Source organism: Bos mutus, chromosome 10, assembly GCF_027580195.1.
Source record: "Bos mutus isolate GX-2022 chromosome 10, NWIPB_WYAK_1.1, whole genome shotgun sequence".
In the NCBI taxonomy this organism is placed as follows: domain Eukaryota; kingdom Metazoa; phylum Chordata; class Mammalia; order Artiodactyla; family Bovidae; genus Bos; species Bos mutus.
The window spans coordinates 21,542,761-21,614,229 of record NC_091626.1 but is presented as its reverse complement, the minus strand read 5'-3'; the positions used below and the strand labels follow the sequence as shown (position 1 = coordinate 21,614,229).

Genomic DNA, 71,469 nt, shown 5'->3' with positions numbered 1-71,469 from the left:
TCCAGCCTAACCCTGAGATATCTCAGCTCTGGGGATGAAACCAAGCAGAGCCCTATAGGACCCTCCCTGGTACAAAAGCTCCTCTGTGTCCCCGTTTCTTGTTTGAAGAAAAAGGCTTTGTGGCTTCCCTGGTGGCTCAGTGGTAAAGAATCCGCCTGCCAAGCCAGGAGACATGGGTTTGATCCCTGATCTGGGAAAAGCCCACATGCCCTTGTACCACAGCTCTTGAGCCTGTGCTCTAGGGCCCTGGAACTGCAACTACTGAGCCCATGAGCCACAGCTACTGGAGCCCACAAGCCCAGAGCTTATGCTGCACAAGAGAAGCCATGGCAATGAGAAGTCTGTTTACTGCAACGAAGAGTAGCCCCAACTAGAGAAAAGTCCGAGCAGCAAGGAAGACCCAACACAGCCAAAAATAAATAAATAAATAAAATGATTTTTTAGAAAAAGTCTTTGGTCTCCTAGGCCTTCCCTGAGTGCCAAAGAGCAGACCCAAGCGGTTACTCATTAGGGAGATGAGGGAATACAGAAACAAAAGACCGGCAGTTAAGAAACAATTTAAAGCAGCCCTGGTTCCTCCCCAAAGGACACACATAATGATCTGAAATTTATGTTTGAGGTGTTCTCCAGGAACTAATGCCCCCAATCCAGGTGGAGGATTGTGACTACATGCTGAACACAAGCTCACAGACCTCAGACTGCTTGGAACCAGAAGGCTGATGATTAAAATTCCTGAAACCTCACCCTGTTAGCTCACCACCAACCAATCAGAAGAAAGTCATGCACCTTGTAACCCTCACCTCAAATGTTGCCTTTAAGAATGTATGTATGTGTATAACTGAATCACTCTGCTGTACAGAAGAAACCAATGCAACATTGTAAATCAATTATACTTCTATTAAAAAAAAAAAAGTGCTCAGTCGTGTCTGACTCTTTGCGACCCCATGAACTATAGCCCACCACACTCCTCCATCCATGGGATTTTCCAGGCAAGAGTATTGGAGTGCGTTGCCATTTCCTTCTCCAGAGGATCTTCCCAACCTAGGGATCGAACGTGGGTCTCCCGCATGGTAGGCAGACGCTTTACTGTCTGAGCCACCAGGGAAGTCACAATATCTATTAAAATACATTGATTTTTAAAAATTTTAATAAGTTTTTTTTAAGAAGAAAAAATAACAACCCTTTCCTGAAAGCCTTCAGGGAGTTCAGGTCTTCTGAGCAGAAGCCACTTGTACTTCTGGCTAGGAGCCTACAATAACCACTATACTTTCCTTCACCACAACCCAGTGTCAACAAATTAGCTTTGCTGCTCAGCGAGTGGACACGAGTTCAGTTCAGTAACAGGGACATCTTAAGAGATCTCTTAACTTTAGTTATAAAAGGCATTTTCCATATGTTCAAGTTTCCTACTCATGACCAACCTCTACAGTAGAGCTGATTTGGCACACAAAGACAAAATACAAACACCTCTGTACTGCCTCAAAAGATGAGGTCTCGAGAGATCTAATATCAGTTCCAGCCAGGTCATCAGTTGAATTCAGTTCAGTCGCTCAGTTGTGTCTGACTCTTTGCGACCCCATGAACTGCAGCACGCCAGGCCTCCCTGTCCATCACCAACTCCCAGAGCTTACTCAAACTCATGTCTATTGAGTCAGTGATGCGATCCAACCATCTCATCCTCTGTCATCTCCTTCTCCTCCCACCTTCAATCTTTCCTAGCATCAGGGTCTTTTCAAATGAATCAGTTCTTCACATCAGGTGGCATTTCAGCTTCAGCATCAGTCTGTCCAATGAACACCCAGGACTGATCTCCTTTAGGATGGACTGGTTGGATCTCCTTGCAGTCCAAGGGACTCTCAAGAGTCTTCTCCAACATGACAGTTCAAAAGCATCAATTCTTCAGTGCTCAGCCAGGTCTGCTGCTGCTGCTGCTAAGTCGCTTCAGTTGTGTCTGACTCTGTGCGACCCCATAGACGGCAGCCCACCAGTCTCCCCCGTCCCTGGGATTCTCCAGGGAAGAACACTGGAGTGGGTTGCCATTTCCTTCTCCAATGCATGAAAGTGAAAAGTTCTACATCTTACAGGTTTTCTGAAAAGTGGGAGATTCTGTTAACCTGTCTAACAGTGATGTAACCTGGAATATCCTGTATGGTACAGCTTCCAAAAGCCCTTGACACTGTCAATCAGAGAAAAATTGCACAAACTGAAAGTTGAGAGTTAAGTTTTATTTGGGGACCTTACTGAGGACTATAACCCAGAAGACAGCCTCTCAGACTGCTTTGAGGAACTGCTCCCAAAAGGGAGGAGCCAGGATATATTGCCGTTTCTGCTGGGGGTGGGGGTGGGGGTGTCAGGGGGTGGAGACATGTAGTAGAACATGGAAATCACAAAAAACCAGACATCTCAAGTTAGTGATTTTAGTCCTTGACTACCTATAAGAATTATTCCTTAGATATGCACCTTAACTATCTAAGACAGACAGTTTCCTGTTTATCTCCATCCTGAATTCCCTTCAGGGCACACCATGGAGGGGTGGGCTGAGTGGGCAGCCAGCAGTTGCTCTGGCTGATGGCCTGATGGCAGGCAACATTCATTGTTTACTGGAACGGCAGGTAACATTCTTTGTTTATTGGAATTATACGCAACATTCCCTTTTCATAACACTTAGCACCTTGGTTTTTTTGGTGTGTGTTTTTTATAATTAATTAATTTGGCTGAATCAGGTTCCAGTTGCATCATGCAGGATATGTTGTTGCAACGAAATGAGTCTTAGCCACTGGACTACCAGGAAAGTCCCTGTTTCTTTACTTTTGATAATGGTGTTCTTAGTGCTTAACATTGGAGAAGGCAATGGCACCCCACTCCAGTACTCCTGCCTGGAAAATCCCATGGACGTAGGAGCCTGGTAGGCTACAGACCATGGGGTCGAGAAGAGTCGGACATGACTGGGCGACTTCACTTTCACTTTTCCCTTTCATGCATTGGAGAAGGAAATGGCAACCCACTCCAGTGTTCTTGCCTGGAGAATCCCAGGGACCGGGGAGCCTGGTGGGCCGCCGTCTATGGGTTCGCACAGAGTCAGACACAACTGAAGCGACTTAGCAGTAGCAGTAGCAGTGCTTAACATAATGCTGGGCTTTGAATAGGTATGTTAATAATAATAGTAACTTTTTAGCATAAACAAATGTACTACATGTTTGAATTATCTTGGTTAATTCTTACAACAAGATAGGAGACAGAGGAAGAAAATTTAGAGATGCTATATAATTTACTCACAAACATGTAGCAGATAAGCCGCAAAGCCAAAATTGCACCCAGAATTCTGACCCTAGAAACTATCTTCTAATTTCCAATGAGTCCTACTGAACTTTAGCATCTGAAGTGCTTCCTAAAAATGCAGCTATTAGCATCAAACCAAACTTAATGAATTAGAATCTCAGAGGGTAGGGTTTTAGAAACTTTTTTTTTTTCCCTTGGCTGCACCTCACAGGCATGTGGGATCTTAGTTTCCCAACCAGGGTTCAAAGCCTGCATTGGAAGCATGGACTTAACCACTGGACTGCCAGGGAAGTCCTGGAAACCTGAATTTTTAAACAAGCCCTCCAGATGATGGTCATGCACCCTGAGGTTTAGGACCACTCTGTGGTAAGAACAAGTGACAAGATGGGTCCTCTTTTGTTAGTACTACTTTGCCCCATACCTTGCAAATTCCCAGACCCCTAAGCTCTAAAAATGCCCATTCTTTTTTTTTTTTCCATTCTCTCTTTTTAATTAATTTTTATTGGAGTGTGAAAGTGAAAGTCACTCAGTCCTGTTCTACTCTTTGCTTGATCCCGTGGACTATACAATCCATGGAATTCTCCAGGCCAGAACACTGGAGTGGGGACCCTTTCCCTCCTGCTTTACAATGTTGTGTTAGTTTCTATTGGACAGCAAAGAGAATCAGCTATACGTATACATATATACCCTCTTTTTGGATTTCCTTCTCACTTAGGTCACCACAGAGCACTGAGTTCCTTGAGCTATACAGTAGGTTCTCATTCAGATCAGATCAGATCAGTCGCTCAGTCGTGTCCGACTCTTTGCGACCCCATGAATCGCAACACACCAGGCCTCCCTGTCCATTACCAACTCCTGGAGTTCACTGAGACTCACGTCCATCAAGTCAGTGATGCCATCCAGCCATCTCATCCTCTGTCGTCCCCTTCTCCTCCTGCCCCCAATCCGTCCCAGCATCGGAGTCTTTTCCAGTGAGTCAACTCTTTGCATGAGGTGGCCAAAGTACTGGAGTTTCAGCTTTAGCATCATTCCTTCCAAAGAAATCCCAGGGCTGATCTCCTTCAGAATGGACTGGTTGGATCTCCTTGCAGTCCGAGGGACCCTCAAGAGTCTTCTCCAACACCACAGTTCAAAAGCAGCAATTCTTCGGCGCTCAGCCTTCTTCACAGTCCAACTCTCACATCCATACATGACCACAGGAAAAACCATAGCCTTGACTAGACGGACCTTTGTTAACCTATTTCATACATAGTATCAGTAGTGTATTAAATACCCATTCTCTTGAACTTCCTGCCCTTATAATGATAATAAGGTCAATTTAACACTGTGTTACATGAAAGAAGAAATCTCAGACTCTTCTGAGTCCAGCAGAAAGCCTAAAAAAAAAAACAAACCAAAAAAACCCACCTTGACAAACCCTACCATCAGTATTCTCCCACCCTCCACTACTTCTAGTCTGGTTTTAACCTTATTAAGAGGATGCCCGCTTCAGGGACATCAGGCCTTGTTATCCAGTTCAAGCAAGTTCTGGAGCCAGCCAGCCTTAAGATTTGGCTCCTCTGCTGAGCAAACCAATCAGGACCTCTCTCCCCCTCACCACCTCCCCCAACCCCCATTCCAGCTACTTAAAACCGACCCAGGTTTACAGGTTAGTTCTTCAGCTTCCTTCCTGGGGGGAGGGGAGGCAGGGATCGTCCAAACTGATGGAGACCTGGGGTTGAGCCACCTTGTTCCTGAGAACCAGGCTGGGGCCAAAGACATCCCCGGGGCTGAGGAATGTTCATCTTGGCAGGCGTGGCTTAAGTTTGGGGTGGCCAGATAAAATACAGGATGCTCAGTTATGTCCCAAATATTGCACAGGACAGACTTACTCTAAAAAAGTAGTTGGTGTTTATCTGAAATTCAACCTTAACTAGGCGTCCTGGTTTTATTTACAAAATCTAGCAGTCTATTTGGGCCACAAGCCCCCAGGCCCTTCGTAGGAGCGTTCCACCGTTGGTACTGTGTACACAAACATCTTAAGCATCTGGTTAGAAGGAACGCTAAGGAGAGGACCTGGGAGGACTGGGGTCTGTAATAGGGAAGATTGTGGGAGCGTGCAGGGGTAATTCTGTTACCTTTTAATTATCAGAGAATGGAGGTTTGACGGAGGAACTCGTAGTTTCAGTACTCCTTACCTCCCTCACTGTCCCCAAATGTGTGGCCGGACTGCGGTCCTAGCTTAGGAGGGGTTCAGAGACAGCTCACGTGTCCCAGCCGGCCCAGCCTGAGTCCTGCGACCCCGCCTCCCAGGCCGCGGCGCTGGCCACGCCCCACTTTGTTATCCGACGCTTTTCTCGGTCAGCTGGTGCTGGCGTCAGGTGGAGGGATGGGCTGGCTCAGCTCGACCCGGCAGGGCTTGTTTACTATGGCCGATGATCTGGAGCAGCAGTGAGTTAACCTTGTCTCTTTTCTCTCTCTCCTTCTCTCTCTCGGGGCCGTGAACCTGGGACTGTCTGTGGCTGAGGAACAGTTTTAGACATCTTCCCGCCTTTCCTTTTCAGGTCGGCTTCCGGGGAGGGCTGGGGGCTGCGTTTGCTTGCTTGCTTTTGCCCAGGAGTTGCGGCCGCGGAGCCTAGGGAGTGATGGAAGATAACGCTTGCCTGCAGCCCAGCGATTCTTACTTTCCACTTTAGTCTCGGCGATTATTCCTCGCTCCCCTCTAAAGCCTGCGCCCTGGGATTAGATTTAGTGATGATGTCTCAGATCCCTCAAAGCAAGCGTGTGTGGACGCGGGTGCGGGGGTAGCAGCCAGGTCTGCGGCTAGTCTGCGTTTGCTCCCCGACGCGAGTCGGAGGTGTGGGAAGAGCATCGCTTAGCCCCGCAACGCGAAGGCTTGGAAAGCGGAGAGAGGGCTCCCCTGGGCTGGGATTGGTCTGGGTTAATAGGCTTGCAAGTTCCTTTAGCTTTCGCCCGGCGAGACGCTTAGTCTTCAGCAATCCTAGTTGATAGTTTTTAATCATCATTAACAATCTCCTTAATGCTATGGTTTCAGAATTAGAGCTTTTGGATTTTGTTACCGCGATCTCAATGACATCAAGTTTGGGATGCCACCTGTAGGTGGTGTGGCAAGCAGTTCACCGTCTGATAGGAACAAGGAAAAGTTGCTAGGAGAATGACTCAGCTTCCACCCAAGCCCGGGTTATACCAGAACTGGGCCTTTCCTGAATCCCGTGTTCCCCCCATTTTGGAGCTGCTTGCAAAGCTAATAACGTTATGACAGTAATAGCTTCCCAGGCTTGAAGGAATTGCCAAGGAGAGTGGTACTTTCCAAAATGATGCTTTCAAGAGGAAATTTACAATACCTACAATGACTTAGGGAAACACAGAATATTAGAGTTGATATTCAGTCAGTGCAGTTTCTTTCTACAAATGAAGAATCCAGTGTCCAAAGAAGTTAGATCCCAATATCACAGAGGTCTAGAACAGGGTTCTTACAGCACAGAAGCTCTTCCGGCTCACCCACCATCAGGGTAAAGATCCTAGAGGGATGAGACCACCCTAGTCAGGCTAAGCTTGTGGCTAAGGGACCACTTTGCTTCTTGCCTCAGTTTCCCACCCCAGGCCTCCGCATCTCCCCAGGGGTACTGAGCAATAGTGTGCCAGGTGCTACTTCCAGCACTTTACTGGTAACATTTTCAGTGAAGAAGAGAGGCGGGGTATCTGAAGATCTCTGCAGAGCAGCCCATGATGCTGTTGTTCCTTGGGACAGCATCTCTCCTGAGTGCTGCTTTGGGCAGATACGAGGCCATGTGGGGTCCAGATGACATGTTCTGACTTGTCACAGTCTCTGTAGGATGGAGAGAAAGTTTGTCTCCTAAGACCAGCAACATTCTATGGTCTTGGTGCCCGCACTTCAAGCCTGTAAGGAATTCCAGTGGATCATTTGAAGGGTTCTGAGTCTTCATAGGATTGAGACCAACAGTTCTCATCTGGCTAAAGCCATTGATGGACCAGTTTCAGCTGTAGCTCCAGTAATTCAAACCTCTTAAGATTTGAGTAACTGAGATTTGCTACTTGAAAAGCACAGAATATGGATAGTTTATGATTTGGCCAGGGGAAAGAACATTTACTGAGAGTGTGTATTATGCTAGGCATTATTCTGTTCTTTAATTTATTTGATCTTTATGACAACTCTATGAAGTAGATACTATTATTACCTCCCTTTTAAAGATGAGGAAACTCTGACAGAGAAAGGCTAAATAATGTGCTAAGGGCACATTGCTGGTGAGTAGTGATGCCAGGATTAGAACTCTGACCTTTGGCTTTAGGTCACATGTTCTTTCAGAAAGCAGGCAAGTGTAAAACTAGTTGTATATTGAGTATCCATGTGTAGCCTTAAAAAGCTGAGGCTGGAATGTCCAGAGGAAACACAAGGAGAAACCTGGATTTGACTTTATTTTTTTTGGCCTTGTTTCTCAGCAGTGAAAGCACAGAGTCCTAACCACTGGACCACCAGGGAATACCTGAAACCTGGATTTGAGATCCAGGTCCTGGTTCTGCTTCTTTTTCTTTAACTAGATGTATGGCCTCTTGGGGCATCACTTTGCTCATCTGTTAAATTAAGAGGCTGGACTAGATTTCTACGGAAGTAGCCTAATCTAAAATTCTGCAGTTCAAATGATGCAGCCCAGTGTGTAGCGAGAGGGGATTAGTAGTAGTTGCCCTCACTCCTTCACAGAATGCCCCTGCTTGACTATTCTGATGTATACAGGCCCTTCCTATAGCTGGTAATGTCCATCCTGAAATCCACTTCAGCCAGGCAGAGTTCAAGAAAAGAAAAATATGGGATGGAAGAGGAATAACAAAAGCGATTCATTGAGCATCTGTTTTATCCCGGGCACCTTATGAGATTCCTTTCATATCTGGATGCTCAAAGACAGATTATTTATCAGGCCAACACCACTCTGCTCATAAATGACATTACTATGACGTAACTCTAGGGTTTTTAAAACATTACTGTAATACTGGTACGTTCAACCTGTACCCTGCAATGACTTAAAGTCCCCTGGCTGTAAAGTAGAAAACAAGATAGGTTATCTTACCTGTTTTACTGCAAGCCATTGGTGGCGAAATTTCTACTCATTTTATAATCTGGAAACAAGGCCAGAGGCAACATGTGTCCTATCAGGGAATCAAAACTGAGCTTGAACCCAGGTCTCCCTCCTCTTACTCCCTGCCTATCCCAACACATCATTCAAGGCTGGACTGATTGCCTGAGAGCCCCACTGGCCACTGACACAGTGCTCTGGACTCCCAGGGGCTGGGAAGCAGGCATACACCAACCCTGGTACTCTGCCAGGAGGGCAAGTGGCATGGGAATTTGTCCTACTCTAAAGGAACATACAGTCCTAGGGATGGCAAAGGAAAACTGAAACATTAGTTAAAAGTTGGGTTTTTTTCCCCTCCTTGTAACCTCCTTGAACATTATAATAACCAATAACAAAGGGGAGTTGTAAAGCTCAAATGAGATAAAAAATGTGAAAGATCTTTATAAACTGTAAAGTGCTGTACACATAGTATTCTGAGTATCTGTTGCAACAAAGGGTATGTTGTTGCTAATAACCATTTACCAGAGAAGAGTAACAGTGTATCAGGCAGCCATGGAATTGCTGACTGCCACAGGGGCAGGTTTCCTGAGCCTGGGAAACACCCTGCACCCTGACAACTCTTTTGTAACTGCCAGCAAGACTGGGGGTATCAATGTTTGCAATATTGCTAGTGAATGTTTCTGTGTGTTCCTGTCCCAGGCCTCAAGGCTGGCTGAGCAGCTGGCTGCCCACTTGGCGCCCCACTTCCATGTCTCAACTGAAGAATGTAGAAGCCAGGATCCTCCAGTGTAAGTAGAAGGTGGCTTGTGCCACCTCCTTCAGGAGCCCCAGGATACAGGGTCTTCCCAGAGCCTGGCCCACTGAGCCCACTGATTCCTGGTCGACAATGCTCAATGTGGAAGGAAGGGATGTCCGTGATTGGAGGGAGGCAATTTGGGCAGAGGATGCACATTCTATGATAGCAGTTCCTTAACATCTCCTGCCCTGTCCATCAGAATAGAAACTCTCCAGCAGAAACCATTCTGCCACATCCCACAACTTCACCTCAAACCCTGTACCAGCTATTAACACACAATGTGTGCAAATACACATTCACTTCTTCCTTCTCTTATTCTTTTTCCATTTCTCCCTTTCTCATCAGACAAACACTTAGATTTACCACCTTCCTAGCCAAGGACCAGCAATCCTATATTCTCTAATAATACTGTTCCTTGTATTCTACCCAATAAGCCACCCTTCCCCTTCATCCAGTTACCAGAGTAGTTGGGGATTCCCACTGGCCAGCTCTCCTAGGCAATGTTCTGTGGGGTCAGGACATCCCCCTAGGAGCACCAGCAGCCACCAGCTCAAACAAGACCCTTGGGCCCCATCTTCCCATATTTCTCATATGATCTTTCTTGCCCTGCACCTATTGCCCTAGCCGTGGCTACTCTCTCTCTTATGGGCCTGAGTAAGTACAGCCACAGAACAGTCAGTTTTCAAGCCTTTGTCTGAAATCCATGTGACTTACCTCAGGTAGCTCTGTTGTGTGACTGTCTTCACGCCAGCAGAGCAAACACTGCCCACCTTCATCTTTCCCTAAGAAGGACCTGGCTTGACCCTCCCAGATACCCTCAGTGAGGACACACTCTCCCTCCGTCAAGCCCCAGGCATATACAGGTACAAGAGTGATGAATGCCAGAGCTCTGTGGGGTCACTTCTACCCTGGACCCAAAGGGAGCCCAAGGAATACAATGGCCCCTCTTAACGCCTACGGATATCTACAAGGATCTTCCCTTCAAATGGTAGAGAATCTGCTTGCAACGCAGGAGACCTGGGTTCGATCCCTGCATCAGGAGGATCCTCTGGAGAAGGGTATGGCAATCCACTCCAGTATTTTTGCCTGGAGAATCCAATGACAGAGGAGCCTGGCAGGCTACAGTTCGTGAGGTGGCAAAGAGTCAGACACAACTGAGCAATTAAGACTACTAACACTAGACATCTACAAATTGTACTTGGAGTTGAACTCTTAGGCTGTATGATCAGAGAGTTGTAAAAGGAAAGGTGAGAGAGGCCAGGAAGGGTTTGGGGATGAGAGAGGGCTGAAAAGTGAGGGTCCAAGCAAAAAGATCATGCGGTCAGCACACAGTCTTATCCTCTGCCCTGGACCCCCTCTCCCCAGGCCTCCAGAACAAGTTCCTGGCTCGATATGTGTCCCTCCCAAACCAGAACAAGATCTGGACAGTGACAGTGAGCCCTGAGCTCAGGGACCGCACCCCACTGGTGATGGTGCACGGCTTCGGGGGCGGCGTGGGCCTCTGGATCCTCAACATGGATTCACTGAGCACCCGCCGCACATTGCACACCTTCGATCTGCTAGGCTTCGGGCGAAGCTCGAGGCCAACGTTCCCCAGGGATCCAGAGGGGGCCGAGGACGAGTTTGTGACCTCAATAGAGACGTGGCGGGAGAGCATGGGAATCCCCAGTATGATCCTCCTGGGGCACAGTCTGGGAGGATTCCTGGCCACTTCCTACTCGATCAAGTACCCTGACAGGTAAGGAGGAGCCACCTGTCTGCATCACAATAGTGCCTTGCTGGGAATTTTCCATTACTCATTTCCAGTTGTTCTCTTCCTGAACTTAGGGCTATGGTACCTTCAAGCAAAGAAAACTTGTCTTCTCCCTTTCCCTCCTTTAGAGTTAAACACCTCATCCTGGTGGACCCGTGGGGCTTTCCCCTCCGACCAGCTGACCCCAGTCAGGTCCGTGCACCCCCGACCTGGGTCAAGGCTGTGGCCTCTGTCCTAGGGCGTTCCAATCCACTGGCTGTTCTTCGAGTCGCTGGGCCCTGGGGTGAGTAGCCTGCAGATAGAGAAACTGTCTCCTCCAACCACAGCTGTCCCATTCTAGAAGCCCCCCTGCGTCTGGACGCTCACCATCCCCTTTTGTTCATAAAAAGTGGGAATAAGCCTAGCGTTATTATTTAAAGCTGTTAATCTGGACTAAATGTCTTGGTCGGCAGTTTCAGAAGGTTTTTTTTCCCCCCTTAATCTGCACGGAAAAAGTTTTTCTATTCAAGAGACAGATGGAGCAGAACTTCTACTCTGTGTCCCCAGAGAGAGAGAAAGGGGTTTCGAGATGACTCTTCCTCTACTGAGTTTTTATGCTACATGTGTGGGTTTGTGGCAGCTGTTGGTGTTTCAACATGGTCACTATGGATCCCATCTCTGCAACTCACCCAGCATCTGTTGCCAGGAGAGGTCAGAACCAGAGCCTCCAGCATCACCTACAGAGGCAGGCAAGCCCCTCTACACCATGCCCTGCCCTAGTCAGACACCACATCACCACTTAGTAGCTGTTAGCAAATCCTGTGAGTGAAGGGAGGAAGGAGGCAGGGCAGCTAGAGTGCATAAATTTAGTAGGCCCCAGCCTTCTGACCTCACACTACTGGCACCTTCCTGTCTGGAGAGGAGCCTTTTAAGGAAGTAAAAGCAGCTTCCCTTTATGGTAAAGGTGGGCGACGCTCTATCTTGCACTGATGGCTTATATATACACGGTAATGTTCAGCAGCCAATTATTAGGGGTTAACTGCTAGTGGCTGAATAAGAGTTGTCTCTCTAGGCCCTTCAAGAGACACAGAATGGCTCTGGGTAGAAGAGAAAAGCGAGCATATGAGCAAAAGGTAGGAGTCTGGGGAGAAAGGAAGGAAAACAAGAGACACAGGTGCCAAAGGGTACTAAACGGGCAGAGGACTGGTCTGCTTAGGGTGCCCAGCACTGTGCACTCCAGCAGACCTTCCCTAATCCTCCAGGCAGGAGCCCTGTTCTAATCACTGTCCCCATTTCTGGACTTGCCTCTGGCCAGGGCCACGCATAGACATCAGAGCTAGTATGGTAGGGGCAGGTGGCTGGCAGCCATGGAGGAGGGCGAGTGCCCAGGGGATCCTGCCACACCTCCCTCTCACCCCTCCGCACACAGAGAGAGCAGACCGGAAGAGAGAGAGAGGCCAGGAGACTAGGCCCAATTTTTACAGTGTGTTTCAAGTGCCCTGCTGCTTGTGTATGGACTATTTAAAGAAAGGTGAAAGGAACAGATTTCTCTAAAACTGCCCCGAGTCTGAGATGCCAGTGTTAGGTTTGCCTCATCACTTGTATTCTGTTACAGGCCTGAACCTGAGAGGGCTCTTGGTTCCATCCACTACCCTCAGAAGATTAAAAGGCCACAGGTGGTCTCAGGGAGAAAGAACATAGCTCAGACCATAAAAGCAAAGCGTCTCAACCATGGACTCTCGTGGGGTTTGTGATCCTTGGAGGAAAGGATCTTGGGATTTCATTGAGCTGCAAGTAATCCAGTTCCTCAGTGACCTTAGACTGTCCAAATTCTTTGGCAACTAACTGACTCTCGTTTGAGGTTACCTGGAGCTTCCCAAAAGACTTAACATGCTCTGTGACTATAACCTTAAGTGTACAAAGCAAACAAACCCTTAAGAGAAATAACGTTTGGTTAAAGTTGTTAAAACAATGACAGGGGTCTTTCCTCCCCACTCAAACTGGCTCCCCCACGTTCTGTTCTCTCCCAGGGCCCGGCCTGGTACAGCGATTCCGACCGGACTTCAAGCGCAAGTTTGCAGACTTCTTTGATGATGATACTATATCAGAGTATATCTACCACTGCAATGCACAGAATCCCAGGTGAGGGCAGCTCTGGGAGTCAGCTCAGCGTCGATGGATTTGGAGCGAAAACTCCAGAACTATCCCAGGATCAGTCTGTGCTGTATTTTTTTTCTTCCACAGAGCTCTCATCCAGTTAGGGAAACATAGGCGTTAGCAGGCTTGCTTATTTCCAGAGACTTCCCCAGGGATAGGCAAAAAGGGATGGAGAAGATAATAGATTAATTAAACATACCACCTGTCTCTATAGAGGAAGACCCTTACTCTTTCCTGGAGGTAAGCAGTTAGGCTGACAGGCAAAGAGTCTGGAAAACACCTGCAAAGATCTTTTTTTTTTTTTTTAACTGAAGAAGTATTATGAACATGGTATTGTTGTAAAGGAAAAGAAAGAAAAGAAAGGAAGCAAGTCCTCTCCTGTCCTAGACCTGTAATTCCCTCATTTTCTTGTTATTTTCTGTCTGAGATATCATGTGATATTGCTTCAGAGAACCTCCTTGTATATCTTCCTTGGCACATGTGTGACTGTACCTCTAGGCTATAGTCCTACAAATAGAATTGCTGATGGAAAGATTATACATTTTAAAACATAATGTTTGTGCACCTTGAAATATTTACTGTTGGGATAGGAATGCCTTTTCTGTCTTTTGGAGAACTGAGGATGTCCCCAGAATCTGAACAAGTTTATGTTTGTGACAACTCAGACAGTGGGCCCCTGGCCCGTACCCTGTGATCTGCAGTCTTGGCAGCCACCAGCCAGGGTGGAGTCAGGGAGGTAATCTTCCCTTGGGCAGTGCCATGTGAGCTGCTGATACCATGAGGCACCACCTCTGTGGGGAGTTCACCCCAAGCTGCTAGGAGGCATCGCAGGCGAGCCAAGATCACTGGGAGCAGCAGCACTGCCCTGCCTCATTTCAGGCCTGTTCAGCCTGAAGCTGTGAAGCAACTGGGACTTTGCATTCCAGTAGCACTGTCTGAGCATTAACCTCAAATTCAGACTGCTTTCAGGCAGCGTGGGAACTGTCCATCTAGCGTTCCTCAGAAGCTCAACTGATGGAAAGGCCCTGCTTAAACAGCAGTCTAGAAACTCAGTTCAACAGTCAAATCAGCTTTCTGCTCGTGATCCCTCTCAACTGGGCTCAGTGCCAGTCTCATACCCACTGAGGCCTTGCAGGCCCACCCCTAGTCCTTCCCCAGAGTGTTCCCCAGTCTCAGTCCTACTTCAGTATAATGAATGGCCTCCCATCTAAACCACAGAGTATGTAGTCACACAACTCACTTAGGTCCTGGAAGAAGCAGAGATGATATTGGTGATAACCCGCCGCTTCCCCCAAACACTGTCACTCAATTTTATAAGCGCCTGAGTCTTTTTGAGTTGTAATCTTGAGTTCATGGTAACTGTTACCATTCCCTTGGAAAACATAATTTAGCAAAAGAATAATTATTTTGGGGGTGGGATACTTATTTCGCTTCACTAAACTTAGGGGCTTTGTACATATTTTCATTTTCCCCATAATGACCTCAAAAAGTGGGTATAATTTCTCTCCAGTTTGTAGATGAGAGAACTAAGGTGTGTTCTAGTTCCACAACTTGCTAAGAAAGTAGAACCAGGATTTGAAGGTATGTCTCTCTGACTCCAGAGTCCATGACTGTCCCACTGTGCTGCAGTGTCTTAGAAAAGGACTCTGTTCCTGGTGACCTGTGCAGAACTCAGGCTCCCCTTCATCTCAGGGATGCTAAGGAGACTGGGAACATAACCCCTGAACAGACCAAGCCTGCTGGGTACCAGTCTCCCCAACCTTCCCTGCTTCCCACAGCAGTGACAGAGCCGTCCGGACAGCTGGCTTCCCCTCCAGCCTTGCAGACCCCTCCCGATACGGCCTCTGAAAGCTCTCCCTCAGGAAATGACCAGGGAGCAAAGTAGATTAGATTGGCCGTCCTTGCTTCTCAGGTAGCACAAACTCCCCCTGGGTCCTCGCAAGCCTGACGTCTCATTCCCCAGGCTCCTCAGTTAACCCTCTGTGCCTCTGTAGGCCTTACCCGTCAGAGCCCACTTCAAGGAGCCCTTCGACCCTCTCCTCCAGCCCCAGCCAGCCAACTCCCTAATCTGTGTTCTCCTAGAACTCCCTACCCTTTCATAATTCTTGGGAAATCTGAAGTTAAGTTAATCCTGTAATTCATTATGTAATGCCTGAAGGATGAGGAAAATGGGAACTCCGGGAGGGCAGGCACTGCGTGTGTCTTGTTCGTATGTGCCCACCCTCCGCCCAGGCTGCCACATCAATAGCTGTTAAATACATATTATCCTGTATGTAATACAGGTTAATATGGCACTCCTCAGTGCCAAGGGGTTTTCACAAGTGTGTCCCTCCTACCTCATCTCTGTGCGGACCCTCTGGAGATTCAGTCCTGTCTTGTAATCTTCCTAATATTTACTGAGCCTAGTGCTGGGCTTGGAGGTAAACAAAAAGAGGCCAAAGATGCTGCCCCAGCCTCCGAGGACCCACAGATTGACATTTTATGCTGTGGCATTTACTCATCGCCTCACCCTGTTTCGCTTTTCCAGTGGGGAGACGGCATTCAAAGCCATGATGGAGTCCTTTGGCTGGGCCCGGCGCCCCATGTTAGAGCGAATTCACTTGATTCGAAAAGATGTGCCCATCACCATGATCTATGGGGCCAACACCTGGATAGACACCAGCACGGGAAAAAAGGTGAAGCTGCAGCGGCCGGATTCCTACGTCCGAGATTTGGTATGTTGCCACCAGGGGAGACAGACTGAGGTGGAAATCTTGCAACATGCAGCACGTGTTGATTTGACTCAGTGTAGCTAAGAGACCAGGTAGCGAAGGGTGATGGGAGAGTCAGGGAGAAAGAGTGGAAAGGTTGAGATAGGGTCATGAATTTGAAAGGGTTGGCTCTCTGTAATATCATAATTCAGGGTTCCTTGCCTCTGTGTAGCCAGTCAAGCTAAAAGGCAGGTTCTTGTCCAGTTGTCAGGCATAGGGAGCATGCTGCCCTCTTCCCCTGTAATTCTCACTCCAAATCAGAGCTGGGTACAATAGAGGCTGCCAAGAAGCCTTCCCACCATTCTCCTGCCTCCACCTTCATTTGCTAAGGAGTGTGCTTACTTATGGCTACCCACTCCAGTATTCTTGCCTGGAGAAGTCCATGGACAGAGGGGCCTGGTGGGCTATAGTCCATGGGATCACAAAGAGACATGACTGAAGAATTTTCACTTCGTGCTTACTTAGACTGGTGCCTCACGGGTCCTGGGTATCGAACCTGTGGATGACATGAGCATGGTGGGACTAGTGTGGAAGGAAAGATACAATCAGGGACCATAGGAGAAGTAAGGATGAGACATTGGGATTCACTGGTTGCCACTGGGAAGTGCAAGATACGGGGAGAAAGGTGGACAGTTGTCTTAGAGAAAATAAGTGCTTATGGGCAGCAGGCGAGCAGGTTTACAAGAAAAAGAAATGGTGTGGCTGCTTTCCAGTGCCTAGAATAAAGGGCCATCCTGCCCCTGGCGGGGTCCTCCCTCCATAGGAGATCGAGGGTGCCTCGCACCACGTGTATGCAGACCAGCCGCACATCTTCAACGCGGTGGTGGAGGAGATCTGCGACTCAGTCGATTGAGCTGCTCTTCCTGGAGGACGAGGAGAAAGCCAGAGAGTTGCTCTCACCTTCCTGTCTCCTTACTTACCCCTCTGTCCTTTCCTCACCGACTAACATGTGCCAGCCAGGTGGAGTCTTGGGCTGTCCCCAGGGCAGGACCACAGAAGAACAAAGAGCACTATGACCCCACACTGAAGGCTGGAGGCAAAAGCTGCTAGAGGCCTTGCGCTCCCCACCCCGGGAGAGCGTAAAGGGTTGTAGAGTGCCACCCCATTCTCTCCATGCCGGCGTCACCAGGCGGTGGTTGTGAGGGGACTGCACCAAGCCACGCCCCCCTGTGCCAAGGGAGGGCAGCTGCTCCTCCTGGACAAAGGAGAGGCTCTTAACAGCCTGCCCAGGTCTGGAGTGTGTCTGCAGGGGGAGGGGGAGGTTCCATGCAGGACATCTTCCCCCTCCATCACCCCTGACCCCCCAGCCCATGCCAGTTCTGTTCAGGGGCTGGTTGGGGAGCTACCAAGAGCAGGTCCTGGAGCTCTCGTGACCTAAGAGGTCATATCAAAAGCTCTCATTAGCAGAGGAGGCAAAGGGCAGGGCATGGCTGGTCCATGGAGAAACAGCTCAGGGCTCCTGGCGGACTCTGTTTGCTAAGGTTTGAGGCAGACATGGAGGTCACGGGGCTGGTCCTGGCCAAGGATAAGCCCACCTGGCCGCACATTCCAGCCTCTTTGTACGAGGATTCTGTTTTCCTGCTGTGTCTCAGCCCTGGCTGCCTAAGCCCGGAACACTCAAGTGCTTCCTTCCCTGCCCCTTCTTTCTCCCACTGGGAGGCCTCTGGCCTCCCTCTGTGCCTTGGGCCCTGAAGCCCCACCCACACAGTACTGAGAACAGTGACCCCTGATGGAGAGAAGGGAAGGCCCTTCAACCCCAAGCCGTGTCTGGATCCCCATTGTCTCTAGTATCTGCAGGGTTTTTTGCCTGCTCACGTGAACCTCTGCCCAGGATCCAGTGGGGAGCCTCCAGCCAGCAGTTAGTTCCCTGTCCTCATCAGCCACAGGATGGTTCTCATTGCCTGGCCCTCCATCCCTGCTGCCTGTCCTTCTGGTCTCCAGCTCATCTGTCCCCGACCTACCTGTCACTCTCTCCCGGGGACTGGTTCTGGGCAGTAGGCGGGGCCTGGCCCCAGAACTAGGGTAGCTCCCACCTACTTCTTCACTTTTGTAAAGCCAACCCTTTCACCAGAATAGTATTAACTCCTGGTGCTTTGTACTACTGGTCCAGCTGCCTTGGGCTCCTTTTCTATATTAATAAAGAAATGAATCAAAATCGCTCATGGTGATGATGTTTAATATTGCTCTGACAAGAGTTCTGGGGGTGGTGCTGAATTCACAACCTCTCCTGTGATGTCTGAGTCAGAGGAGGGGCCCTGAGAGATACCCATGCACAAGCCCCCCCACCTCCCATTTAGTGCATCATCTGCCCTCTGGACCCCGCCCAGTCTCCAGGTCAGCACAGGTCATCTCAGCCAACCACTTGAGAGGATAGATGAGGGGTGGGTGGGCCAAGCCCCAATTCACAAGAGAATTAGGCTGAACTGAGTGCTCCCTGCTGTCCATTAAATAGCCCTGTCATCTGAAGTTCACCTTGGCCTCTACCTGGTGTTAGCCACTCAGTGGTGTCCAGCTCATTCCGACCTCATAGACTGCACCCTGCCAGGCTCCTCTATCCATGGGATTCTCCAGGCAAGAATACTGGAGTGGGTTGCCATGCCCTTCTCCAGGTGATCTTCCAGGCCCAGGGATAGAACCCCGGTCTCCTGCATTACAGGCAGATTCTTTACCATCTGAGCCACCAGGGAAACCACTCATCCTCAACCTCAGTTCAAGTATTCCTTATGCATTATGCAGGGAAGCCTGCCACTGACCCCCTCCCAGACGAGACCTGCATCCCTTCTGGTGTCTCCGTGGCTTACTCAAATGCCCCTTTGTAAAACTTACACTTGTAGTCACTTGTTTCATGTCTGTCTTTCCTCCCCAGACCACAAGCTGCTTAAGCAATAAGGGGCATGTCTGGCACCTAGTTCTTGTTCAGTAAATGTTTATTTTGAATGAGCCAAGAGAAGTGAGGTGTGCCAAGTGTCCAAACGTGTTCAAATCATTACCAGCAGTGCCTGCTGTGCTGGCTGACTCCAGCTAGGCACAGAATTCAGCATCTCAAAATGGCACTTAATACTGCATTTGCCATTATGAATGAATGAATAGACAAATTAGTAATCTGTATGTGATTTTATTACATAATGTAATTTGGGTATAATTACAAAGCTCAGGTCCATCCCAGGACCTGCATCTTCTCTGTGACTGAAGATTGCTTGATTGCCAACACCTGCCATATGGAGGCCAGGACAGGGGGGTTGCTTTTTTTTTTTTTTTTGGCCACATCACAAGATCCTTGTGAGATCTTAATGCCCCAACCAGGGATTGAACCTGGGACCCTGGCAGTGAGAGTGCCGAATCCTAACCACTGGACTGCCAAAGAATTCCCAAGGCAGGTATTTAGTGCTTACTGTGTGCTAAGCACTAGGGCTATGATAATGAAGAAACATGGTCCCTGCCTTTATGGGAAATTACATTCTACATGGAAACTTGTGTTTAATCACATTATTACATCAATCAGTATAAAACTGCAACTGAAAAGTGTGGCCCCTGAGAGGTTGGGAAGGCATACCTGGAGAGGTGATGACCTCTGAGCCTGAAGGAAGGGCAGCGAAGGGGCTGGGGGCAGGTCTGTGGATTAGCAGGGACAATGGCTGGGAGATGAGGCTGGAGAGGTGGATGGGGATCTGGGCCTCTGGCTGTGAGAAGAATGTCGTGTTCATCTAAAAGCAATGGGAAACAATAACCAGAGTCAAGGTCAGAATCTAGGGGAGTGTGACAGAATCTGAGACTGGAAATGACCACTCTCGCTGCTGCTATGTGGATACTGACTGGTGGGGGGTGAGTCCCTGCAGGGGAAGCTTGGAGGCCACTGCAGTGGTTCAGGCCAGAGATGCTGGCAGCCTGGACTTGGCCAGGGACTAGTGGACACATAGAAGATTCAAGAAATGTTTAGGAGGTAAAGTCAAAAGGGCTTGATGCCAGCACTGAGTGCTGCTACCATCCCCTTGGAGAAAAGGCCAAGTGAGACAGTAGTCAGCAAACCTGCTCACATCACAAAACAACTTGGGGTACTTTTTTAAATATAGATTCCCAGACTGTATACCCCAGAGTCTGATTCAGTCTACCTGTGTGGAGTTAGACCGTGATATCTGCATTTAAACACATGCCCTGGGAGATTCTGATGCCCCCTGTCTGCAGGCACTGATCTAAGGGACTTTGTGTCTCTGACCCTTGACGCAGAAGATCCATGTAGAGAAGTAGGGCCTATGGCCCTGAAAGTCCATCCCCTGTGTGCTCCAGAACCACTTCTCTTTGGGAGGCTGCATAACATACTGACCTGATTTTCCAACACAGTGCAAACACATTGCTCAGAAGCAGGTACAAGAAGGATCTGAGGGTATAAATGAACCTACTTACAAAACAGAAATAGACTCACAGAGGTAGAAAACAAACTTATGACTACCAGGGGAGAAAAGAGGGAGGGGATAAATTGGGAACTTGTAATTGATATATAAAATAGATTGACTAATGTATAGTTATACACTAGTTATACAGGAAACTCTTCTCAATACTCTGTAATAACCTGTATGGGAAAAGAATCTAAAAAAAAAGGATACATGTATATGTATAGCTGATTCACTTTGCTGTACAACAGAAACTAACACATTGTACATCAACGATACTCCACTCAAAAAAAATTTTTTTAAGTCTGAGGAAGGTCAGTCAGAGTGCCCTGTTTATACTACCACACGCAGCACATGAATGCATGCCAGTGTGCACACACACACACTCTATCTGACAGGGGCCTTCCTAACCTTCCCAGGGCAGGGACTAAGAAATCACCGTGAACATACCACCCAATCGGCACCTTTCCTGGTGGGTTCTAAGGATTTATGGTTACAGTTCACGCTATAAATTCAGGCTCCTCACAGGCCTAGCAGTTTACAAGGAGACCTTCCACAGACAGACATAAAGGGCTGTGACTAACTCCAGACTCAGAAGGTCTTGCACTGTTCAGCGGCTAGCAGAAAATGTGCTAAATATAACTTCCTCCTCGAGGATAGACACCAAAATACGTGTGCTAAAAATGCAGTCTGATTTCATTGCCAAAAGGGTGATGAAATCTTGATGAATACCTCTTCACTCTGGCATGTCATACCAAAAGCCCACAGCTGCAGGTAGAGTCTGTAACCAGATAGAAAATAATCCTACTGACTGATGATAGTGTGCAACAACTGATGCAAGACATCACTTTTCTCATCATGTGACCTATCAGTTCACACTGAATCCTCCTTAGATGGGGTCTAGAGGGTCTTTTCTCTCTGAGCTCCACCCTCTCTACCAGGGTCCTGGTCTATCTATAACTCTCTCTTTTTAAAAAATATTTATTTGCTGTGTCAGGTCTTAGTTTCAGTACATGGGCTTCTCTTCAGTTATGGCAGTGCATGGGCTTAGTTGCCCCACAGCATGTGGGACCCTAGTTCCCTGACCAAGGATCAGACCCACATCCCCTGCATTGCAAGGTAGACTCTCAACCACTGGACCACCGGGGAAGTCCCCAGGGTCCTGGTCTAGCGGAAAGAAGCAAGTGAGGCACCTGAGATTTTTGAGGGTCAGTCCCAACACCATCCAGGGGGAATAGCTCAAGACAAACCATTTCTTCATTTGCTCATGTTGACTGTTCTCCATAGCATTATTCACCATTATTATACCAGAGAAGTCTTTACCTTTATCCTACTAAATACCACTCTTCACTAGGGTTGAGGAGGAAAGACAATCCTAGCTTGACACTTGTGAGTATGATGAATTCCAAGATTAAGGAGGATCTGTTGATGCCAATATATGCACAGAGCCCTCCTCCAACCCAGGAAGACAAGACCCCAGTCTGTTGGTGATTATGTAAAAGGGTAGGAGGAACGCTCTGCAGACCTGACCTTGCTAATGATACTCCTTCCTCCAGTGTGTTCTGAGGCCTGATGTGGAGTCTGTTAAAATTAGGCAATCTCGTATTTGAGTTGATACATGTGAAAACAAGTTATACAACCTTAAGAAGCCTGGGACAAAAATGACTCTGAAGGACATAGGGTTGTGGATGGTATTTTCATCTTTGTGTGAAGAGTATGACTTTGGAAAAGAAAGAGCACAAGGCTGACACCCGATAATTGACATGGGGTCAGAGAACAGGATTTGGGGGAGGGCTTGTGACTTATAACAAAAGATTTATGGACCTCTGGTAAATTATACGGTAACTAAAAAAACCGGCATCATGTACTTCCCATAATTTTCAGGGAAAGAGAAAAGTGTCCAAATAAAGCTGCCTAAATATGTATTAGAGGGACTTCCTTGGTGGTCCAGTGGCTAGGACTCTGGGCTCCCAATGCAGGGGGCCAGCGTTCAATCCCTGGCAAGGAACTAGATCCTACCTGCCGCAACTAAGAGTTCACATGCCTCAACTAAAGATCCCAGCCTGTGCGCCGCAACTAAGACCTGTGTGTGTGTGTGTGTGTGTGTGTGTGGTCACTCAGTCGTGTCTGACTCTTTGTGACCCATAGACTGTAGCCCACCAGGCTCCTTTACCCACTGAGTTTTCCAGGCAAGAATTCTGGAGTGGGTTGCCCTTTCCTTCTCCAGGAGATCTTCCCAACCCAAGGATCAAACCTGCGTCTCTTATGTCTCCTGCATTGGCAGGCAAATTCTTTACCACTGGACCACCTGGGAAGCCAAACTAAGACTTGGAAGAACCAAATAAGTAAATCAATATTCAAATGGAGACAGAGACATAGAGAACAGACCTACGGACACGGGGAGAGCGGAGGAGAGAGTGAGATGTATGGAGAGAGTAACGTGGAAGCTTACATTACCATATGTAAAATAGATAACCAATGGGAATTTGCTGTATGTCTCAGGGAACTCAAACAGGGGCTCTGCATCAATCTAGAGGAGTGGGATGGGGAGGGAGATGGGAGGGAGGTTCAAGAGGGAGGGGATATATGTACACCTATGGCTGATTCATGTTGAGGTTTGATAGAAAACAAAATTCTTTAAAGCAATTATCTTTAATTTAAAAATAAATAAATTAAAAACAAACAAGCAAACAGGTATTACAGTAGTGGTTTCCTACATGAATCTGCAGAATGGAGCTGGACCGTGATAAAGGATTTCTGGTCTAAAATGAAATCATATTTTTTCAATACTTTTTAATTCTGAAATTATATCCTTTCTAACCCTACAAAGATTAAGCTATGTTCTTTTATGAAAAAAATGGTGACATTCTAAGATTGTTTGGAATAAGAGGGAATATCATTTCTTTTTTATCAATTTCAAGGGATTTTACTCTATAATTAGTTAACTTTAATAAAATCCTAAAGCCTGGAAGTGCTGCATCAGAGACCAGATGGGAAAGGAACTTGAATCTTTTCTTTTTTTTTAATTGTTTAGTTTTTATTTCATAATCATAAATTTAACTTTGCAATCCAGCTAAACTTGGAGGGGGATAAGGAAAATATGGAACCCAAAGAACTGTAGCAAGAGCACAAAGATTATAGGATATTTCAAGCACATGGGGTGAAGGGGTGCTCTCCTGGGCTACAGAAGGAATGGTCTGGTGCTTAAGTAAAACACAAGTCAGATTTATTAGATTTGTCCACAGTCAGCAATGGTGATCTTCTTGCTGGTCTTGCCATTCCTGGACCCAAAGCGCTCCAAGGCTTCCACAGTATTCATGCCCTCTTTCACCTTGCCAAAGACTACATGCTTGCCATCCAACCACTCAGTCTTGGCAGTGCAGATGAAAAACTGGGAACCATTTGTGTTGGGGCCAGCACTTGCCATGGACAAGATGCCAGGACCTGTATGCTTCAGAATGAAATTCTCATCATCAAATTTCTCGCCATAGATGGACTTGCCACCAGTACCATTATGGCGTGTGAAGTCACCACCCTGACACATAAATCCCAGAATTATTCTGTGAAAGCAGGAACCTTTATAACCAAATCCTTTCTCTCCAGCGCTCAGAGCATGAAAGTTTTCTGCTGTCTTTGGAACTTTGTCTGCAAACAGCTCAAAAGAGACACGGCCCAAGGGCTCGCCGTCAACAGCGATGTCGAAGAACACAGTGGGGTTGACCATAGCTAGACAGCAAGGGAAGCTCTGGGGTGGCGGCGTCTGCAAGGCCGAATCTTTTCACAAGAAGACAAATAATTGATGTAGAACTCATGACTGGAGGAGGACCATGGAAAGATAACAGTGTTCAGAGGAAGCAGATCTAATTAAAGATTCAACAGTTAGTGTATAAGTCCAAAAGGAAATCACAAAACTGTAAGTGAAAGCATTTGGATGACAGGAAAATAACACCTGGCAGGAGTTACAGAATAGATGTTAAGATTAAAGGAAGACATGGAGGGATGATGGTTTTTAAATTCAGGTTGCAAAACTGTTCCAAGGCAAGATACCAAGGTGCCAGAGGTCCCAGAATCAGGGCATCAATTCCAAGTCTCCCTCTGCTGGAAGCAGAGCACCTAGTATATTCTTGCCCTATTGACAGTTTCACTTACTAGAATTTTTTTACATTGAATTATAATTGATATATTATACTAGTTTCAGGTATATGACATAGTGATTGATATTTTTATACATTATATAATGATCACCATGATAAGCCTAGTAACCATCTGTCACCAACACAGTTATTACAATATTATTGACACTAGCCCCTGAGCTGTACATTACACCCCCATGACTTGTTTATTTTATAACTAGGAGCCTGTACTTCATCCCATTCACCCATTTCACCTGCTCCCTCAGCCCTGTCCCCTCTGGCTACCACTCCTTTGTCCTCTGTGTCTATGAGTCTGTTACTATTTTGTTTTTGTCACTTCCTGGAATGTCAAAGAAAGATGGTCAGACATAACTTTTATAGATTTCAAGTCAGATTTCAAAATGTTCCAAGAAAAATTACCTGAGGGGCTCAAAGGGGACAGCTAGTTCTCCTGTGTGAAGCTCCAGTATTTTGTTTCCCCCAAAGGATCCTGCTGAGGAAAAAAAGGGCCTTCACCAATTACAAAACCACACTGGTTGTTCTCTGATGTGATCAAACTATGAGCAGGGACAAATGACAAGTCTCTTACACTAAAAAATGAACCAAACAAGTAAAGCAAGGACGCAGTTCATGTGAAAGTGTTAAATCAATATGAAGGTTTTAGTGGACTGAAAGGTCAGTTTGAAGTGGTAAAGGATGAGGCTGCCAAAAAAACTAATGCAATGTTAGGGCTCATTCCTTGCATTCCGAGGTAGATGTGATGGTTCCACTGGACTCTGACCTGAGCAGAAGTTCAGTTCTGGGAAATTTTTCCTTTTTTGTGTGAACAGAACATTTTCATTTTAAAGAAATAAGGAGAAGCAGGACTTTAAAAAAATCATTCAGGACTTCCCTGGTGGTCCAGTGGATAGGATTCTGCCTGCCAATACAGGGGACATCAGTTAGATCCGTGGTCCGGGGAGATTCCACATGCCTTGGAGCAACTAAGCCTGTGAGCAGCAACTACTGTACTGAAGCCCGTGCACATAAAGGCCGAGTAACGCAACAAGAGAAGCTACCACAACGAGAAGCCCACGAACCGCAACTAGAGAGTAGCTCCCACTCGCCATGACGAGAGAAAGCTCAAGAGCAGCTGCAAAGACCCAGTGCAGCCAAAAATAAATAAATACATTAATTAATTAAAATATTTTCTAAATCATCCATAATTACACCAGCTAGAAATAACCACATTAAATATTTTAAACACATATGTATATATATACATGTATTCTTTCTATATCAGTAAATATAGAATATAAAAATGCAGCCACCCTGTAATAGGGAAGAAACTTTTATATTCTATTACAAGATAATCAGGGCTTCCCTAGTGACTCAGCAGTAAAAAATCCTGCCTGCAATGCAAGAGATGCAGTTTCAATCACTGGGTTAGGAAGACCCCCTGGGGAAGAAATGGCAGCCCACTCCAGTGATCTTGCCTGGGAAATCCCACAGACAGAGAAGCCTGACAGGCTACAGTCCATGGGGTCGCAAAGGAGTTGGACACAACTTAGTGACTAAACAACAACAAGAACTAAGAGTAGGAATTTATGCTAATAAATTTTAGCACCGTTAACAATATACTAGAAATCTCAGCGTCCATTGTTTATAAATGTGACATCTAAAAGTAAATTATGTAGTTTGTTGGTATTGACATGGAATGATATTTTAGAATATCAGTTTGCAGACAATTCATATAATGCCATCCCATTTTTGTAAAATAAAAGTTTGTATAAATAAATATGTGCATGTTCTACAAGTGAAACAGGAGGGAAGGGGGCAGGGAACAACCTTTAAAAGAAAGACACAGCGGTAGGGCATGACAAAAACCGGTTAGAACCGCCTTTTTTCCTCAGCGCTTGGCACTGACCAGTTGCTCGCCTCTTTTCCTCCACTGCCTCCCAGTTCTAGATTAGCCATCGCCATGCGTTTTGAAAAGCCCTGCTGGCCTCCAGGTGCTCAATGACTAGTTGGCGGACAAGAGTTACATGGAGGGGTATGTGCCATCACAAGCAGATGTGGCAGTATTTGAAGGCATCTCTGGCCCACCACCTGCCGACTTATGTCATGCCCTGCATTGGTATAATCACATCAAATCTTATGAGAAGGAAAAGGCCAGCCTGCCAGGAGTGAAGAAAGCTTTGGGCAAGTATGGCCCTGCCAATGTGGAAGACACCACAGAAAGAGGAGCTACAGATAGTAAAGATGATGATGGCATTGATCTCTTTGGATCTGAGGAGGAGGAGGAAAGTGAAGAAGCCAAGAGCTAAGAGAAGAATGCCTTGCCCAGTATGAGTCAAAGAAAGCCAAAAAATCAGCACTTGTCTCCAAGTCTTCCACCTTATTAGACATGAAACCTTGGGATGATGAGACTGATATGGCAAAACTAGAGGAATGCGTCAGAAGCATTCAAGCAGACGGCTTGGTCTGGGGCTCTTCTAAACTAGTTCCAGTTGGGTATGGCATTAAAAAATTTCAAATACAATGTGTAGTTGAAGATGACAAACTTGGAACAGACATGCTGGAGGAGCAGATCACTGCTTTTGACAAGTATGTACAGTCTAGGGACGTGGCTGCATTCAACAAGATCTAAAATCCATCATGGATCAGTTCCCTTAAATAAAAGTTTGAAAGACAAAAAAAAAAAAAAAACCAAAAAACTGGTTAGAACCAACGCAGCTCAAGATGGCAGAAGATTTGACTTCCAGTGGACCTTGAGACTCATTATACATTCATTATAATTCATGACACACCCACCAGTGTCATGACAGTTCTGAGGCCAATCATGAAAGTCCAAAAAGTGGGCAGTGGCCTAATTCCTGGAAATCTCCCACTTATTAGCCTATGAAATTACCCAACCCATAAAAACTTGTCGGGAGCCACGTTAGGCATTACTGACAAAATGGAGGCACAGCCCCAACCCCCTCTCCTCATCTCGCAGGCACGGCCCCAGGATGAGGGAGTTAGGCCTTGTGATTCTGACTTGTTCTTTCCTTTCTTCAGTTGAGTTGGCTGGAAAGAATGTTAAGGTGCTTGAGAGGAGCATGAGAAAGCAAAAAGCCTTCTACAGTTGTGCCCAGAAAATAATCTATAAAATAACCATTGACATTTGTTCAAGGATCTTTACAAAGAATGTCCCAGGATGAGCACGTAGGCTGCAGCTTGAGGCCATTTGAAGGATTGTTATCTGAGACCTGTTTGTGAGGGAAACATTTATGGCAAAAGAAGATTGCTGAGTTTCAGTTCAGTTCAGTTCAGTTTAGTCGCTCAGTCGTGTCCAACTCTTTGCGACCCCATGAATCGCAGCATGCCAGGCCTCCCTGTCCATCACCAACTCCCGGAGTTCACTCAGACTCATGTCCAGTGATGCCATTCAGCCATCTCATCCTCTGTCATCCCCTTTTCCTCTTGCCCCAAATCCCTCCCAGCAACAGTCTTTTCCAATGAGTCAACACTTCGCATGAGGTGACCAAAGTACTGGAGTTTCAGCTTTAGCATCATTCCTTCCAAAGAAATCCCAGGACTGATCTCCTTCAGAATGGACTGGTTGGATCTCCTTGCAGTCCAAGGGACTCTCAAGAGTCTTCTCCAACACCACAGTTCAAAAGCATCAATTCTTCGGCACTCAGCTTTCTTCACAGTCCAACTCTCACATCCATACATGACCACAGGAAAAGCCATAGCCTTGATTAGATGGACCTTTGTTGGCAAAGTAATGTCTCTGCTTTTCAATATGCTATCTAGGTTGGTCATAACTTTTCTTCCAAGGAGTAAGCGTCTTTTAATTTCATGGCTGCAGTCACCATCTGCAGTGATTTTGGAGCCCAAAACAATAAAGTCTGACACTGTTTCCACTGTTTCCCCATCTATTTCCCATGAAGTGATGGGACCAGATGCCATGATCTTTGTTTTCTGAATGTTGAGCTTTAAGCCAACTTTTTCACTCTCCTCTTTCATTTTCATCAAGAGGCTTTGTAGTTCCTCTTCACTTTCTGCCATAAGGGTGGTGTCATCTGCATATCTGAGGTTATTGATATTTCTCCCAGCAATCTTGATTCCATCTTGTGCTTCTTCCAGCCCAGCGTTTCTCATGATGTACTCTGCATATAAATTAAATAAGCAGGGTGACAATATACAGCCCTGACGTGTTCCTTTTTCCATTTGGAACCAGTCTGTTGTTCCATGTCCAGTTCTAACTGTTGCTTCCTGACCTGCATATATGTTTCTCAAGAGGCAGATCAGGTGGTCTGGTATTCCCATCTCTTTCAGAATTTTCCAGTTTATTGTGACCCACACAGTCAAAGGCTTTGGCATAGTCAATAAAGCAGAAATAGATGTTTTTCTGGAACTCTCTTGCTTTTTCGATGATCCAGAGGATGTTGGCAATTTGATCTCTGGTTCCTCTGCCTTTTCTAAAACCAGCTTGAACATCTGAAGTTCACGGTTCACGTATTGCTAAAGCCTGGCTTGGAGAATTTTGAGCATTACTTTACTAGCGTGTGAGATGAGTGCAATTGTGTGGTAGTTTGAGCATTCTTTGGCATTGCTGAGTTTAGGGTTTAGGAATGATTAAGAATAGCTAGAAGCCTTTTTTAGGAGATAGTGATCTTAAGATGCTAGGGGCAAACAGGATTTAGAAAGAAAAGAAATAAACTGAGGAATGTAGCAGGAGTTACAATGTAATCACAAGTTAAGTACAGTAAATTTGGGTGAAAGTGAAGTCGATCAGTTGTGTCTGACTCTTTGCGACCCCATGGACTGTAGCCTACCAGGCTCCTCCCTCCATGGGATTCTCCAGGCAAGAGTACTGGAGTGGGTTGCCATTTCCTTCTCCAGGGGATCTTCCCGACCCAGGGATAGAATCCAGGTCTCCCGCATTCCAGGCAGACTCTTTAACCTCTGAGCCACCAGGGAAGCCCCAAATCTGGGTGGGGGAAACTAAAAACGTCAGACCTCTGACCTAATGCTTTTTGTCAAAGTATAAAAGAGAAGCTGAAGCTTGAAATAAACATGTAGTTCCGTACTATGAGTCAGAGACTACATCATCGTCCACCGATGTAGTTCCGTACTATGAGTCAGAGGCTACTTCATCATCCACCAACACCCTCACCCCTTCAGGCTGATTCCCTGGCTGCTGGAGCTGGACTCCAGCAACAATTAACCACCCCATATTTTAGGGCCTCTCACCTTCTGACAGTCCACAACCTGTCTGTGGAATGTGCTTCTCCTAAGTCCACTCCTTACCTATCACTGTCTCTAAATGAATTCTTTCTGTGACAAGACATCAAGAACCTAAGCTTTATTAAGTCCTAAGACCAAGTGTATGATCTCAGTTAAAAGATGTGGGTTCAAGACCCATCTGAGGTTCATGGTCTCAAAAGCACAAATTGCTTAATTAATAATGTTTGCTGCTGGAGAGTAGAATTGGCTGATAAAATTCTCATGGTTTATTTTATGGTTTATTTTCGGTACTGGCTGAAATTTTACAATGAATGTGTATTTTTATAGTTAAAGATCAGAAACAAAAAAGCTCTCCAGTCAAAGGTGATCTTCATTTTGATTTCTAGTCCTCTGTCACTATCAGACGGGAATCAGGTGTGCCCACTTTGATTCCTACCTAGCCCAGCACAGGCATTTACCTAATAGTTGACAAAGCTTGGAGAAGCAAAAAGCATTGCAGGAATGGACTCCCAGAGGGCTGGGTAAGGTCAAATAGAAGTAAAGTAAGAGGCTGTGAGGTAAAATTCATATGTTATAGCAAGACAAGAAAAATTTAAACAGAAAAATTTCTTCTCTGCCCTTTAGCCTCCTCTCTTCCCTGCTGTGCATTGTGTATCTGAATTATGCATCAACCAAACCTCCCCAGTTGGCAGGAATACCTGCTCAAACATAAAAAGCAACATTCTCTTAGAATCAACAGGACAACTTAAAGATAGCATTTCTGACTTCCCTGGTTGTCCAGTGGTTAAGACTCTGGGTTCCCAATGCAGGGGACATGGGTTCTATCCCTGATCAGGGAAGATCCCACTTGCCACATAGGGAGGCCACACCCTCAAAAGATAACATTTCTTTTTGACCTTATAAGGTGTAACTTGATCTACCATGATGAAGTGTGTGTGTGTGTGTGTGTGTGTGTGTTAGTCGCTCAGTCATGTCAGACTCTCTGTGACCCAATGGACTGTAGCTTGCCAGACTCCTCTGTCCATGGGATTTCCCAGGCAAGAATACTGGAGTGGGTTGCCATTCCTTTCTCCAGGGGATCTTCCCAACCTAGGAAGTGAACCCAGGTCTCCCACATTGCAGGAAGATTCTTTGTCATTTGAGCCACCAGGGAAGCCCATAATGAAGTTTAGATCTGGATTACATAAACTGTCAATAATATGTCATTTGATATACAACCCTTTGTCATATGTCATACGTCAAGAAACTCATATAACTGTGTCTTGACTTCTTACTGGTTCAACAGTTCTCAGAGCTTTCTGAGATGCTCCTCCTGGGTTATAATCCTCAAAGTCAGCTCAAATAGAAGTTTCCATTTGTTTATTAGATTGACTGATTAATTTTTCATCTACAAGGCTAAATTCTCCCTGCTGAAAATAAGAGAAGAGCTGTCTCTTACCCTTTTCTGAGATATATACTTTAGAAAACTTGTGAGTTCTGTCTGTTCTTTGAAATGTACATAAATATTAAAGTATGTTTATGTATATAAATCTTAAATGTACATAAATCTTTAGTTTTAAATTTTAAATCAGCCTCTGGCCAGCTTTGTGACCCAGCAAGTCTTTCTTCAGGACCTTGGAACCATCTCTTTGAAGTAGAATCAAGAAAGATGGCACCCTTCCTCCCAGTCTCCATGGGAGAATAAGAACCTAGCTTGGAGGACGCCTCACTCTCAAACTACCTTCTGTCATAAAGATATGAGAAGTTTATTTTTCCTCTGGATAAAGCCAGTTAGCTAACAGATGGCTATGCAATTACCAGATGAAATTAGGATATTACCTGTGACAAATGTAAGAGGTCTTGACCACACCATTTGTCACCATTTGCATTCTAGTTCCCTGACCAGTGATTGAATCTGGGCCCCCTGCATCAGAAGCACAGAGTCTTAACCACTGGACCACCAGGGAAGTCCATAGCCCCTATTCTCATTTGAGTGGCCTTTGCTTCCACAGCACTCTATAGAGTTGCCTTAGGTGTGTGTTCCATGAAAAGCACAGGTGTTAATTCAGGCAAGGTGGATACTGCAGTGCTAGAGGTCAGGGAGGACAGGAATGTAAACTCTAGTGTTTCTGGTGACATTGAGAAAAGTCTGGCTTGAACTAACCTGAGCCATAGACCTACATGGTGCCAGTCAAATATCTGAGGCAGTGTCTGGGCACCAAGAATTCAAAAAGTTTAATTAGAAATAGGCATCTTTCTAATTCCTCAGAAAGGGGGAAGGGCTACACTTGGTGCAGAGAGAGAGCTTTATTCAAACTGTTTTTTAGTCATGAGAAATAATGACCTTCCCAAAAGCGCTCAATAAAGAGGGGTTTGATATATGGGTACTGGCAACTTCATCAAATTCAGGAATAGGAAATAAAGCTGTCAGTGTCTTGACCTGGGAAGTCATTACAGAGGAGGGCCCTTCACTCTTATGTCTCTGCAACTGAGTAGACTCTCATCCATCTCTTCTCTATTTTCTATTTTCTCTATTATTCTCTATGATGGGCAGACTGAGCTCCTCATTACTCATCAGCTTGTTGCAATAACTTATAATGGAAAGTGTCTGAAAAAGAATATATATTCATATATACACATATGTGAATATACATAGCTGAATATGTATAACTGAATCACTTTGGTGTACACCTGAAACTAACATAAATTGTAAATCAACTACACTTCAATCATAAAAAAAAAAAAAAAAAAGATGGAGGGATCCCTGCCCCTACCAAAGTAATTACTCATCAGCTTGTACCTGCCCCAAATGGCCACTCCAGGCACCAAGTCTCCTTGAGCTTCCAGAAGGAACATCACCATTGTCTTGTAGAATCACTGCATCTCTTAGTTCAAACTCTCAAAAAAGAGACATTTGTTTGTACAATTTATCTGTCCTAGCCAAGCCACACAGGTCATAGATCACTGGCCAGGCAACGGATTGTGCCTTCAGTCAAATTATCCATCTGCGCATCAGTCCTTGGAAGCTGAGGGCGTGTCTTACATAAGCATGCGAGCATGTTGGGTGTTATGAACATGTTCTAGTACAGAAAGCAGTGTTATTAAATAACATGGACTACATATATCCACCACAGTCATTACAAATGTCCACTGAGGGAAGACAGTGCGTCACAGATATGACAATGGCCTGGAGAATAATGAAGATTATTCCTAGAAAGCTTCTTAGAGAAAACAGAAGGAAAGGGCGTCCATGGAGAAAGAACTAGGAAAGACTTTGTGTCAAGTTGATAGAAGAGTTGTATTCAGGATCCATGAGGAAAGGGGGTCAAATATGTTGGGACTTCAAATAGGACACACACAGGCTGTAGACCCTTCTGCAATTCTTGGAATATTCAGTGTGGACAGAACTTGGAAATCATCAAGTCAAGGCCTGATGCACTTCAGAGGAGAGCACTGAGGGCCAGAGTGGCAGGTGACATGGTGACACCATTGTGGCCACAGAGTTAGAGTTAGAACCAAGGCCAGAGTCCAAGTCCCTGTCTCCAAGCTCAGCTTCTTTCTGCTATAGACCACTCAGGATCCCTCAGCTAGCTCACTCTTGCTAAGGCAAGTCCTCTCTTTTATTTTTATTTATTTCTTTAATTTTTGCTTTTCGGCCATGCCTCATGGAATATGGGATCTTAGTTCCCCGACCAGAGATCATACCCACTCCTCTTGCAGTGGAAGCACAGAGTCTTAACCACTGGACCACCTGGGATGCCCCTTTCTTTTTCTTTTCTAAAAAATTCCTCTGTTTTAGTACTGGGAGTTTGCACAATGGGTACCTGGTAGTGAAGAGGAAGAGGAACTATCCCCCTCCTCTGTGGTCACTGACAGAGGACACTCCTCTCCTCAGCATTGTCCTCATCCTCTTTTCCAAACCCACTCGAACCCAGTCACACATCCCTGAGGACCCTCAACACTGTATCATTCCTCAGAGTATATATGAAGGGGTTGAGGAATGGAGTCACGACACTGCTCAGGACTGAAGGGACCTTGTTGACCTCCAGATATTCTTTCTGGAAGGGAGTCACATCAATAAACACCGTGATACTGCTGGGAATCACAAGTATGGTCAAGTGGGAAGCACAGGTTTGAAGGCCTTGTTTCTTCCACTTGCAGAAGGGATGCTTCCTATCATCAAGATGATGTACGTGTAGGGAAAGGCCAGGAGGACTATGCCACAGAGGATGACCATGGATGAAAGCATAAAATCCATCAGCTTGATGGCAGTGGTGTCCGCACAGGCGGGGGCCAGCAAACTCCACTGTCACAGAAGAAGTGGTTAATGATGTCAGAGTCACAGAAGGGCAGCTGGGAGATGAGGATGGTTGGAAAGAGCACAGATATGAAGCCTCCCACCCAAGAGAACACAACTGTCCTGATGCAGACAGGGGCCTCATGATGGTGCTGTACCACAGCAGGTAGCAGATGGTGGCATAGCAGTTATAGGACATGACTGTCCGCAGGAGAAACTCTACCGTGCCCAGGAAGAAGTAGAAATAGCACTGGGTGATACAGCCAGCAAAGGAGATGGTTTTATCACCAGATACTAAGTTGGCCAGTGCTTCAGGGAAATGACAGAGGTGAAGAGGATGTCTAGGATGGAGAGGTTGCACAGGAAGAAGTACATGGAGGTGTGGAGGTGGGCCTAGGACAGCACCACGGAGATGATGAGCAGGTTTCCCAGGAGCGTCAGCAGGAACGTGGGCAGCAGGAGCACCAGCAACAGCAGCTCCACCTGCCTGCTGAGAGGAAATCCCAGCAAGATAAACTCCATCAACGAGGCACTCTGATCCTCCATGGGCCCTCCGCCCAGCTCAGTACCTCTAATGGGACAAAGGGAGATGATATTTACGTTCATGTTCACGGTACGAAATCCCAGGGCTGTTCACTAGAAAAATACACAGAATGTGGTAATCCAGATTAGATTTGTAAACCAAATTTAACCTGGTCTTAAATTATTTGCCCATGGAGCTGGAAAATGTGAGGGTTCTTTTTGCTTTTTGTTTTGGGAATGATAATGTTCCCTTTTAGTAAGGGTGCCTGCCCTGAGACCTCATTATCACACAGTTCATATGAACTTCCTAAAAAATAACATAGTAATTTCTATCAAAAAACCTTAAAATTGAGCAAATCCTTAGACATCCTACTTCCATCTTGAGAAAATAGGTGTGAATATTTTACCACAGGAATATTCACCACAAAACTGCTTATAACAAGGAAAATTTGGCAACAACTTAAATATCAAGAATGGGGGATGAAATGAGTAAATTATAGAATATCTACATTATAATATATCATGTAGTTATTTAAATTATATTTTACAGCATTATGTAATTCCAAAATATTCACAATATTTATTAAGTTTTTTTTTTTTTTAAGCAAGTTATCAACCAGCAATAACGTTATGATCCCATTCTGGGAGTAAAATGTAAATCAGCAAAGACTCTAGAATAGTCGAGACATTGCTAAAGAAGAAGATGGCAGTGAGGACTTGCCTAGGCAGATAACAAGACATAAAACAAGAATGATTTAGGCAAGGTGGTCATGACACGGATACACACAAAACAGCCAGCGGAGCAAAATAAAGAGCCAAGAAACAACCCCACACAAATATGGCACAGTGCTCTATGTCAGAGATGAACGGAAGGTGGTGTTGCTGATTGTCTATATGCGGAAAAAGTAAAATTGGATTCCCTACCTCACATCAGACATTACCATCCATTTCAGACGGACAAGAAAATTAAAAGTAAAAATCAAAACTTCCAGAAGAAAAGAGAGAAGAATATTGTTTTGGGCCCTAGTATACAAAAGAGTTTACTAAAGAACAGAAAATTTCTAAACAAAAAAGGAAATATGGATAAATTACGCTACATTACAATTAAGAGTTTTCTGGGAATTTCCTGACAGTCCAAGCTCTCAATTTTGATGAACTAAGACACTGCAAATCACACAGCATGTGGCCAAAATATATATATGTGTATATAATTAAATTAAATTAAGAGTTTCTGTTTATTAAACAACCCCAAAGTAAAGTTAAAGGCAAATCACAAACAGGGAGAACATATTTGTGACAGATATAATGTACAAATGTTTAGTACGAATAGTATAGAATCAATATATTGATTTTTACAAAGCCATAAAAAATAGATAAGCCATCTAATAAAAAGTAGACCAAACATTTGACCTGAACTACATTTAAGCAGGAGGAAATGCAGAATAATGTACCAAAAGATGCTTGATCTCATTAGTAATTCAGTTCAGTTTAGTTCAGTCACTCAGTCATGTCCAATTCTTTGTGACTCCATGAATTGCAGCATGCCAGGCCTCCCTGTCCATCACCAACTCCTGGAGTTCACTCAAACTCATGTCCATTGAGTTGGTGATGCCATCCAGCCATCTCATCCTCTGTCGTCCCCTTCTCCTCCTGCCCCCAATCCCTCCCACCATCAGAGTCTTTTCCAATGAGTCAACTCTTCACATGAGGTGGCCAAAGTGCTGGAGTTTTAGCTTTAGCATCAGTCCTTCCAATGAACACCCAGGACTGATCTCCTTTAGAATGGACTGGTTGGATCTCCTTGCAGTCCAAGGGACTCTCAAGAGTCTTCTCCAACACCACAGTTCAAAAGCATCAATTCTTCAGTGCTCAGCTTTCTTCACAGTCCAACTGTCACATCCATACATGACCACTGGAAAAGCCATAGCCTTGATTAGATGGACCTTTGTTGGCAAAGTAATGTCTCTGCTTTTCAATACGCTATCTAGGTTGGTCATAACTTTTCTTCCAAGGAGTAAGCGTCTTTTAATTTCATGGCTGCAGTCACCATCTGCAGTGATTTTGGAGCCCAGAAAAATAAAGTCTGATAATGTTTCCACTGTTTCCCCATCTATTTCCCATGAAGTGATGGGACCAGATGCCATGATCTTCGTTTTCTGAATGTTGAGCTTTAAGCCAACTTTTTCACTCTCCTCTTTCACTTTCATCAAGAGGTTTTTTAGTTCCTCTTCACTTTCTGCCATAAGGGTGGTGTCATCTGCATATCTGAGGTTATTGATATTTCTCCCAGCAATCTTGATTCCAGCTTGTGCTTCTTCCAGTCCAGCGTTTCTCATGATGTACTCTGCATATAAGTTAAATAACCAGGGTGACAATATACAGCCTTGACATACTCCTTTTCCTATTTGGAACCAGTCTGTTGTTCCATGTCCAGTTCTAACTGTTGCTTCCTGACATGCATATAGGTTTCTAAAGAGGCAGGTCAGGTGGTCTGGTATTCCCATCTCTTTCAGAATTTTCCACAGTGTATTGTGACCCACACAGTCAAAGGCTTTGGCATAGTCAATAAAGCAGAAATAGATGCTTTTCTGGAACTCTCTTGCTTTTTCGATGATCCAGTGGATGTCGGCAATTTGATCTCTGGTTCCTCTGCCTTTTCGAAAACCAGCTTGAACATCAAGAAGTTCACGGTTCACGCATTGTTGAAGCCTGGCTTGGAGAATTTTGAGCATGAGCATTACTTCACTAGCGTGTGAGATGAGTGCAATTGTGCAGTAGTTTGAGCATTCTTTAGCATTGCCTTTCTTTGGGATTGGAATGAAAACTGACCTTTTCCAGTCCTGTGGCCACTGCAGAGTTTTCCAAATTTGCTGGCATATTGAGTGCAGCACTTTCACAGCATCATCTTTCAGGATTTGAAAGAGCTCAACTGGAATTCCATCACCTCCACTAGCTTTGTTCATAGTGATGCTTTCTAAGGCCCACTTGACTTCACATTCCAGGATGCCTGGCTCTAGGTGAGTGATCACACCATCATGATTATCTTGGTCATGAAGCTCTTTTTTGTACAGTTCTGTGTATTCTTGCCACCTCTTCTTAATATCTTCTGCTTCTGTTAGGTCCATACCATTTCTGTCCTTTATCGAGCCCATCTTTGCATGAAATGTTCCCTTGGTATCTCTGATTTTCTTGAAGAGATCTCTAGTCTTTCCCATTCTGTTGTTTCCCTCTATTTCTTTGCATTGATCGCTGAGGAAGGCTTTCTTATCTCTTCTTTCTATTCTTTGGAACTCTGCATTCAGATGCTTATATCTTTCCTTTTCTCCTTTGCTTTTCGCTTCTCTTCTTTTCACAGCTATCTGTAAGGCCTCCCCAGATGGCCATTTTGCCTTTTTGCATTTCTTTTCCATGGGGATGGTCTTGATCCCTGTCTCTTGCACAATGTCACGAACCTCAGTCCATAGTTCATCAGGCACTCTATCTATCAGATCTAGTCCCTTAAATCTATTTCTCACTTCCACTGTAGAATCATAAGGGATTTGATTTAGGTCATACCTGAATGGTCTAGTGGTTTTCCCTACTTTCTTCAATTTAAGTCTGAATTTGGCAATAAGGAGCTCATGATCTGAGCCACAGTCAGCTCCTGGTCTTTTTTTGCTGACTGTATAGAGCTTCTCCATCTTTGGCTGCAAAGAATATAATCAATCTGATTTCATTGTTGACAATCTGGTGATGTCCAGATACTATTCTTATACCCCTTATATCGGTAAAGAGTCTGCCTGCAATGCAGGAGACCCAGTTTCAATCCCTGGGTCAGGAAGATCCCCTGGAGAAGGAAATGGCAACCCACTCCAGTATCCTTGCCTGGAGAATCCCTTGGACAGAGGAGCCTGGTGGGCTATATATAGTCCATAGGGTCACAAAAAATAGAAATATGATAAAAACAAATGTTGAAGCGATGGTGAATCCATATAAATTCTTTTTTTAATTTTTAAAAAATGTTATTGAAGGGGACTCCCCTTCAGTAGGAAGTGAAGTGGTCTGGTGGTTAGGAATCCACCTTGCAATGCAGGGGACCTGGGTTCAATCTCTAGTCCTGGAACCCTGTTCAGGGAGCTCAGGGCCCACGTGCCACATGGTCATGGCCAAATTAGTAAAAAGAAAAAGTTTAATGAAGGCAAAAATACATGCATTAGATTGTAATAGGATCTTCTGCACTTTAGGCAACCCAGAAATCATGCTACCTCTAAGCTCAGATCTGCTCATCCAGGTTTTGCAGACATCTAGAACCTTCTATAGTAATTACCTTGATCAAAAGCCACAGTGTACTCCACATCAGACCAGTAGCACCTAACAGGGGAAATGAACCCCTCCCTGGTGGCTCAAGTGGTAAAGAATCTGCCTGCAATGCAGGAGAGCCAGTTTCCATCCTTGGGTCTGGAAGATCCCCTGGAGAAGGAAATGGCAACCCACTCCAGTATTCCTGCCTGGGAAATCCCATGGACAGAGGAGCCTGGTGGGCTACAGTCCATGGGGTTGCAAAGAGTCTGACACAACTGAGCGACTAACACTTTCATTTTCCACTCATCTGGACTTCTGTCCTGGCTATAAAGTTGTCTCTAATGAGCATGCACATGGTGTAGACAGCTGAAACGTTTAGTCTGTTGGATTTTTATATTCTTTATGAAGTTACAGGGAGTGGCATCCATTCCAGTACTGGGCCCATCCATTCCAGTAAGTAGCCATCAGTCCAGCTGGGCCATCCATTGACCAACTGGCTCCTCCCATGCTGTCTATACATTTGACCTGGCTACTGTCTATACATTTGACCTGGCTAAGGAGTCAGGGGGTAGCCTCACCAGCAAGCTGGTGGATGGTGGTTTGCCCCCTCTGATGCTGCCATCTTCCTTGCTCCCTCTCCAGTCCTCTCAAAGCCTATAGCCCACTCCTAGTTGCTTCTTAAGAAAAGGAACACTGCACTCACCTGATGGGCAGCAATTTTTATTCTGCTTCTCTCATTTTCTTCTCTTCTGTCCCCTCAACCCAACACAGACCATGTTCCCATCAGTTGTTTTCGGAGACTGCTAAGCCAAGTATCCCTAGGGCTAAATGTCTCCTAGGATTACTGCAGGACAGCTGAATCCTGTCAGGGGAAATATAGCTAATGTACTCAGAAAAATCTGGACATGGAGCCAAAAGACCTGGTTTCAAATTCTACTTCTTACCACCTTTGAGACTGGACAAATCATCTCACCTTTCCAGACATCTGCACATAAATCCTCACATAATAAACAGGGCTCTTTTCCCTATCTTTTTCACAGCCTGGTTGAGAAGCTCAAAATGGAAAAAAAGATAATTCCCATGAAGTGCCTTAGGAAATCATAAACATACCATAATCAAATGTTGCTGTTCTTTTAAGAAGCTCTACTACCCTGTAATACTGACAAAGAACAATTCCTGTTTTCCTTGTCTTTTTTGCTATTGTTGTCTCAGTTGCTAAGTCATGTCCAACTCTTGGCAACTCCATGAACTGCAGCATGCCAGGTTTCCTGTCCCTCATGTCCATTGAGTCAGTGATGCTATCTAACCATCTCATCCTCTGCCTCCCCCTTCTCTCTTGTCCTCAATCTTTCCCAACATCAGGGTCTTTTCCATTGAGTCGGCTCTTCACATCAGGTGGCCAAAGTATTGGAGTTTCAGCTTCAGTCCTTCCAATGAATATTCAGGGTTGATTTCCTTTAGGATTGACTGGTTTGATCTCCTTGCTGTCCAAGGGACTCTCAAGAGTCTTCTCCAACACCAGAGTTCAAAAGTATCAATTCTTCAGTGCTCAACCTTCTTTATGGTCCAACTCTCACATCCATACATGACTACTGGAAAAACCATAGTTTTGACTATATAGACTTTTGTTGGCAAAGTAATGTTTCTGGTTTTTAGTATGCTGTCTAGGTTTGTCATAGCTTTTCTTCCAAGGAGCAAGCGTTTTTATGAGATATTAAACATTCCACCTTGAAACACTGTCACTTCTGGCCCTGGAATACATCTCATCAGATCACAGTTCTGCCTTAATCTATTGTATTCTCCTTGGACAGCATATCTGGTTGTCTACAAACAACCAGAGTGAAGACAATGGAAGATGGTTCTCTACCTGAGAATTTTGCTGAACCCTTCTTGCCTGGGGTTCCTGAAATGAACTGTCCTCCACTGTCTGCATTCTACAGAGGGGGCTCAGCAATACTCACATTAGCCCAAATGAGGCACGCTGGCCAGTTTCCAGCATGTCCTGCCCACAGGGAAGCCCCAGGCTTGGGCACTGTCACGTGGAGGCTTCTATTGCCGCAAATAGACTTGCACAATAAAGGCTGAGAGGGACAATACAATGGAAGGGTCTCATGTATGGGTCCCATGGTTGCTTTCACTGGAGTGGGGCGAGCAGGCTTGGCTCCAGTGAGAGCACACACCTTTCAAGGAGGATCCAATCATGGGGGAGTCCTCAGGGGTGCAATTTACCAAGCTGCCCCTGAACACCGAGCCTGAGCCTGATGCCCCTGAAGCCCACTTAGGAAAGGATGCAAACCCAAACATGTCTACACTAGCAAGAACTGGAGTTGGAACACTAGCCAAGGTCAACACCACCAGACGCATCTCAGAGAGTCTCAGAGTTCAGAGTCCTCATCTACCACTCTCCAGTCCCATCCTGACAACTGTGTCCACCCCTACCACTCTGTGCTCTGGACACCCCTCCTTTCCAACATCCTAAAGTTCTGCTATCAATAGGCCAAATCGTCCATGATCTTCCATGAGCCAAAAGAAGAAACCAAGCTGCTCAGCTAGGTACTCAAAGCCCCACCCATGGTCTTTCCCAGAATTACCTCCCAGCCTCAGCTCCCACCTTACACACTCTGGTACACGTCTTTTACTTCAGTCTAACCACTTTCTTCACTCTGCCTGCTGCTAGCCCAACTGGAATGTCTTCTCCACACACCTAATTTCCATAGCTCAGCTCTTGTGCTCCCCTGCTCTCACCTACACTGGGTTCTCCCTACCTAAACATAATTTTCTTGCACTTGGAATCAGGAATCTACAGTGTAGAGCTCAAGCATTTTTAACATTTAAAACTTAAATATAACACAGACACAGACAAGCACACAAATCACAGGCTTCATGAATTATTATGAACTGAACACATGCCTGTAACCACCACCTAGGTCAAGAGATAGAACAATACTAACATCCCAGAAGACCCTTCTAGCTCCTTCCCTACATTCTAAAGGTAACCTTTATCCTGGTTCCTAACATCATGGGTTAGTTTTGCCTGTTTTTGAAATTCATATAAATGGATCCATGTAGTAGGTATTGCTCTATGTCTGGCATCTTCTGCTTAACCTTGTATTTGTAAGGTTCAAGAGTGCTGCATGTGACTTCTTTTCATTGCCATATAATATTTCATCCTTTCACATATGTACACATGACCCTTTAGTCAACTAGCTTGAATGGACCTGTTTTTTAAATTTAAAATATCAATGACTAAGAAAAGAATATTATTTTTCTAATCAGGAAGTTATTTTTCAAGATCCAAAGCAGAACAGTTACTCTACAGAAATGTACTTAACATCAATAACACATAAATTTATGGATTAAGGCACAAACTTACTATAAAAGCCAATGATCTCAGAACAGTCCCTATATGAGGACAGTCCCTACACAGCCTTCCAGAAAGTTCAAGGCTACCATCTTATCCTGCTTTAATGTCAACTCCTCCCATGCCTGCCTTCCCTTTATCTGAACATGTTACTAGCTCTGGCAACTGGCTAATTATAATAAGTGATAAAGATAAATATTTTCCAGACCAGCAAATAATTTTATGATGTGCTAGCAACCCCCATGAGGATGCTAAATTTTTCCCAAAAATGCATTAGCTTCACTATACAATTGCTGTTTTGTATTAGCCACCACCTTCCCCCAATCGTAAACGACCATAGCATTTTGGAGATGGAAGAATCCAGGTGCTACGACCTTCTCATCCCACAGATGAAGATATTAAGTCCAATGCAGGTCAGATGAGTTCCCCAACCTAAGTAAATTGAGGAAGGTATAAAACCCAGTTCTCCTGACTAGAACAGTTTGATGGAGAAGAAAATCAGTGAAAGAGTTGTAGGCAAAGGAGTCATGGAAGATGTGAGATTAAAATTGAGTGTGCATGTGTACCTTAGAGTCTTTACACAGAGGGCAAAGAGCACTGGAATGTGTGCAAGACCCAGATACTGAGTCAGGCTACCACTTATTGGTTATATGACTCCCTGAAAGCAGAAACTGGATTTTATTCATCTTGGTGTTCTCTAAGCCGAGTACCACATAAGGGACATGAGAGAGGCTGAGTAATGAGTGAACTGGAGTGAGTGAGTGAGTGAGTGAGCAATGGGTAGATACAAAACTGTACACTGTGGAGAAGTTTGTGTAGAGAAGGAAAAACAGAATGGGGCTCAGTGAAAGCCCCTGGAGAATAAAAAGCAAACCAACAGAAGCAGAATCGTGCAGGTTTAGCAAGCAGGGGAGGAGAAATTCAAGATGACAGGAGCGTCAACAGTGCCAAATATATGGAAAGGTAACGAAGAACAAGAATGAAGAAAAAGCCATTAGGTAATTTTTACCAATAAAGCATGGGACTTCCCTGGTGGTCCAGGGGTTAAGACTTTGCCTTCCAATTTAGGGGGTTCCGGTTTGAACCCTGGTGGAGGAGCTAAGATCCCACATGGCTCATGGCCAAGAAAATAAAGTAAGTAAAACAGAAACAATACTGTAACAAGTTAAATACTTTTTAAATGGCCCACATAAAAATTCTTAAAAAAATAAAATATGGCAAATGTCTATTATTAAGCTAGACCAGCAGCATATTTCAGCTGGGCTAGAGTTGGGGTTTCAGTGCATCTGGGAAAAGCAAATAGCATCTATCTACCTACTGGCATACTTCCTGAGCTCATACCCCAGAGCATCCACTATGTTAATTAGTGCCTTGAATTCTGTAGCAAATAGAGGTAAGAAGTGCCCCCTCGTATCTCTTTGCATATGCAAAGTTGCATATAAAATAAGGGCTTTCCCAGGGGTTTAAAGGGATTCATTTTTGATTCAAGGACATAAAAATAGATCTGATAAACACAGGTGGCCCCAGACTGAGGATAACTCTCAGGGAAGGACTCTGGACTCCCTCACAGGGAGCTCACCACTAGGGAAGACGGTGTGTGAATGATGGGCTGTGCGCAGCACCAAACCTTCAGTTCACTGTGTATCTGTCATTCTGGCAGGACTTTGGGAGAATCTGAATTTGTGGACTTCCAAATTGATAGACCCTTTTCAATTAAGCTTCTGATATTTGGGACTCAGTTCTCTTTACTATGGAGTCCCATCCCTTCCTGAACTTATAGAACTTACCCCTGAGCCAATTATGAGCAGCGTGACTATTCAGCATGGCTCACAGGGTGTCCGTGATATAGAAGTTTCTAAAAATGGCAGTGATAATAATGGTCTCTTGTTGCCTCTCTAGCAGTGGCAGAGGACTTTTAAGTGACCCAGACCAGCTGTTATGGTCATTCAGTCCTCAGCATTTATCAAGCTCAGTAAATGCAGCTGAATGATGACTTTAGAGAAGCATTCAGAATAAGTTGATATCATGCCATTGCAAAAACCAGGTAGCAGTGTGAGAGTCCTCAAAATTTCACCTCTCATCTCTTCCTCAGACCACCACTGACCTACATGTCTCAGGTCACACACTAGGTCAGGACCAGAGGGTTGGAAGGGTGAAGACCTCACACACCATCAGGTCCAGAACAGTGACAGGGCTGTCACTATCAAAGCCCCTCATGGCACTGATGCCCTGGCATTTGCACACCCTGGCCTGGCTTCTGTCAAGCAAATACAGGTTTGCTTCTGCCTTTTAGCTCTCAACAAATATTTATCAGCACTTCCTTTATCTCAGGCACTTTGGGTAGGCACAGGACACACATCAGCACAGAAGCCCAGTCCTTGCCCTCCAGGAGTTCATAGTCTAGAGAAAAAGGTCCACAGATGAACTTCAGGGTATTCTGGGAAAACCCCTTATATTGTATGCAAAATAGTGTGCCTATGTGATTAGGGTGGGGGTTGTTGTTCAGTCGCTCAAAGTCGTGTCCGACTCTTTGCAGCCCCATGAACTGCAGCACACCAGGCTTCCCTGTCCTTCACCATCTCTTGGCTTGCCTGTCTCATCACCATTGAGTCTTGAGATTTGCTTAGTCGCTCAGTCGTGTCCATTGAGTCAAATAATGCCCTCCCTGTCAATCCCAGAGTTCACTGAGACTCACGTCCATCTCAGTGATGCCATCCAGCCATCTCATCCTCTGTCTCCTTTGTCCTTCTGAATCTTTTTCCCAGCATCAGAGTCTTTTCCAATGAGTCAACTCTTTGCATGAGGTGGCCAAAATACTGGAGTTTCAGCTTTAGCATCATTCCTTCCAAAGAAATCCCAGGGTTGATCTTCTTTAGAATGGACTGCTTGGATCTCCTTGCAGTCCAACAGACTCTCAAGAGTCTCCTCCAACACCACAGTTCAAAAGCATCAATTCTTCAGCTTCTTCACAGTCCAACTCTCACATCCATTGACCACAGGAAAAACCATAGCCACTAGACCACAAAAGTAATGTCTCTGCTTTTGAATATGCTATCTAGGTTGGTCATCAAGGAGTCAGTGGCTTTTAATTTCATGGCTGCAATCACCATCTGCAGTGATTTTGGAGCCAAAAAAAGTCTGACACTGTTTTCACTGTTTCATCTATTTCATGAAGTGATACTGGACCAGATGCCATGATCTTTTTCTGAATGTTGAGCTTTAAAATAACTTTTTCACTCTGACTTTCACTTTCATCAAGAGGGTTTTGAGTTCCTCTTCACTTTCTGCCATAAGGGTGGTGTCATCTGCATATCTGAGGTTATTGATATTTCTCCCAGCAATCTTGATTCCAGCTTGTGCTTCTTCCAGCCCAGCGTTTCTCATGATGTACTCTGCATATAAGTTAAATAAACAGGGTGACAATATACAGCCTTGACGTACTCCTTTTCCTATTTGGAACCAGTCTGTTGTTCCATGTCCAGTTCTAACTGTTGCTTCCTGACGTGCATACAAATTTCTCAAGAGGCAGATCAGGTGGTCTGGTATTCCCATCTCTTGAAGAATTTTCCACAGTTTATTGTGATCCACACAGTCAAAGGCTTTGGCATAGTCAATAAAGCAGAAATAGATGCTTTTCTGGAACTCTCTTGCTTTTTCCATGATCCAGCGGATGTTGGCAATTTGGTCTCTGGTTCCTCTGCCTTTTCTAAAACCAGCTTGAACATCTGGAAGTTCACGGTTCACATATTGCTGAAGCCTGGCTTGGAGAATTTTGAGTCGATAATACCATCCAATCATCATGTCCTCTGTCGCCCCCTTCTCCTCCTGCCTTCAATCTTTCCCAGCATCAGGGTCTTTTCTAATGAGTCGGCCCTTTGCATTTGGCCAAAATATTGGAGCTTCAGCTTTAGTCCTTCCAATGAATATACAGTGTTGATTTCCTTTAGGACTGACTGGTTGGTTCTCCTTGCAGTCCAAGGGACTCTCAAGAGTCTTCTCCACCACCACAATTCAAAAGCATCAGTTCTTCGGTGCTCAGCCTTTTTTATGGTCCAACTTTCACATCCATACATGACTACTGGAAAAACCATAGCTTTGACTATACAGACCTTTGTCAGCAAAGTAATGTCTCTGCTTTTTAATACACTGTCTAGATTGTCATAGCTTTTCTTCCAAGGAGAAATGATCTTTTAATTTCAATGGCTGCAGGGGTGGGAAGAGTCAAAATCTCAAATGGGTTTGTGACTCATAAAACGTTAAGAATCACTGATCAAGACCATCCATTTCCCTTATTTCTAAGTTCTTGGTAAGTAATCAAGCAATAGCACCTTTCCACCCCCTTCACCCCCATGTCTCACCTTTTACTCTGCCCATGACTTGCCTTCTTCACCAGCTCACAGCAGACCTCTAGCGGTAGAGGAGGGGACCACACCTCAAGACTGCCATTGTCTCATAGTTTCTAGGGGCTCTGTCCCAGGAAGGATAATCTTATCCAGGGAGTGGCCACCCCTGTTCTTTTGGATGGCTTTGGGCTCATCCAAGTGAGCAGCCCAGTGCCTGCTCCCTGACAGGCAGAATGACCAAGGAGGAATTTTTATCTCTTTCTGAAGTTTTGCTTGCTTCCCAAGATTTCTTCAGACTAGACATCCACTGTCTAAGAGGGAAGAACATACTTTTCTTCTACAAAGGGTCAAAGAGATCTCAGGGAATGGTACTGACTAAGAGGAAGGGAGCAGAGGGAGAAAATGCACTGAGCAGAGAATTCTTTAGAATTTTCTAGAAATAGGTCTAGCAGTCCTATTTCTCCTGCAAATTAACAAACTGTCATTCTGAAATGCTCATCAGTCCTAGGTACATTTTTTGATGTGACTCTCTTAAAACATGACACACCCACCCCCAGACACTTTTGGAGCCTTTAAAAGGGAGGGACAGATTCCCCTGGCCTTTATCAGATGACACCATTAATCCCCTCCTAGATGAGCTGACTGTAGCTCAGATCATGAACTCCTTATTGCCAAATTCAAACTTAAATTGAAGAAAGTAGGGAAAACCACTAGACCATTCAGGTATGACCTAAATCAAATCCCTTATGATTCTACAGTGGAAGTGAGAAATAGATTTAAGGGACTAGATCTGATAGACAGAGTGCCTGATGAACTATGGATGGAGGTTTGTGACACTGTACAGGAGACAGGGATCAAGACCATCCTCATGGAAAAGAAATGCAAAAAGGCAAAATGGCTGTCTGAGGAGGCCTTACAAATAGCTGTGAAAAGAAGAGAGGCAAAAGGCACAGGAGAAAATGAAAGATATTCCCATTTGAATGTAGAATTCCAAAGAATAGCAAGGAGAGATAAGAAAGCCTTCCTCAGTGATCAATGCAAAGAAATAGAGGAAAACAACAGAATGGGAAAGACTAGAGATCTCTTCAAGAAAATCAGAGATACCAAGGGAACATTTCATGCAAAGATGGGCTTGATAAAGCACAGAAATGGAATGGACCTAACAGAAACAGAAGATATTAAGAAGAGGTGGCAAGAATACACAGAAGAACTGTACAAAAAAGACCTTCATGACCAAGATAATCACGATGGTGTGATCACTCACCTACAGTCAGGCATCCTGGAATGTAAAGTCAAGTGGGCCTTAGAAAGCATTGCTACGAACAAAGCTAGTGGAGGTGATGGAATTCCAGTTGAGCTATTCCAAATCCTGAAAGATGATGCTGTGAAAGTGCTGCACTCAATATGCCAGCAAATTTGGAAAACTCTGCAGTGGCCACAGGACTGAAAAAGGTCAGTTTTCACTCCAATCCCAAAGAAAGGCAATGCTAAAGAATGCTCAAACTACCGCATAATTGCACTCATCTAACACGCTTGTAAAGTAATGCTCAAAATTCTCCAAGCCAGGCTTCAGCAATATGTGAACTGTGAACTTCCTGATGTTCAAGCTGGTTTTAGAAAAGGCAGAGGAACCAGACATCAAATTGCCAACATCCGCTGGATCATCGAAAAAGGAAGGGAGTTCCAGAAAAACATCTACTTCTACTTTACTGACTATGCCAAAGCCTTTGACTGTGTGGATCACAATAAACTGTGGAAACTTCTTCAAGAGATGGGAATACCAGACCACCTGACCTGCCTCTTGAGAAACCTATATGCATGTCAGGAAGCAACAGTTAGAACTGGACATGGAACAACAGACTGGTTCCAAATAGGAAAGGGAGTACGTCAAGGCTGTATATTGTCACCCTGCTTATTTAATTTATATGCAGAGTACATCATGAGAAACGCTGGGCTGGAAGAAACACAAGCTGGAATCAAGACTGCCAGAAGAAATATCAATAACCTCAGATATGCAGATGACACCACCCTTATGGCAGAAAGTGAAGAGGAACTAGAAAGCCTCTTAATGAAAGTGAAAGAGGAGAGTGAAAAAGTTGACTTAAAGCTCAACATTCAGAAAACGAAGATCATGGCATCTGGTCCCATCATTCCATAGGAAATAGATGGGGAAACAGTGGAAAAGTATCAGACTTTATTTTTTTGGGGCTCAAAAATCACTGCAGATGGTGATTGCACCCATGAAATTAAAAGACGCTTCAAGGAAAGTTATGACCAACCTAGATAGCATATTGAAAAGCAGAATTACTTTGAAAAAGGTCCATCTAGTCAACCTAGGTTTTTCAGTGGTCATATCAATGTGAGAATCACTGAGTGCCAAAGAATTGATGCTTTTGAACTGTGGTATTGGAGAAGACTCTTGAGAGTCCCTTGGACTGCAAGGAAGATCCAATCAGTCCATCCTAAAGGAGACCAGTCCTGGGTATTCATTGGAAGGACTGATCACTCAACTTTGGCCACCTCATGAAGAGTTGACTCATTGGAAAAGACCCTCAGGGATTGGGGGCAGGAGACAACAGAGGATGAGATGGCTGGATGGCATCACCAACCACATGAGTTTGGGTGAACTCAGTGATGATGGACAGGGAGGCCTGGAGTCCAGCCATCTCTGATCCTTTACTATTCTGCTGTCATTAAAGAAACCTGGAGGGTTCTAATGAGATCGAATCCTCCTTTTGAATATGTAATGTCTAAAAGCCAGAATAATTTATTTAAAAATTATCAGCAATTTTCAGATTCAATTTTGGGAAGTCATTTCAATGGCTTTATGGCAGTGTTAGGTAGGTAGAATAGGGAAAAGGAGTCCAAATGGCAGTGGCTAAAAAGACAAGGCAAAGGAGGTCCACCAGAGTGAGGCAAACAGCACTCCTGGCTAAGCCTAATTTGCATAGGGCAGGCTCCAGGTAGGAAAAAACATATAAAAGGAGGAGCTGGAGTGGGTTGCCATTCTCTCTCTCTCTCAATCTTCTAAATAAAATAGAAAGTGAACACTGATTTGCCTAAGAGCTGTAGCATGGTTTGTCCAAGACCGAGAGTTGTCCAACTTTAACGTCCTCCAAATCTTTGTTGTGACGACCATACACTCGGACTGCAGCAAAGCCAAAACAATGACTCCATCTAGCTACACCGGATTTAGAAACAGCTTGCATTATGGAATGAGATCTGTCTCTGCAGAATAAGATGTATCCTGGGAAGTGAGTATGAGGTTAAAATGGGGTTTTACCTTCTTCCTGGGTCTCAAAGATCAGAATCCTGCACCCAGAGACGAAAGAAACAGAGAGAGATATAGGTAAGGGTACTACATGGCAAAATGTAGGTTTATGGCCAGGTGGGAGCAGAATGAGATGAGGAAAGCACAGAAGAAAAAAATAGCCTGTGTAGGTAGGTGGCTGGTGGACACTAATAACTTCCTGTATCTTGGTCTATGGGATTTTCCTCCCTCTTTCCTATACTAGAATTCCTTCATTTCCCAAAGTTTTGGTAGGTACTATAGGTGGTCTCTGATGTGCTTGGACAGATAATAGAGGGGCCTTCATCTGCACTGGGGGTGAGGAGGTATGGGGAAAGTGGGAGCAGCTGAAGAAGCTGGTCACAAGATGGCCTAGCAGAACTCCAGAACCAGCAGGAAAGTGTAAGCGTTCCTCTGGGAATACATGGGCGGGGAACCAGTCCATAGCTGAACCTTTCAGTTGTGGAGCAGGGTCTGAGCTTGGTCACTTGTGATCTTAAGCACCAAAGGAAGGATGACTTTCAAAGACTCGAGAAGCCAAAGACTTCAGTTAGTTAGTTAGCTAGTTAGTAAGTTAGTTAGTCCTTGAGTTGCCCCCAAATTGTTCCTGGCCAAATGTCACTGCTGAGTCAAGATGGTGGAGGAATAGGGAGGGGAGACCACTTTCTCCCCAAAAATTCATCAAAAGATCATCTGAATGCTGAGTAACCTCCACAAAACAACTTCTGAACACTGGCGGAGGACACCAGGCACCCAGAAAGGCAGCCCATTCTCTTCACAAGGAGGTAGAACAAAATAGAAAAGACAAAAAGAGAGACAAAAGAATGATGGATGGAGACCTGGGGAGGGAGTCATGAAGGAGGAGAAGTTTCCACACAATAGGAAACCCTCTCACAGGCGGGTCTGTGGGGAGTTTTGGAATCTCAGAAGGCAACATCACATACTTGGGAGAGGAAAAAAAAAAAAAAACCTACAGAATACACGCCTAACTGCAACTTTGGAAAAGAGAACTTTCCGAAAAAGGCTCTAATCTAACAACCTAACACAGCCTGGCCTGCTCACAGAACAAAGGATTGAGCAAATACCAAAGGAAAGCTATCCAGCTTAGTACTAGCCCCTCCCCACCCAAAGGCAGAGAGGCAGGCTTTTGACAGCCAGAGCCGGAAGGCAAGGGGCTACTACATCTCAGCTCCAGAGATGGCATCTTCCACCAAACTGTGGCTCAGAGGTTAAAGCGTCTGCCTGCAATGTGGGAGACCTGGGTTTGATCCCTGGGTCGGGAAGATCCCCTGGAGAAGGAAATGGCAACCCACTCTAGTATTCTTGCCTGGAGAATCCCATGGATGGAGCAGCCTGGAGGGCTACAGTCCACCAGGTTGCAAAGAGTCGGACACGACTGAGCGACTTCACTTTCACTTTCACCAAACTGTGAGCAGGCTCCCAGCTGCTAACTACATCTTCCTGAGATCCTGGATGGTTGACATCTGCCAGGATGGTAGCAGCCTGAGATCTGCTCTTCAAAGGAGACAGCACACCTGAGACAGCACTCTCGCAGCACACCAGGGAAACAGAGTGGCCAGGACTGGGGAGATGATTGAGACACAGCCCTCCTGGGACAGTGCGCTCACCAGGCACCTGGTCACCTGAGATGCTCAGACCTGGGAAGGGCATGAAATGCATGCCCAACCCACAGAAACTGAGCCAGAACTGTGTCTGAGTGTCTCCTGCAGAGGTACGGGTCAGCAGTGGCCTGCCACAGGGGCTCTGGGTGCAGCAGACCTGGGTATGGCATAAACCCTCTTGGAGGAGGTCACCATTAACCCCACCATAGAGTTGCCAGAACTTACACAGGACTGAGGAAACAGACTCTAGGAGGGCACAAACAAAACCTTGTGCCCACCAGGACCCAGGAGAAAGAAGCAGTGACCCCACAAGAAACTGACCCAGACATGCCCATGAGTGTCCAGGAGGCTCCAGCTGAGGCACGGATCGGCAGTGGCCTGCTGCAGGGTCGGGGGCACTGTGTGCAGCAGTGCATGCATTGGACCTTTTGAAGGAGGTTGCCATCATCTTCATTACCTTCACCATTGTTTGGCCTCAGCTCAAGCAACAGGGAGGGAACACAGCCCAGCCCATCAACAGAGAACTGGATTAAAGATTTACTGAACATGGCCCTACCCATCAGAACAAGACCCAGTTTCCCCCTCAGTCAGTCTCTCCCATCAGGAAGTTTCCATAAGCCTCTTATCCTTATCCATCAGAGGGCAGGCAGAACGAAAACCACAATCACAGAAAACTAACCAAACTGATCACGTGGACCACAGCCTTGTCTAGCTCACTGAAAGTATGAGCCATGTCGTGTAGGGCTACCCAAGACAGACGAGTCAAGGCGGAGAGTTCTGACAAAACATGGTCCACTGGAGAAGGGAATAGCAAACCACCTCAGTATTCTTGCCTTGAGAACCCCATGAACAGTATGAAAAGGCAAAAAGATAGGACACTGAAAGATGAACTCCCCAGGTCAGTAGGTGCTCAATATGCTACTGGAGATCAGTGGAGAAATAACTCCAGAAAGAATGAAGAGACGGAACCAAAACAAATACAACACCCAGTTGTGGATGTGACCGGTGATGGAGGTAAAGTCCAATGCTGTAAAGAGCAATATTGCATAGGAACCTGGAATGTTAGGTCCATGAATCAAGGCAAATTGGAAGTGGTCAAACAGGAGATGGCAAGAGTGAACGTCGACATTCTAGGAATCAGCGAACTAAAATGGACTGGAATGGGTGAATTTAACTCAGATGACCATTATATCTACTACTGTGGGCAGGAATCCCTTAGAAGAAATGGAGTAGCCATCATGGTCAACAAAAGAGCCTGAAATGCAGTACTTGGATGCAATCTCAAAAACGACAGAATGAACTCTGTTCGTTTCCAAGGCAAACCATTCACGGTATCCATTACAGTAATCCAAGTCTATGCCCTGACCAGTAACGCTGAAGAAGCTGAAGTTGAACAGTGCTATGAAGACCTACAAGATCTACTAGAACACCCAAAAAAGATGTCCTCTTCATTATAAGGCATTGGAATGCAAAAGTAGTAAGTCAAGAGATACCTGGAGTAACAGGCAAATTTGGCTTTGGAGTACAAAATGAAGCATGTCAAAGGCTAACAGAGTTTTGTCAAGAGAACTCACCAGTCATACCAAACACCCTCTTCCAACAACACAAGAGAAGACTCTACACATGGACATCACCAAATGGTCAATACCAAAATCAGATTGATTATATTCTTTGCAGCCAAAGAGGAGAAGCTCTATACTGTCAGCAAAACCAAGACCGGGAGCTGACTGTGGCTCAGATCATGAACTGCTGCTAAGTCACTTCAGTCGTGTCTGACTCTCTGCAACCCCATGGACGGCAACCCACCAGGCTCTCCTGTCCCTGGGATTCTCCAGGCAAGAACAATGGAGTGGGTTGCCATTTCCTTCTGCAATGCATGAAAGTGAAAAGTCAAAGTGAAGTCGCTCAGTCGTGTCCGACTCTTAGCGACCCCATGGACTGCAGCCTACCAGGTTCCTCCATCCATGGGATTTTCCAGGCAAGAGTACTGGAGTGGGGTGCCATTGATCATGAACTCCTTATTGCCAAATCAGATCTAAACTGAAGAAAGTAGGGGAAACCACTAGACCATTCAGGTATGACCTAAATCAAATCCCTTACAATTATACATTGGAAGTGACAAATAGATTTAAGGGATTAGATCTGAGAGAGTGCCTGAAGAACTATGGACAGAAGTTCATGACATTTTAAAGGAGGCAGCGATCAAGACCATCCCCAAGAAAAAGAAATGCAAAAAGACAAAATTGTTGTCTGCGGAGGCCCTACAAATAGCTGAAAAAAGAAGAGAAGCTAAAGGCAAAGGAAAAAAGGAAAGATACACCGATTTGAATGCAGAGTTCCAAAGAATAGCAAGGAGAGATAAGAAAGCCTTCCTCAGTGATCAATGCAAAGAAATAGAGGAAAACAACAGAATGGGAAAGACTAGAGATCTCTTCAAGAAAATTAGAGATACCAAGGGAACATTTCATGCAGAGATGAGCACAGTAAAGGACAATAACGGTATGGACCTAACAGAAGCAGAAGATATTAAGAGCGGCAAGAATACAGAGTGAAAGTGAAAGTCGCTCAATCGTGTCCAACTCTTTGCGACCCCATGGACTGTCCATGGAATTCTCCAGGGAAGACTAATGGAGTGGGTAGCCTTTTCCTTCTCCAGGGGATCTCCCAACCCAGGGATCAAACCCAGGTCTCCAGCACTGCAGGCGGACTCTTTACCATCTGAGCCACAAGGGAAGCCCAAGAACACTGGAGTGGGTAGCCTATCCATTCTCCAGGGGATCTTCCCAACCCAGGAATTGAACTGGGGTCTCCCACATTGCAGGCAGATTCTTCACCAAGTGAACTATCAGGAAAGCCCAAGAATACACAGAAGATCACACCATCATGATTATCTGGGTCATGAAGATCTTTTTTGTATAGTTTGTCTGTGTATTCTTTATACAAAAAAGATCTTCATGACCCAGATAACCACGATGGTGTAATCACTCACCTAGAGCCAGACATCCTTGAATGTGAAGTCAAGTGAGCGTTAGGAAGCATCACTATGAACAAAGTTAGTGGAGGTGATGGAATTTCAGTTGAGCTATTTCAAATCCTAAAAGATGATGCTGTGAACGTGATGCACTCAATATGCCAGCAAATTTGGAAAACTCAGCAGTGTCCACAGGACTGGAAAAGGTCAGTTTTCATCCCAATGCCAAAGAAAGGGAGTGCCAAAGAATGTTCTAACTACCACACAATTGCACTCATCTCACACGCTAGCAAAGTAATGCTCAAAACTCTCCAAGCCAGGCTTCAGCAGTACATGAACCATGAACTTCCAGATGTTCAAGCTGGTTTTAGAAAAGGCAGAGGAACCAGAGATCAAATTGCCAACATCTGCTGGATTATTGAAAAAGCAAGAATTCCAGAAAAAGATCTACTTCTGCTTTATTGACTATGCCAAAGCCTTTGACTGTGTGGATCACAATAAACTGTGGAAAATTCTTAAAGGGATGGGAATACCTGACCTGCTTCCTGAGAAATCTGTATGCAGGTCAAGAAGCAACAGTTAGAACTGGACATGGAACAACAGACTGGTTCCAAATCGGGAAAGGAGTATGTCAAGGCTGTATGTTCTCACCCAACTTATTTAACTTATATGAAGAGTACATCATGTGAAATGCTGGGCTGGATGAAGCACAAGCTGGAATCAAGATTGTCAGGAGAAATATCAGTAACCTCAGATATCCAGATGACACCACCCTTATGGCAGGAAGCGAAGAAGAACTAAAGAGCCTCCTGATGAAAGTGAAAGAGGAGAGTGAAAAGTTGGCTTAAAACTCAATATTCAGAAAACTAAGATCATGGCATCTGTTCCCATCACTTCAGGCAAATAGATGGGGAAACAATGGAAACACTGACAGACTTTATTTTTGGGGCTCCAAAATCACTGCAGATGGTGACAGCAGCCATGAAATTAAAAGATGCTTGCTCCTTGGAAGAAAAGTTATGACCAACCTAGACAGCTTACTAAAAAGCAGAGACATTACTTTGCCAACAAAGGTCCATCTAGTCAAAGCTATGGTTTTTCCAGTGGTCATGTATGGGTGTGGGAGTTGGACCATAAAGAAAGCTGAGTGCCGAGAAATTGATGCTTTTGAACTGTGGTGTTGGAGAAGACTCTTGAGAGTCCCTTGGATGCAAGGAGATCCAACCAGTCCGTCCTAAAGGAAATCAGTCCTAAATATTCATTGGAAGGATTGATGCTGAACCTGAAACTCCAATACTCTGGCCACCTGATGTGAAGAACTGAGTCATTGGAAAGGACCCTGATCCTGGGAAAGATTGAAGGTGGGAGGAGAAGGGGATGACAGAGGATGAGATGGTTGGATGGCATCACTGATGCGATGGACATGAGTTTGAGTAGGTTCTGGGTGTTGGTGATGGACAAGGAGGCCTGGCGTGCTGCAGTCCATGGTGTCGCAGAGTCGGACACGACTGAGCAACTGAACTGAAATGTCATGAATGCATGAATACTAAGACTTAAAGGAGTTTAGAGGAAGGAAAGTTTGCTCTTCCCCATGATGGCTGGGAAAGCTTCACAAAAGAATTTGAACTTAGTCTAGAAGAGAGGGTAGCAGTTGGAAAGGGGAGGAGCAGCAGGAAGGGCACTCTTGTTGGGAGAAATGGCAGAAGCAAAAGCAGGAAGACCAAAGGCAATTGTGCTCTAAATAATTTTATTTATTTATTTATGGTTGTGCTGGGTCTTCATTGTTGCTTATGGGCTTTCTCCAGTTGTGGAGAGTGGGGACGTCTCTAATTGCTTGCAAGGGCTTCGCATTGCAGTGTCTTCTCTTGTTGCAGAGCATGGCCTCTAGGGCACACTGGCTTCAGTATTTGTGGCACATGGCTCAGTAGTTGCAGCTCCCAGACTCTAGAGCACAGGCTCTATAGTTGTGGCACACAGGCTCGTTGCCCTGTGGCATGTGGGATGTTTCCAGATCAGGGATTGAACTCATGTTTCTGACACTGGTAGGCGGATTCTTTACCACTGAGCCTCCAAGGAAGCCCACAATTGGGCTTTAAACAAGAAGTGGTCCTGTCTGGCTAGAATCAAGCCTATCTTCTTGAGTATTCATCCTCCATACTTCAGATCACTTTAGCCCCATTTCTGAGGCCCAAAGATGAGCACGTATTAAGCTCATCTCATCGGAACAACCAAAGGTGCTGAAGACAACTCAAGTTAACTGGTATCATTCTCAAAGAGAGGTCAATCATCCCAAGAGGATGGGAATTGGTTTAAATGACTCACCCTTAGTTTTCTCATGCCTCATATCCCTTTCTCAAAAGGCACTCCTGAATCCCATACCCAAAGCTCCTGAAAAATGCTGCAAGAAATGTACATCTCCCCTTCCACCCCTACCCAACAGCTACTCTCCTCCATGCAACAGCTCCTCTGGGAAAGAGGTGTTTTGCTTTCTTATTTTCATTTAAAAATGCCTACTTAGTACCTCCTCGATGCCAACCCTGTTCTAAGTACACAATGATGAACACACCCATCTGTGCCCCCACAGAATTTTCCTTCTAGTAGGGAAAAGCAGAGACATTACTTTGCCAACAAAGGTCCGTCTAGTCAAAGCTATGGTTTTTCCAGTAGTCATGTATGGATGTGAGAGTTGGACTATAAAGAAAGCTGAGTGCCAAAGAATTGATGCTTCTAAACTGTGGTGTTAGAGAAGACTCTTGAGAGTCCCTTGCACTGCAAGGAGATCCAACCAGTCAATCCTAAAGGAACTCAGTCCTGAATATTCATTAGATGGACTGATGCTGAAGCTGAAACTCCAATACTTTGGCCACCTGATTTAAAGAACCGACTCACTGGAAAAGACCCTGACAACAGAGGATGAGATGGTTGGATGGCATCACCGATTCAATGGACGTGAGTTGGAGCAAGCTCCAGGAGTTGGTGATGAACAGGGAAGCCTGGCGTACTACAGTCCATGGGGCTGCAAAGAGTCAGACATGACTGAGCGACTGAACTGAACTGAACTGAACTGAGGGAAGACAGACAAATATAAATACATAAATAAAATATCAGGTAGGGTTATGAATAAAACTAAATAAGTAGTGGGAGATGGGAGGGGGTTCAAGAGGGAGGAGACAAATGTACACCTGTGGCTGATTCATGTTGATGTATGGCAGAAACCAGCACAATGTTGTAAAGCCAATACCTTGCAATAAAAAATTAAAAGAAAAAAAATAAGCAGAGTAAGGGGACAGAAAAGGGAAGAGGGTCTGTCTTAAATAAGATGAGCAGGAAAAGCCCATCTAAAGAGGTGACATTGAACAGAGAAAGGCCATAAGTATGGGGGCCCACACCTAGAATTGGGCCCAGGTTTTGAGAAGCCCACTCAGGGTGGGGCAAGCTCATTGAACAGGAACAGGGACAGGCAGAGATTTCTAGGAAAGGGACAGAGGGGAATTATCTTGCAGCTCTTTGAGTGTGGTCCAGTCCTGCCCATCACAGTCACACAATGCCCAGGCTCATAACCCCACTGCTCCACCCTTGAAAGGGCCTTGCCTACCATTTTCCCCTCACTCTGTCAACCAGACTCATTCAACTTTTCCAAAGTTACTATGCTCTGCAACAGGGGGATGAAAGGGCAAACTTCCAGCTTGAAAGTTAGAGTAATCAACAGCCAAGGGATTTGAGGTAGCTGGGGCCTTGTTATCACAGTGCTGTAATGAGCCTCCAGAGAAACCTCACACCATCACTCCAGAGAGGGAGAAGTTTCCCTCAGTGAATCAGCACTTAGGGTTCCAAGTTTCAAAATTCCATAGAAATTGGAAAACCATCCAAACACATCTATGTACCATAGACACATGGAGTCACAAAGTCTTCCCCAAAATGGCTTATACCAAGGCCTTTTTAGGGATATTATTCCTGAATGCAGATGAAGGATAATCTAGCAGGACCCCTGGGGCCGTCTGTGGTTGCGCTAAGTGAATCTCATGACCCACAATTACAAACCCATAGCTCAGAAGGAAAAGGCAGGAGGACAGATTCCAAGGCCATTGCCATGGGATGGTGCACTTGCTCCCTCACCCACAGAACCCAAGAGCAAGGGTCAGAGTCCTCTCAGCTGAGACTGTTATGTTTTGGTTTGTTTTTCCAAGCTTTCACTTCTTCTTTTGTATTGAGGTACAGCCAGTTAACAATGTTGTGGCAGTTTCAGGTCAACAGCCAAGGGATTCAGCCATAAATATACATTTATCCATTCTCCCCCAAACTCCCTCCCATCCAGGCTGGCACATAACATTCAGCAGAGTTCCATGTGCTATACAGTAACTCCTTGTTGGTTATCCATTGTAAACATAGCTGTGTATGTACACGACCTTCCCAAAGTCCCCAACTAGTCCTTTCCCCCAGCAACCGTAACTTCATTTTCTAAGTCTGTGAGTCTGTTTTGTAAGTAAGTTCGTTTGTATCATTTATTTTTAGATTCCACCTATGTGCTATGCTGTGCTTAGTCTCTCATGTCTGACTCTTTGCAACCACATGGGCCCCTGCAGGTTTCTCTGTCCATGGGGACTCTCCAGGCAAGAATACTGGAGTGTGTTGCCATGCCCTCCTCCACGGGATCTTTCCAACGAAGGGATCAAACCCAGGTCTCCCAAATTGCAGGCAGATTTTTTTACCATCTGAGCCACCAGGAAAGCCTCTATTTCTCCTTTTCTGTCTGGAGAATGTAATGGTTTTGATGAACCTAAAAAGGCAAGAAGCTCCTGAGAGTCTGGAAACCCTCTGCAGCTGGGTGATCAGGAAGATCCAAGAGTAGCTGTTTCTCAGCCCTGAAAACTTGTTCTGTTTAAGGTAGCCAAGTGACCACAAAATGAAGAGCATGTGGCTTGTCAAAGAGGATGCAACACAACTAAGCTAAATAATAAAAGTGAACATTAATTGAACATTTATTATGTGCTGTTCCAAGTGCTTCACACGTTTCCTTGAGTCCTCCAAGCAGACCCTATGAGTTAGGTGCTGTTATCATGATACTCAATCCACCAAGAAGACGGAGGCATACAGACAAATAAGGCACTTGCTTCCAAAGTTACATATTGATGGAAGAGTCAGGATTTAAATTCAGGTCAGAATCCAGAACCCACTCCCCTAGATGTTATCATGCATGGCACTCTGGAAACGACCCTAAAGTCTGAATAGTCTCAGTATAGCTCTGGATATAGTGGGCACCAACTCTTTTTTGTGTGCATGACTTTTTACTGTCAGGGAAATTTGCCTGACCCATGTCTTAAAGTCTGTTTCTCTGATGGTAAATCCCCTACTTTTGTTAAGTGCTAGGTTGGTGTGAACTGACCTTTCCCAGAAGAGTAATAACCTGGGCTCCATGAACTCCAGGGCCCCTCCCTGCCTTGTGCTTAAAGTTCTAATGGAGCGGATGATTGAGTACTAGCCGAGATGGTGGCGGCTGCAGCGATTCTGGGGTCCGAGGCAAATTGGGTCTTCGTGAAATTCGTATCCATTTGTGCCAGCGCTCGCCTGGCAGCCAGGGCGTCAGGGACTTCATTGAGAAACGCTATGTGGAGCTGAAGAAAGCGAATCCCGACCTGCCCATCCTAATCCGCGAGTGCTCGGATGTGCAGCCCAAGCTCTGGGCCCGCTACGCATTTGGCCAAGAGAAGAATGTCTCTCTGAACAACTTCAGTGCTGATCAGGTAACTAGAGCCCTGGAGAATGTGCTAAGTAGCAAAGCCTGAAGTCTCCACTGAGGATTAAAAACAACAGCCCCAGAGTCTGGGCTCTGCTGGATTGAGTACAATGTGGAGAAATGTATTTTGTTCTGTATAAAGATTGTGCTGAAAATGCTGTCTAAAGATGATCTGATTCACGTCCCACCAACTACCCATTATTGTGCAACCATCTGAGGGAAAGCAGTTGAATATAAAAGTAAAACTTATTTTATTCTGTCCCCCCAAAAAAAAAAAAGTTCTAATGGAATTGCTCTGGGCAAGATGCAAGGCAGAACCTTTACCACAGAGGGAACCTATGGAGCTCACCAGGTCCACTGTATAGGCAGAACCTAATTTAACCTGGACATGTGTGCTAAGTTGCTTTGGTCATGTCCGACTCTTTGTAACCCTATGGACTGTTGCCCACCAGGCTCCTCTGTCCATGGTATTTTCCAGGCAAAAATACTGGAGTGGGGTGCCATGCTCTCTTCCAGGGGATCTTCCCAACCCAGGGCTTCGAACCCACATCTCTTACATCTCCTACATTGGCAGTTGAGTTCTTTACCACTAGCGCCACCTGGGAACCCTACTGGACACCATCCTACTAACCCTGTATAGTTCTGTGAGTTGCAGCTGCTCCTGAATCTGTTTGAGAAACTATTCTCTGTCTCCTCCCTCCAGCCAAAGGGATAGTCATCTCACTTGCACCATGCTACACCTGTAGCTCTTAAAGACAAGCAAGGGGAAGTAGCTGCACCAGTCAGTTCAGTTTAGTCACTCAGTTGTGTCCAACTATTTGCGACTCCATGAATCGCAGCACGCCTGGCCTCCCTGTCTATCACCAACTCCCAGAGTACACTCAAACTCATGTCCATCAAGTCAGTGATGCCATCTAGCCATCTCATCCTCTGTTATCCCCTTCTCCTCCTGCCCTCAATCCCTCCCAGCATCAGGGTCTTTTCCAATGAGTCAACTCTTCACATGAGGTGGCCAAAGTATTGGAGTTTCAGCTTTAGCATCAGTCCCTTCAATGAACACCCAGGACTGATCTCCTTTAGAATGGACTGCATAGTCTCCTACAAAAAGTCATACCCTCCTGTACTCTCCGACCTAAATACTTCCTGTCACACACGAGCAATTTCCGCTGTCCATGAGGAAAAACAACAGAAGGCAACAACTGTCTGCTTTTAATTCAAACAGCTACTGTGTCCTTCCCCATGACTGACTGACTTTCTTCTTTTATAATTTCCAAAGCATTCCTAGATGTCTCATAATTATATAAACAGATCTAGTTTTTTCCAGCTTTTTACTATGAAAATGTTTAAATACACAGGAAAGCATTAAAAAAGAAATAGTGCAATGAACATCCCAAACCCACCACCTGATGCAATTTTTTAACTATTAGTGACCATCTATGCTTCAATGGATATGTGAAATTCCTAAGGATCAGAAAAAGTTTCAAATATTCACAAGAAACCTAATTAATGACTATACTCAATGGTGAAATATTAAAATAATTCTAACACTGAAATCAGAAAAATATAAGCTTGATATGCACTAATTTGATCTTGGTTAGAAATTATGACTGAAGAAAAATGTTGTAACCCTTAGTTAACAATGTAACAAATTGCCTTGAAAGAAAGGGAGCCCACTGATACAGAGGCTTTAAGAAAGCAGAGTCATAAACCAACCATTGAATCTTATAGATAGAAAACAGCAAAAATATTTACATATAAGTTACTCAAAAATTTAGTGAAATCTACTTTTTTTCTGGATCTTGTGTGTACAGAATTGACCGTTTGTCTGAATCAGTCAACTAAAAAGACCAAGGAGCATTCCCACAGTACTGAAAGATTTTTTTTCCCTCTTTTAATTATTTTTTAGCCACACCACATGACATGCAGGATCCTAATTTCCTGACCAGGGATTGAACTCTTGCTCCCTGAGGTGGAAGCTCAGGGTCTTAATCACTGGACCTCCAGGGAAGTCTCTACTGAAAGATTTTTTTTTTAATACTTCCATGGATCATTGTCTTATAACACTGAAGTTAAAAATATTTGTTATAGGAAACCATATGTGTGTAAAATGTTTGTTTTCAGAAGACTGTGTGTTCATACATAGTTGTAAACTGTTTTCATGAGAGGCTGATTTGTTCACCACTGTTAATGTTATTACCTTACATATTAAATTATATAGTTAAATAAACACCAAGAGAAACATCATAGTCTAAAATGCTTATATTAATAAACAAGAAAGAACAAAAATTACTGAATTGAGGATGCAAAATAATATATTAGGAAGAAATGTTAGAAGGAAGAAATTAATATAGAGAAAAGCACAAAATAGTGAATTTTTATAACCAGAAACAACAAATACAAGAACTGATTTTTGAAAATCAACTAATAGATTAACTGTTAATCTATTAGCCTAACTTTTTATAAAAGGAGAAAGCACAAACACACCAAATAGGAAAGGAAGAAATAACCAGACACAGCAGAAATATATATGTGTGTGTGTGTGTATAAAGATATATATATATTTGGTTTTGCTCACATATATCCAAATATATTTGAAAACTTGTATGAAATGGATCAAAACTGACCCTAGAAAAGATGGAAAATCTAAATACACCAAGTAGTACAGAGTAACATAGAATAAAGAAAGCTGTCATTTACCCTCTACACACTCTCTCCCCACCCCAAAATCACCAGCAGAGAATTCATCAGAACTGTTAAAGGTATGCATGGGGTATCCACTGCTCAAAAGCAAATAAGCAAGCCAGGTTTTGGAAAGGAAAGTTTGCTTTATTTCACATGCCGGCAACTGGTGGGAGAGGGTAGCAGACACTTGTCCAGAGGTCGACTCACCGCCCCCCTGCCCTGCTCCCTCAAGCAGGGGGTGAGGGTATTTAAGGTGGGGTGGGGGGGTGGGCAACACACAGAAACAGCACAGTTATCTCTAACAGTCATCTTCAAATTGGTCATCAGTGGTCTGACTAGCATCATCTTGATTGTTTTAGGTACAGTTAGTCTTCAGTTCCGGGTCCATTTGATCCCCTTTCTTTGTGATCAGTTCTCAGAATTGTGGCAACTTGAGTCCTGGGTGCAATCTGGTCATCATGTAGTTAACTTTTCCACCTGGTGTTTTAGTATTTATAAGACAGCTCACAGGATATGGTTCAGAATATTTATCTACAGCCCTTGAGAAAGAACTAAAGGTGCTTGATTATGCTTGATGATGACATTATTATTGTTTGGTCTCAGACTGTTTTCCTTTGTTTCCACATTTCTCACTTCTCTGATTAAACTTATTCTTTGATTAAAGTTTTCCACACACAAAAGGCAGGCAGAGAACACGGTAGAAAGGCAAGGACCATATGGTCCTGCTCCATTTCAGAACTAAGCACAGAAAATAAGGAAATCTTTCATAAAGCAAGCACTGCATCAGTAGGAAACAGAAAAAAAATAATACAGAAAAGGAAAACTACCCACTTATGAATATCAGTGCAAAAATCACAAAATATTTGCAATAAGAATCCAGTGAAGCAGTAAAGAAATAAGATACCATAACCAAGTGTAATTTTTCAAGGAATGCAGGATGATTCAATATTAGGAAATCTATTAAAATAACTCACCATATGAATAGGAAAAAGAGAAACATAATTATTTCCATATATGCTGGAAAAAAATTTTTATAAAAATCAATTTACATTCTTAATTTTTTTAGGTTAAAAGTTCTTAATAAAATGGGAAAAGATAAATATCTTCATAATGTTATATATCTGTAATCTCCAAAGTCAGAATTATTTTCAGTTGGGAAAGATAAAAAACTTCCCCACTAAAGTTAGAAAAACAACAGAATGTTCATTATTGCCTACCAATATAAGGTGAAAATATTTAAGAGAAATGAAGAAGGAATTAGCAAAGAGAAGCTGAAAACTGAACAGTTTTTAACTAGGAACTTCCAGAGAATTACCTGAAAAACTATTACTGCCAATAGAGTTAAGATGGCTCAATACAAAAACAATACACAAAAATCAATAGCTTTATTTTTAGTGAGAAATAGGTTACAGATACCAGAAATCATTCAAATTGGTATAAGTAGAAGGTGATTTTTTGTGTGTGGTTCACAAAATCAGTGGAAGGACTGGAGGAACAGGACCTAAGCAGAATTCTGAGGAACCCTTAGTCAGACTACCTCTGCTGTGATTGTGTGTGTGCTAAGTCACTTTAGTCGTGTCCAACCCTCTGCAACCCCATGAACTGTAGCCTGCCATGCTCCTCTGTTCACGGGATTCTACAGGCAAGAATACTGGAGTGGGTTGCCATTTCCTCCTCCAGGGGATCTTTCCCACCCAGGAATCCAACCCATGTCTCATGTCTCACATCATATGCATTGGCCGGCGGATTCTTTACCACTAGCGCCCCCTGGGAAACCCTGTGCTGTGATGGGGTGCACCGCAATTCTGCTGCAGGAAGTTGCTGGATCAGGAAAAATGACACCATCTGCTGGGAACCCCATTATCTCATGCCCTGCCACTCTACCCCACATAACAGAGCTCCAGTTGTATTTTCTGCATGTACAAAATCTAGATTCCATCCAGAATACTAGTTATTCTGGTCTTGGCAATGTAGTTTTCAGCTACAGAAAGTCAGCTCTAATGAAAAACTGTAAAAATAATCTCCTTGGACCTAAAAGACTTTTAACTTCAGATGCTGTATTATAAAATGCCTTGTTTTGTGCTGATAAGAAACTCATTTTTATAAGCTTTCAAAATTAAACACAGCTGGTTAATCAACCATAGGGAAAGAGTCAGATAAGAATAAATTTAACTGTGTTCTCAAACAAAAGGGACAAATTTCTCTTTTGCTTTCCTGCTCTTCAATACAAAACTAAATAAGTAAATGTGATTCACTGTTACATTATTTCATTACTCATTTTAAATGAATACCTTAAAGTTTATCAAAAATCATGAACAGGGTTTAATTAAACAGAAGTCCTGAGGCACAGCTAGGTGAAGGAAATAATAATAGCCTAATAACGATATTTGTGAATTACTTCCAGTAATCTGACGTCTCAATGAACTCCTGTTTGATATTCAGATGCGGTTCTTCATAACTTATAACAAGCCCAAACGACTTTTAATTACTGAGGCTGGTACCAGAATTCACTGACTCCTTTCTGCAAAAGTAACAATCTAGACAGGATGACGAAATAGTTGATAATAATCTCCTTGTGGAAGTATTCCAGCTACTAAGTAAAGAAAGTATGAAAGAACTAGAATCCAACCATATGAAATACTCTTGCCAAGATAATCAAACCTGAATCTAATCAAGCTTCTACACTGAATTAACCAGGCTTCAGAGAACAGAGGGGCAGAGGAATGGGTTGCACAGCACCACGAGGATGTAAACAGTAAGAGGCTGTGGGCGTGCTATAGGACAAATGATCAGTTTAGTCAAGTAAATCTTAAGAGAGAAAAAGATGGAGAATGAGGGTGAGGATCCAGATTTTAGAAGTTTCAGGGGAACATCAGCAAGTTGCAAAGTATGTTAGGTTACGTTATAAAATTTATCAAGATGATCAGAGAAATATGGACAGAAAATATGAGAGGCTATCTAATGTACTAAGCTTACTATGCTATATTAGATCCAACTCCTTGCAACCCCATGGACTGTAGCCTACCAGGCTCCTCCGTCCATGGGATTTTCCAGGCAAGAGTACTGGAGTGGGTTGCCATTTCCTTCTCCAATATATACTATATGGCACCCCACTCCAGCACTTTTGCCTTGAAAATCCCATGGACGGAGGAGCCTGGAAGGCTGCAGTCCGTGGGGTCGATAGAGTTGGACAGGACTGAGCGACTTCACTTTCACTTTTCACTTTCATGCATTGGAGAAGGAAATGGCAACCCACTCCAGTGTTCTTGCCTGGAGAATCCCAGGGACGGGGAAGTCTGGTGGGCTGCCGTCTATGGGGTCGCACAGAGTGGGACACGACTGAAGCGACTTAGCAGCAGCAGTATCATATATTAATATATAATATTAGTAGTATAACTATTAAGAAGTTATTACTAAACTTATGCTAAGAGAAATATATCAAGAGAGAAAAAGATAAAGTAAATGTGGTACATTGTTAACATATAGGGAATCTGGGTGAAGGACATACGGGAATTCCTCACAATTGCAAATCAAAAGTTATGTCAAAATGAAAAGCTAAAAGAAAATAAAATTGTGCCTCAATTCCACAAGTCTCAATTAAAAACAAAATAACCAAGACAGAGGAAATTGTCTTTCTAGAGCCACAAAGTCCTTGTTTACAGAAAAAGCAGCTTATATCTTCCACATGAATAGCCATCTGTGTACCATATTGCTTTGGTGTGTGTGCCTGTTTTTGTGCCAAATCCATACTTTTTTGATTGCTGTAGTTTCACAGTTTAGTTTGAAGTCAGCCAGTTGATTCCAGCTGTGCTCTCCTTTTGTAAGATCACTTTGCCTTTTGGGGGGGTCCTCTTTGATTCCTCACACATGACAGAATTGTTAGCTCTGTTTTGTGAAAAATGCCATTCTAATCGCGTTAGAGATTGAATCGGATGTGTAAGGTGCTTTAACTGGAGGAACATCTTAACAATATTCTTCCAATGCCTGATTATAGAATATTTTTCTTTTTAATATTTATTTACATATTTATTTACTTGACTGTGCTGGGTATTAGTTGCAATACATGGGATCTTTTTTTCAGTTGCAGCATGTGGGATCTAGTTCCCTGACCAGAGATTGACCCTCGGCCCCCTGCATAGGGAGCGGGGAGTCTTAGCCTCTGGATCACCAGGGAAGTTCTCAGGATATTTTTCTGTTTGTTTGTTCTTCAGTTTCTTTATTGAAGTGTCTTACAGTTTTCATTGTGCAGGTCTTTCACATCATTGGCTAAGTTCATACCTAGGTATTTTGTTCTTTTTAATGCAATTGTAAATGTGTTGTTTTCTTAATTTTTATGACATTTCTTTATTAGTGTATAGAAACTCAGCTGATTTTTGTTTATTGCTTTTGTATCATGAAACTTTACTAAACTCATGTACTACTTGCAACTTTTGGTGGTTTGATGTGGAAAACTGTAATTCAAAAATCCAATTGTTTCTACCATATCCCAGTCATCCACAGCACTCAACATAGTAACTACTAATACAATCTTCCCACAGTAGAAATAAATAAATAGTAAAAGTCTCATTTTCCCATTTTATTTGATTGCAATACTTTTCATATATATATTTTTAGTGGTTTTACCCTTTTTTTTTTTTTGGCTGCGCTGGGTCTTCATTGCTACGCACAGGTTTCCTCTAGTTGCGGTGAGTGGGGGCTACTCCTTGTTGCGGTGCACGGGCTTCTCACTGTGGTGGCTCCTCTTATTGTGCACCACAGGCTCTAGGTGTACAGGCTTCAGTAGCTACAGCACCTGGGCTCAGTCGTTGCGGCTCAAGGGCCCTAGAGCTCATGGGCTCCGGTAGTTGTGGCACACAGGCTCAGCAGTTGTGGTGCACAGGCTTAGTTGCTCCGAGGCATGTGGAATCTTCCCGGACCAGGAATTGAACCCCTGTCCCCTGCACTGGCACGTGGATTCTTAGCCACTCTACCACCGGGGAGGTCCACTTTTCATGTATTTTAAGTTCTCACACAATGGAATCTAATTTGGATATTTCATTCAATTTCCACCAATCTACTCCTACTCTATGTCTCTGTCATGCTGATTTGCCATGGAGCTTTGAAGTCCATTCTGATACGTAGTAAGGCAAGCAGATCATTGCTAGTTTTTAACATTTCCTCACACAAAAAATTTCTTCCCTATTGTAAGGCACTTATTCTTTTAGTTAAACATTGTTTTATTCATACACACACACATACACACAGGTTAGTATTCTTTTATGTATTTATTTTCTGCTGCACTGGGTGTTCATTGCTTTGTGAGGGCTTTCTCTTGCAGTGAGCAGGAGTTACTCTTTGTTTTGTTCTGGTGCTTGGGCTTCTCACTGTGGTGGCGTCTCTTGTTGCAGAGCACAGGCTCTAGGCACACGGACATTGGTAGCTGCGACACAAGGGCTCAGTAGTTTCAGTTCACGGGCTCCAGAGCTCAGGCTCAGTGGTTGCAGCACTCAGGCTCAGTCAGGGCTCTAGAGCTCACGGGCTTCAGTAGTTGTGGTGCACAGGCTTAGCTGCTCTGAGTCATGTGGGATCTTTCCAAACCAGGGATCCAACCCACGTCCCCTGCATTGGTAGGCAGATTCCTATCCACTGCACTACCAGGAAAGTCCCAAGTTAGTATTCCAATTAAAATGGCATTGGATTAACTTTACAAAAAATATTTATTTGTCTGTACTGGCCTTAGTTGTAGCATGTGGAATATTTAGTTGAGGCATGGTGGGTCCAGCTCCCTGACCAGGGATGAAACCCAGGCCCCTGCACTGAGCATTCAGAGTCTTAGCTCTGGGTTTACTTTTGAAAGAATCAACTTTTTTAATATCAAGGCTTCCCAAGAGAATGGTATGTCTTTCAATTTGCTCCGGTTTTGTATAAAATAATTTTCTTCATAAAGATGTTCCTTTTCTTGTTTAAAACAAGTATTTTATAGTTTTTATTGTTATAGTTCTTGCTATGAATACATTATTTTTCCTATTGGCATATTCTTTATTAACTACAGTGATATAGTACTAAATATCCGGGGTTTTAATGCAATCATATCACCAGCTTATGTTTATCTCTTCTTTTCCAACATCTTGACCAGCTATTTCATTTTGTGTGATTGTATTTGCTAGAAATAATAATGTTAATAGCAAGCATTCTTATCTGGTTCCTAATTTTAATTGAAATCATATTTCAATTAGCTCTACTGGCATGTTTGGTAATTGGTTTTTGCTATATTTTAAAAATCTGCTTTTGTTCCTATTTTTATAGAGTTTTTAAATTAAGAATGCTGCTAAATTTTATCAGAAGTTTTCAGCATCTATTGTTATGATCATATCATTTTTATTTAATTTTTTATTGTTCTAGCTTATGTTGCTAGATTTTCTGATATTGAATTTCTTGTATTTCTAAAATAAACTTTTCTAGACATTATTTATTATCCTTTTGATAAATACCAGATTTTACTTACTAGTATTTAATTTAGAGAGTTTCTTCTTATATTCAAAAGCAAGCTTGTTTTATATTCCTTTCCCTAATTTTTAAGTTTTAGGTTAAAGTTATGGTGGCTTCTCAAAAGGAATCATAGAGATTTCCATCTTTTTCTATGACCTTATTGAGATTATCTTGTCTTGAAATGTTAGACAAAATAGAGCTGTGACTCTATCTGGTTCTGCCCCTTTTTATTATTGAATCTTTAATTAGCTTTCCAGTCTTCAAAATGTAATTGGACTACTCAGCAACCACACATGTGCAGGCATGCTTAGTCATTTTGTAACCCCATGAACTGTAGCCCACCAGCTCCTCTATCCAAGGGATTTCCCAGGCAAGAATACTGGAGTGGGCTGCTGTTTCCTCCTCCAAAGGATCTTCCTGACCCAGGGATTGAACCCAGGTCTCCTGCACCTCCAGCACTGGCAGGTGGATTCTTTACCACTCTGCCACCTGGGAAGCCCCACCGGGCTGCCACTGGTCTGCCTAGTTTATACCTTCCCACCCTAGAGAGAAGTCTACCTCTTGACAAACCTAGCCAGCTTACACAGAGCCAGCAGTTGGCTTTCTCATTCAAGTGACCTCTTCCTCTCAGGAGAAAAACCCACACCAGCATCCCTTATTTAACAGTGTTTGTTCATAAATATAATTAGATTCTCAAGTACCACCAAATATTTGAATAAAAATCAATAGCATGAAGAAAGAGGCACAAAGATGAACAAAAGGGCAACAAACATCAGAGAAACCTGAGGTGATTAGGAAACTAAAAATTTTATTTAATTTATGCAATATTTGGGAAGTCCAGTGGTTAGGGCTCTGCGTGCTCAGTTCTAAAGACCCAGGTTCAATCCCAGGTTGGGTAAATAAGATCCCACAAGCTATGCAGAAGAGCACCACCCCCAAATTCATGAAGTACTCAAAATGATTGAGTAAGTATGACTCTCATTAAAGCATATAGTCTGTAAGGAAAAAGGAGCAATCAGAGGGGAAAAAAATGTTTTGGAACATTAAAAATACAAATGTCAAAAAATTACACTGAACTGTGTGAATAATAAAATGAAAATAAGATCATAAGAAACCATATTTAAATTTAATGTCCTATAGTGGAAACTAGAAGGTAAATAATTCAAAAATAAGAAAAAAAAAACACATGGAAGATGGATCCAAAAGTCAAAGATCTAAGAGAAGTTTCAAACAGAGACAATGGCAGAAAAGAAATAATCTAAGAAATAGCAGAAGAGAATCTCCTCAGACTTCATGAAGTCTTCATTTTTAAATGATCTATGTAGAGGCAAATAAAATTAATTTTTAAAAGACCCACTCCTAGGCTCAATCTAGTAAAATTTCAGAACTCCAAGAGTAGAGAAAATCCTGAAAATTCTGAGAGAGGCAGTGAGAAAATAGGTTACTAGAAGAAATAAGGATAAGGATGGCACCAAGGACTTTCTTGGCAGTTCAGTGGTTAAGACTCCCCCACTTACATTGCATGGAACACGAGTTCCATCCCTAGTCCAGGAACTAAGATCCTGCATGCTGCTCAAAGTGGTCTAAATAAATAAATAAATAAACAAATTTCAAAAAAAGAGAATGGCACCAAACTTCTAATCAACACTTAATGCTCAAAGACAATTGGATAATATTTCAAACTTTTGAGGATAGGGAAAGGTTGGAATGTTTATATTACTCAAATAATATTTTTACTTGGTAAAAGAATGAAACTATATTAAAAACATTTAGAGTCTCACTCTCATCCCTATTTGCTCCATTCTCCACTCATCTGTCCCCAAAGGTAATAATAATTTCTGTTAGTTTCTCATTTATCCTCCAAGTTTTGAAAACAATTTTGAACTTAAATTTCTAAACAATCAACCCAAATCAAGCCCCCAAAATCAAACAAGTTTAGGCAAAATAATTGCATATGCAACACACAAGCACTCAGAGTATAGTGTACCATGGGGTTTTTGTGAAATAAAATGCTAGAGAAAGATTCTAGCAAAATGAAAAGGGAGCCAAGAAAGGGGACACACAGGATAGACACTAGATATATGGCAGCAGCTGAATGTGACTTATGAGAAGTGATTCTGAAAAGAAGTTGAAAAAGATCTGCTAGACCTAGAGACAGGTTTTCTAGGAAACTAGTAATAATAAGCTCAGAGCTTCCCACTCACTAAAGACCATTCCAAGGCCAAGGCATAGCCCTTAACTGCGAGTATTTGTAATTTTGTGTTTCTTCTCTTGAAATACAGCTCCCCAGTTGTATAAGATTCAAGACCTACAAAACTTGGACTCATCCTTGATTAGACTTTAATATTTGAAGGATTTTCCTTCCAGCAACGAAGTTT

General features: G+C 44.1%; 1 protein-coding gene, 1 long non-coding RNA gene, 2 other non-coding genes and 3 pseudogenes across 5 annotated transcripts in view; 4 read left to right on the top strand and 3 right to left on the bottom strand.

Annotated features, from left to right (window-relative positions):
- LOC138989379 (uncharacterized) overlaps positions 1 to 2,055 on the top strand; it is an 8,388-nt gene extending 6,333 nt beyond the window's left edge. Inside the window, exon 3 of the long non-coding RNA XR_011465588.1 lies at positions 620 to 2,055. This is a non-coding gene — a long non-coding RNA (uncharacterized lncRNA). The remainder of the gene's footprint in view (positions 1 to 619) is intronic.
- Positions 2,056 to 5,592: 3,537 nt separating this feature from the next.
- ABHD4 (abhydrolase domain containing 4, N-acyl phospholipase B) lies at positions 5,593 to 17,964 on the top strand. 2 transcript variants are annotated; one of them, XM_005895465.3, is made up of 7 exons: positions 5,593 to 5,709; positions 9,069 to 9,157; positions 10,531 to 10,903; positions 11,047 to 11,201; positions 12,928 to 13,039; positions 15,582 to 15,768; positions 16,568 to 17,964. In XM_005895465.3, exons 1-7 carry the CDS (start codon positions 5,648 to 5,650, stop codon positions 16,655 to 16,657), a joined length of 1,068 nt encoding a protein of 355 aa, XP_005895527.1. In that variant the 5' UTR covers positions 5,593 to 5,647; the 3' UTR covers positions 16,658 to 17,964. The 2 variants fall into 2 exon arrangements, with proteins under 2 accessions (XP_005895527.1, XP_070233594.1); XM_070377493.1 differs by having other exon boundaries at positions 5,685 to 5,822.
- A 5,249-nt stretch (positions 17,965 to 23,213) lies between these two features.
- On the bottom strand, positions 23,214 to 23,918 carry LOC102284231 (peptidyl-prolyl cis-trans isomerase A). Its single transcript, XR_001351439.2, has one exon. It is a non-coding gene; the product is annotated as a peptidyl-prolyl cis-trans isomerase A (transcript).
- Positions 23,919 to 24,438: 520 nt separating this feature from the next.
- Positions 24,439 to 27,995, top strand: LOC102287036 (elongation factor 1-beta pseudogene; annotated as a pseudogene).
- Positions 27,996 to 31,415: 3,420 nt separating this feature from the next.
- Positions 31,416 to 31,488, bottom strand: TRNAR-UCU (transfer RNA arginine (anticodon UCU)). The gene has a single exon. It is a non-coding gene; the product is annotated as a tRNA-Arg (tRNA).
- A 1,880-nt stretch (positions 31,489 to 33,368) lies between these two features.
- Positions 33,369 to 34,364, bottom strand: LOC102286753 (olfactory receptor 6J1-like; annotated as a pseudogene).
- Positions 34,365 to 59,691: 25,327 nt separating this feature from the next.
- LOC102283951 (NADH dehydrogenase [ubiquinone] 1 alpha subcomplex subunit 2 pseudogene) lies at positions 59,692 to 60,169 on the top strand (annotated as a pseudogene).
- The last annotated feature ends 11,300 nt before the right edge of the window (positions 60,170 to 71,469 follow it).

Excerpts from the sequence above, each read along its gene's own strand:
- ABHD4 (XM_005895465.3), top strand. The coding sequence starts at position 5,648 with ATGGGCTGGCTCAGCTCGACCCGGCAGGGCTTGTTTACTATGGCCGAT. Across the intron at positions 9,158-10,530 it reads AGAAGCCAGGATCCTCCAGT|GCCTCCAGAACAAGTTCCTG; the intron begins GTAAGTAGAAGG and ends CCCTCTCCCCAG. Across the intron at positions 10,904-11,046 it reads TCGATCAAGTACCCTGACAG|AGTTAAACACCTCATCCTGG; the intron begins GTAAGGAGGAGC and ends TCCCTCCTTTAG.